The sequence below is a fragment of the Beta vulgaris genome, chromosome 6 (assembly GCF_026745355.1).
Source record: "Beta vulgaris subsp. vulgaris cultivar EL10 chromosome 6, EL10.2, whole genome shotgun sequence".
In the NCBI taxonomy this organism is placed as follows: Eukaryota; Viridiplantae; Streptophyta; class Magnoliopsida; order Caryophyllales; family Amaranthaceae; genus Beta; species Beta vulgaris.
This window is the reverse complement of record NC_079207.1, coordinates 69073307-69144991: the sequence shown is the minus strand read 5'-3', so window position 1 is coordinate 69144991 and position 71685 is coordinate 69073307. Positions and strand designations below refer to the sequence as shown.

Genomic DNA, 71685 nt, shown 5'->3' with positions numbered 1-71685 from the left:
AAGTTGACAAAAAAGATTTGGGTTAGAAAATCTGTTATATCATATAGTAGAGAACTTTTGTACATAGTACTTTAGACATTAATTATTTTGTTAATTTATCATATCAATGATGGTTCTTTTATTTTTCTTGAGAGAATATCAATGATACTTCGTATAATTCTATGAGAATCTGTATTCTGTGGGTGATTGTTGCATAATTATTCATGTAGTAGTAGACTAGTAGTAGTATGTTGTTTGTTACCTGGTGACAAAATCTGATTCTCTGAAAGCTAAAGTCTGCATGCGCCACGTTTCAATACTAGTTATATATTCTGTGTGTTGTTAGTTACTTGTCCCCGAATCGAATCATAAGTTGATACACACTTGCAAATTTTTTAGATATGTAGATCTTAATTACTTTATTAACAAAAAAACTATGGATGGAATTGTACTTTCTTTTGGATTTGGAGATATGGAAATTATAATCATGAGATTGTACTGTTCAATTATGACAATTATATTGCTGTAAAATTGTAATTCAGAAGAGGGTGAAATTGAAGGTTTTTCAGTTGAGGTCTTATGGATTACCTAATATGTGGAAGGGAAGAAGGGAAAGTGAGAGCTACATGTATTAGAAAATAGATGATTGTATAAAGTATAAACCAATAATGTTGTTTAATTTGTGAAATAGGGGTGTAGTTGCGATAATATAGTCGAGTAATTTGAGATCGACTCAGTTAAAACTCCACTCAAATAAGCTCCAATCGAATTAGAACTCGATTAGATATGGACAATGAGAGTGCAGCAGTTTGAAACTCTACTAGAGAATTCATGAGAAACTTGAATTCACAATTATCAAATACTCCATATCAAAAGCAAAATGTTGAATCCAACATATATCGTCTACCCTGTATGTGCTAATAATGAGACGAGATATTTGCGAGCTAATCAAAATCGACTTGATCGATCAAAAACTTCACTCGATCGAGTTTAATTAGCTCGAGTTGTTAGTGAGTCGGAAATTGCACTTACACCCATGTGATATGTGATAGATGGGAAGCCTTTAATCATTCTTCTTCCTTAAAGAATAATGCTTCTTATTCATGATTGTGGAAATTATTGTCCACTATTATTCTAACACTCTTAAGAGACTCAAATCCTACATATTCTTTAATTTCTAGATATTCCTACATTCTTTTTAACTATTAAAGTATTATTATTGGTAAATAGTTAGCTACAATATAAGATGTAGATATTTATGCAATAAGTCAATAATTAGGGAGTTAAGGAATTTTTGTAGTTACATTCATACATGGGTAAGGCATCTCAAAAGTAGTTGGAGCTACGTGATGACGTGATGTGATCATGTGACGCTTATCTTTAAATCCTTGAATTGTTGGCATAACTTCCTACTATAAAAATTAGGGTTGGTAATGTGTCAAATATGAGTCCGGTGGACTTCAACACGTCCATCACCCACGAACCAAATCTCCATCTACCTATCCATTATCACCCACCAATAGTTTCATCCATATCCGTCCTATCCATCAACCGCATACATTAATACTAGAAAAGTTGTTTAAATATCGATTGTCTATTCTTAATATATGGCAAAATTCAATACTAATGATGATAAATTATTATATATATTTATATATATATTAGTATTTATTAGTATGTTATATATATATATATATATATATAATAATATTATATATATATATATAATATATATATATAATATATATAATATCCATCTACCTATCCATTATCACCCACCAATATGTTCATCCATATCCGTCCTATCCATCAACCGCATACACTAATACTAGAAAAGTTGTTTAAATATCGATTGTCTATTCCTAATATATGGCAAAATTCAATACTAATGATGATATATTAGTATATATAAATTATTATATATATTTATATATATTAGTATTTATTAGTATGTTATATATGATTGGATGAATTAAGCGAATATGGATAAAACATCTCACCCATCTCCGACCTGACCCGCCATCCGTCCGTCACCCGTCCCGCCTCATTGCGTATTTTTACCCATTTATCTGAGACAGTTGGGTGGATAATCCTCTCATCCATAAATAATTGCCAAGTCTAGTAGAAAACAATGTCAAACAGTACATCATGGAATTACCTCCTACATTCAAATTCAGAAACATGGGCTAATTCATTTTTGAAAAACTACCCTAGATAGAAGTCCAAAAACAATTTCTCAATTCCATAAGCTCGTGATCTCCTCCACCCCTCATCTTTCTTATCACAATTATTTTCCATACAAAAGTGTGAGATTGAGACAAACAAATATAACAACTCCAAAATCGTATTGTGCAAGTATTGAGATGAATGCAACTTAACCCTATATGAGAGCTCTATATACCTTCCTCTAATACGTATGTTACGTGTGTTTTAATAGATAAGAAGAAATTCTTCGGACTGCCCTTACTCAGAGGCCCATATCAACTATACATCCTCAGTCTCCTTTATATCCTACGCAAATGCTTGAAGTAGGAATTGAACCCTAGACTTTGCTAAAAAAGATGGAAAAGTTCAACACTTAAACCAACCCCACTTTCTTAGATTTGAAAGTGCTTATTATAATACAAAGTCCTAATACAAGGAAAGTTCTTTCCATCCTTATACTCTAATACACACGTTGGGCTTGTAAGTGCTTATTATGAGTAGTTCTATATTCATCTAATTGTTGGTAAATTCTTTGATGAAAAACTCTTTTTAGTTTGTACCAATTTGCTGAGTGCAGACTGAACTAACAAGCACCATAAAAGAAAAAGGACAGAAGTTAATCCCGTGCATAAAGAAAACTTAATCTTACTCATAGAAAAATAATCTATTTGAATTGAAGTTCATTATAGTTTCACAATAATATACTACTATTAATGAGAACTCTTGCACCACCTAGGCCTTTTGCAAATACATAATAATCATTGTTTCCTTAATTCCCGTATTCAAAATGAGAAGAGAACTATAAAATGAAACAGATCGAGTAGAAGAATTGAAGGGGGTAACTAATCTACATACTTTCTATAAAAAAAATTGGTATGATGGAAGGGATACTATTTCACCTACTCTATATACTCGATGTAACAATTTTCTTGCTTGTTGGTTTTCATACTTTGTGTGAATTGCATAAAAGTGATGATTAAGTTTCTCTAGATGGCCTCCTACTTTAAGGAACAAGCTTACTTTGATATATTTGGCTCGTTCTAATCATGGCCCGATAATCACTAATAGTTCTCATTCTTACACATTGTAAGCCTAGTGGATTCCAAATGAAGCATGAAAGGGACTGAAGCCATTTAAATTCACAATTAATTGACTCCATAAAATGATACTATGTCTTTTATTGATGGTCTCAGAACAGTATGATAACTTTTGGATCGAAATTTAAAATATAATTAATCCTCTATTTTCTGTATGCTCAAAGAGAATATACATAAACTAAATTTTTTATACAAAGCTAACTAGGTCTGAAACATCAAACTTAACATAAATAATCTATCCTAAAAGATATTAACTATAGCAGCCTAAAATACAACCAATATCGTATAATACAACATGTTGCTTCTGCTACTTTTTTTTTTTAAAAAAAGTGACATTTCTTTAAAAATAAAATAACTAATCAAGGACCCATTAGCCATGGTAATCAATGTAACACGCGACCTATTCGGAATCAAGTCCTGTACTATTCTCACCTAAGTAAGCTTAACTGTGGAATAACTAAGGAAATGAACTCCTAAAAGAAATATGCATCTTGTTGGATGAAGTAGCCTGCTAAATCCGTTTAAAGCAATCATGAGTGGTATCATATACACCCCCACTTGAGGACAGCAACGCCCTCGATGCGCTTGAGTACTCCACATATTCGGTCACACTCACAACGACTTGTGGGTCACCCCATCCTGGAAACTTATCACAAATTCGACATGCAACCGGTGATATAGCCCCAGAATTTTCCCTCGCTAGGCAACTAACCTTGGATTAATTATCCACATGATCAACACACGGCCGCAAGATTGCTCTGATACCATTTGTAATACACGTCCCATCCGGGGTCGAGTCCATTGTCACCAATGTGCATCCGGGACCAACAATTATTCTCAATAACCAACATACACAAGTTCTTTCGGTGCATCTTGTCCTCACTCATGCGCACCCTGAAAAACTTCCCATGAGGTCACCCATCCCTGGACTACTCTCAGCCAAGCACGCTTAACTATAGAGTAACTAAGGAAATAAGCTTCGTAAAGCAATCATGAGGTACTACAATTAATTTTATTTGACCAATATCAGAATGAATGTACCATTACACATCAATTATCATTATCTCATCTTAAAAAATATATGTTTTGGACCTCCCTAAAAAGATAAGTTGCACAAAAGAAATTGACTCTAAAAAAATCTAACCTCACTCTCAAGTTCTAGGTATTATTCACAAAAACTATCAAGTAATTAGATGACTTTCACAAACAAATGATTAGTAAAATCTATTTTAACAAAGTGGTGCAAGGTAAAAGATTGTTTACTTACCAAAGTCCTATCATACCTGATATTTTTTTCAAGAATGGGCAACAATATGGTATGATGTCAAGCATAAGAAATTCTAAAGTGAACATAATTTGCACGTACATGTCATCTTCCACCAATCCTTAGCTTTTCCTGGTTTCCACCCAACAATCAAAATCATGTCCTAACTTCACTGTTACTTTGCAAATTGCTTTAATTATTACATTGCTCATCACTTTCTGTACTCCTTGCTTGTACTCCTTCCGTGAAGCTGTTCTTTTTCCAGTACATTTTTTTCACTTTCATCATTGGTCTATTGAAATCCTTTTGGATTTGGGGCCGTATTTGTTGAGAAAGGCTTGGTAACCAACGGTTTGAGTCCAAAAAAGACTCAAACACCCAAAATAAAACACAATGGTACCATTATAACCTGACATTGGTATCAAATTGTTATCAGGATTAGTACCAAGATATCAATATTTTCGGAGAATGGTACCATTATAACCTAGCATTGGTACCAAGCAAATGTCATCCACACGCGCGTGAAATCTTCCAACGCATAAAATGACCAAATTACCCCCGTTTGAGTCCCCTAAGAGACTCAAACGGTTGGTTGCCAAGACAAGCTCGTATTTGTTGAATACACACTCATTATGTATAGACTCGGATGTCCCAGAAAAAAGAAATGTATAGACTCGGATTACAATTTTTTAGTGACTTTTTATCATAATATGGTTAATCATGTCCAAATATAGCAAAATCTTAATCACAAAAAGACTTGTGTGAAAATAGTTTACCACTTTTAACCTACACATATATAATTTCATTTAGGTAAAATTTCATTTCTTTTTGTTTATTTTGGTTTTTTGTGTTTAGGTAAACCTAGATCAGATCACATTAAAAGTATCAAACAATATATTGATGTTCGGGGGTAGAAGGGGTTGGGTGGATCGGATTCACCATATATTATTGTAAAGTCGAACTTACTATATCACATAAAAAATTTGGCTATATTAGGAAAAAAAATCGACTATATCAAATAAAAACTGATTACATTATGAAACTAATTATATTATAAAAAAACTGATTATACAAAAACTAATTATATTAGATAGAAACTTACTATATATCAAATAAAAACTAACTATACAAAGTGTGATTATATCATACAAAAACTAATTATATTAGATAGAAACTTACTATATATCAAATAAAAACTAACTATATCATAAGATATGCGGTGCAAAATAAGTTATTATCAACCGGGTCCATTCAAATTTTATTTTTCTGAGGGGAGGGGGAGTCACTTTAGTAAAATCTTATAACAATAAATAAAAATGGTTTACATCCATCGACATCATTATTGTAGGAAAAAGAGTCATATTAACAACTTTAAATTTACATATAAATTACTTGGCTTAGTTGGTAAATTAACAATATATATATATATATATATATATATATATATATATATTATAGGCTACAAGGCTACAACGATATTTTAGGTACAAAGATGATGAGTGATATTTGTATCACTCAAATACCTAATTTCCTCATGTTTAGAGTCATTTTTACTCTTCATTTATTATTTTCTAGCTTATTTTGCATAATTTATAATAACAGAGTTATTTGTACCTTATTTGTAAATATTAGTTATTTTGGCTATTTACATAGGGTTTGGTAATGGTTATTGTTTGATGTTGTAGGATGAACCTAATAGGTCTCCATACCACACACCGAACATAGAGTGGAGCAATTTCGCAAAAATAAGAGCTTTTGGAAGAATTTGTGCACAAGGGTCATTTTACAACGGTCATAACTTTCATCACAAACTATATTTGTCAGTGATTCAAGTTGGATATAAAAGTTTAGCTCGATAGATTTCCAACAAGTAGTCCCAGTCTCGATTCCGATGAAAAATGAAAGAGATATTACTTTTTGAAGTCAGGCGCGTCTGTTGGCCCGCCCGATCTGCTCCCTGCCCGCTCGAGCAACTACTCATTCCGCCCGGCCTATTTGACGCTGGAAGTTCTTGCCACTTTAGTTCAAATATGGCCCACACCCGGTACTCACACCCGAACACATACACCCAGCACCCTGCCCCCGCCCGAGCCTTAGGCCAGCTCGTCTGGGCTCCCCTCAGTCAACCCGCTTGGGCCATTCGCTTTGCAGCTTGCCTGGGCTACTGTCATGCGTGGGTTTTGTCGGTCCATTTTTTATTTAAAACGTTGTAATTGGGGGAGTTTAAATACCCCCTTAGCCCATTTTAAGAGAACAAAGTTCTTTTTTATTCACTATTATTAGGTTTAGAATATTTTTAGGGCTTTCGTGAGGATTATTAGCCTCCATAGATTAGTGTAGGGGAAAAGTGAGAAAACTCAAAGAGAGATTGAAGACTTGGAGATTTAAGGGTGACAAGTTGACAACATGTATTTAAAGATTCAACAATTTATCTATGAACATTTCTTACTCCCTCTCTTTTCTTTCATTGATCTATTTTAATTGTTTTCATTGTTTAATCTTCATGTGTAATAGTTAATCTAGATTAATTAAAGTTTTCATTTTTTCCTAGTTTCTTCTTGTTTGTTCACTAGATTTTGTTTTATTTTTGCTTAGCTTGAAAGTCTTGAATTTTGGTTTTTTCTATTTTTGGGTTGGTAATTTAGTGCTAGTTTTTCCATGTTTAGGATGTTTGGTAGTATAATGGGTAGTGAGAAGTTCATTAACTAGGATTGAGAGTAGCCCAATCTTTGTTTTCATCCTATTTTCATGAGTAGAGTTTATTAGGTTGGTTATGTTTGGGATTTGTGCAGTTTCAATCATTGATGTTGATTGGTAACTTGGTTGATGTGAGCTTTGTCACCTTTTGATCCTTTTGTTGTCCATTTAATGGTTTGCTTTTATGTGGTTGACGTTCATGATTGATTGATTAGTTGATATACATCACTTGTTGATTGTTGTTAACTCGAGTTTGATTTCAATTCCTGAATTGGCCTAGTTAGATGATAACACCTCGAAATACAGGTTTAATTGTCATAATTAGGACTCTAAACTCCTTAACAACGATCTTAGAGGTGTTTAGGTTTGTTTGTTCCCTTTGCATGTCCCCAATACATGTCAATCTCTATATCTCTACTCGGTTGTTGGATGTGAACTATGATAGTGGTGTTTTCTAATTCCTATTGCTTTTCCCCATTTGATTTCAATAGTTTATACCCTTAGTTTAACCAAAACTTGACGATTTCTTCGGCCTGGCGTATTGTTGAATTAATTGTGAGTGTTAATATTTAATTTCTTAATCCTGAAGAATGACCCTTACTTATCACTTTACTTAGTTTAATGGTATATTGAGGTTTTGTTTGACTTTAGTAAATTAATAACGACCTATTTTTCCCTATGTCAAAAGAAAAACTAAAAACCCTACTTTACCTTCATAAATTTAGTAGATTCCCAACATAGTAAAAAGGGTAAAGGATAGAAGATTAAATCTGCGAGGAATCAAACAAAGTCGATGAAGATCCTAATGTCGAGGCTAGTGCATAAAAATTCGATGCCACCCGAAAATTGGTGTTGTTGGTTATATCATAAAATGATAATTGCTTGAGGGGATTCTTGGCATAAACTACAAGCTTTTGGTCTAGTAGAGCAGGTTCATGCATGGTTAATGTAATCAAATTCGGCAGATTAAATTCATGATGTTATTGAGTATGATCGCGCCAAGTGATTTTGTAATAAGGAGTTCATATAGTCGTGATATAGCCCCATCTACGAGAAAACACCACTTAAGCTTCAAAGCAAGCTTCTGAATGTAGTCAACGTTGCTCCATTCCAACTCAGATGTCTAATAGAAACTAATTAGGCTTCGGGTTATATGGCTACACAAATAGATGGTTCCTTACTTCCTTGTATGCTAATGGGACCAAAGAATATAAATCTTCTTCGAAATTTCTTCCATTTTGAATCATTAGCACAATTATCCCATACATGCATGTTTCAAGAGAAGGATACTCTTTAAGGCTTAATTATTATAAGAAGATAAAATTGACATCAACATCATGAATTACATATTTATATGGCACGTGGTGCATCCAATACCAACAACTTTGATTAGTAGTCAAAACACCACGAGCTATTGGTCTGGGTACAACGAGCTAGTGTCATAAATGACGACAGAGCTACCTTTTCTCGTTTGCAGCGGAGAATCTATAATATTTTTTTCGATTTTTTCACCATATACCCTTGACACAATTTTTTTGCACCATATAACCTTGCGAATGTCCAAATTCACCATATACTCCCGACCTTTTAAAAAATACATCAAAATACATATATGACTAACGGTGTTAGACTTTCGTTAGTCATTAACCCCTAATCTAATTAAATCATCTAAATTAAACCTAACCCCTTTAACCCTAACCTCTAATCTAATACCCTTACCCTAATCACCCCTCCCTCCCCCACCCTCCCCCACCCTTCCCCTTCCCCCACCACCCTGCAGCCCCCCCGGTTGCATCCCCGAAGCCTCGCAACCCCCTCCCTCGCATCCCTGCATCCCCCTCTCCACATCCTTTGGGTTCGAAAAATAGAGGACACATATGGGTTCAAAATCTGGGAGAGGGAAGGGGGATGTGGGGATGCGGGGAAGGGGGTGGTGGGGGAAGGGGGCATGGGTGGAAGGGTGGTGGTTGGGTGGTTGGGGTATTAGGTTAGGAGTTAGGATTAGGGTTAGATAATAAGAGTTAGAGGGGGATTAGGGATTAATGACTAACAGAGTCAGCGGCCGCTAGTCTTTAAGGTAAGTGGATGGATATTTTGAAAGTGGGGGGGGGGGGTATATAGTAAATTTCATAATTTGAAAGGGTATATGGTGCTAAAAAAATCGTTAGGGGTATATAGTGAGAAAATCGATTTTTTTTGCCATTTCCCCCCCTTTTTTTAACCATAATTAATAAAGACAATTAATATTGTTATAAGGTGTGTATCCTTACTCTTCTACTGTTATTTCTCAACTTCTAATCTCCAACATATTCTCAATTTTATTGTACTTCCATGGAGGGAGGAAAAGATCAACGCCCCAGAAGAAATTTATTAATTCTATAAATTTTATCTTGTAAATTGTATGAGTTTAAGTGGTTGTTCGGTATACAATAAATTATGTAAGCAATAGAAATTCTCATGATTTTCTAAATTAGATATTTATTTGATTGTCATAAAGTGGAGAAAATGAAGAAATAAAATAACATCCATTGAACCGGGATATAAATTAGTTGAAAGTAAACAAATTGAATTAGTTTTAGAATGGGTGGACTACTAATAAGTGAATATAATTCCAATCAAATTAAAGTAAATCTTTGATTATACTCTTTTCCTTGTAAAACACTTATCTTTACTTTTTATGGGATCCAATTTTCGACCATTTATCTTTATCAGCAGCCAGCACTTAGGTGGAAACTTTTGACCCTTTAGCCACCAGTTTCAATCAAAAGTTAGGTCACGATTATTTTCTATTATCTGAACCCTGAGTTGACTGTTGGTTAGAATAGATGGTAAACTCTCATAACCATGGAGAGATCTATAACCATATATAGACACTTGTTACCTATCTTTTCATAAAAACGAAACTACTACTTTTTACTTTTTAAGCACCATGTAATACTTCAAGAATACCCATTTGTCATGCTACAATACAATCTCCTAAAAGAAATATATCCTGAGTTGAGCATTCTTGATTCTAAAATAAAATTGTAGGAGTGAGCAAAAATATCAGGCATTTTGGTTTCAAACTCGGAATAATTGGTATTACTGTGCTCGGTTTCGAGTCCGGAAAATTGGAGCTAGTTGTAAGTGTAACTAGTTCATGTTCGATTCTCAGGTTTTCGAAACCGATTCTATAACTAGATATATGGTAGATTTGATTTCTAATACTAGATACGTGTCCCCGAATATAGCTAAAGTATTAATTTTTATATTCGAGAAATTTTGAGGTTTATTAAAAAAAAAAATTTGAGATTAAGGTGGTGGAGTAGTGGCATCGCTTTTCACCTCATATCCCTGAAAATTTCAAGTATGCATTTGGATCAGCTCTGCATGCATGCATGAATCGTCATGCCAAACTAATACACCTTTTTCTTTTACCTCCAATTAAGCACGACCACTTATTTATTGCCCAATCCTAATATATGATCTTTTCTGTTAATCTACATAAGGAATTTGGGGTTAGTGGAAATCCTACTTAGTTAGGTATTAGGTAATAAAACCCACATGAATATTTATATTTTTTCACTTTAAATTTTATATAGAAAACCACAAAGAAGGATAATATAAACATATTTGGTTATTAATGATCCATTTGATGCTTGCAATGAAAAATGACAATAGTGATAAATTTATACTATATGTTTCCGAATGATTTACACTGTTTATTTCGGGGGAGAATTAAGGAAATTATTTGTCAAAAATATGAGAGAGTTGTTAGGTTAGGTGGAGATGGTGATCGAAGCAATACGAGGGAAGAAGATGAGCAAAGAAGACGAGTCAAGGAAGGTGCCTCGAACAGGCTGCAGCATAGATGTTTCGACGGGAAGATTTCAAACCTGGGCGGGCTTTATTCGATCAAGCTCGCGGCAGAATGCTAGCGGTGTCTTTACCCCGGGTGGGTGGGCTTCATCAGCTCGGGCAGGCACTAGGGACAGATAGGGAAGAAACTTTGGGTGTTCTCATCCCTGAGCGGGCAGTACTTTCACCTGGACATGTGGGCAGGGCCCGAGCGGGTAAACCCGGATATGCGTGTGTTTTTTGTGATTTAAGTTCTAATTGTGGCCGTTGGATTGCCTGTATGCCTTGTAGTATAAATACCCCATTTTCTGGTTTTAGAAGAGTGTAGCACACATTCTTATTGTTCAAACTTAATATCTCATCTTTCCAGTGTTTTAGAAGAGAGGGAGTTTGTAGAAAATTTGTATGTTCAGCATTGTTATTCATTGATTCCATAGTGCAATAAGTTTGTGGGGGTTTTTCCCTCGGAGCTCGGGTTTTTCACGTAAATCAGAGTTTTCTTTCTCTTTGCTTTACTTGGTTGTTATTTCAAATTCATTCTTATTCTTGATTATTTATAATTGCACAACTAGTTAGCACTTGGTTCTAAATCACAACAAATGTATCAAAGTTGACGGTTCGACTGGGAAAACGAGAATACAACGGTGGAGCCATGGTTGTCGTGCTGGATTACGCTAGGTGTAGAGCGATGTAGCTCTAAAGTGTTGGTACAAATCTTTGGTGGTATTCTGTATGGCTCTCAAGGATGGATGGCTTCGTTAATGCATGGACATGCGGTTGTACAGTAGGAATATGTCAGGGGTGCAACCTGGAAGCATGGAGTAGAAACATATCGTATATTGTTGTTTACAGACATATGTTAGAGGCATGGTGCATCTAAGGAGATGTGGAAGTCTCTCAGTGTGACCTCGCGATGAGAAATTTGTGCTTCATGCCTTGTGTCGAAAGTTACGCTGATATTATGGTGGTCAGGCGACGTGTTCCGCGGGTTGGTGGCTATACAAGATTATTAAACAGATTATCACTAGAGCAGAGGCTTGTAGTCCTTGGTCTGAGGGGAGGACTGTTGGGTAATGCATCCTAGGTCCCACATCGGAGAGATAAGAAGGTTCACCTAGTTTATAAAAGTTCACCATTTACGTTAGTAGGAGTCCTTTTGGGAATGAGCATAAAACACATCAGTGCGGGCTAGGCCCAAAGTGGACAATATCAAACAAATTATAGAGTTGTAGGTGGACTCGTGGGTCCTACAAGAGAGTCCAGAATTATGAGAGATAGTATCTAAAAGTTGGGAAAAGTAAAAAAAAAAATAACAATAAAACATTAGAGAAGAAAGAGTAATGAGTCTACAGATAGTTGAAAAGGTGGGGAAAGATGATGTGAAAGTTACTTTTTAGATAAATTAAAACTATTTATAGATTTGTATATATATATATATAATATATATATATTATATATATATATATATATATTATACATATATATATAATATATATATATATATACATATATATATATTATATCATATATATATTATATATATATATATATATATTACATATATATATATACACACATATATATATATATACAACATATATATACATATATATATATATATACATATATATATATATATATACATATATATATATATATATATATATGTATACTTTTGTAAGGAAACTAAGGCTGAAGGAGGTATATTGATGACCTGAATCCGGCAATCCCCATCTCCCTAGGAAGTTTTTAAGTTGAGGTTAAAGACATAAAAACTTAGAGATTATTGTTAACATAAGATAATACGTAAACGTTAATAAAGTTAAAAAAAATTGACATAAATAATCTCAACATTCACCTGTCTTCTCAAATAATCTCAATTTTGGATTATTTTATAATAATCCCAACTTTAGGGGTACCTCATCAAAATATATAATCCGAACTATTAATTTCTATATGTTATAGAACTTAGACGGATTAGTGTAGGGAGAAAAGTTATAATTTGGTTTATTTTGAGAACACCCCGTCAATAGCTAGGATTCCTCTAGGATAATTTGAAATTAGAATTATTTTGAGAAGACATCAGGTGAAAGTTGGGATTATTTATTTCAATTTTTCCTAAACCTAATTAAAGTAGGAATAGGAGATAAGGAAACACCTTAACTTAATATTATCGTAAACTATATATAATTCTAACACCCATCCCCCATCCCCCATCCGCTCAAGTTGGAGCATGTTGATCAAAGATGCTCAACTTGGAAAATAATGTATTAAACCTTGTCTCATAACAAGGAGAACCAATAAACCTTATTTCACGACACGGGTTGAACCAAATAATAAACTTTGTTTTAAGGTACAAGGAGAATCAAGAAGCCCTATCTCATGATATAGAGGGAGCCTAAAGAAATGACCAATTAGCCAAGGCACTACTACGTCGTTCTCGTACCAAATATCAATTCATCTAGAACACGATTTTTTTATAACCCTTCTTTTTTATGAGAATATCATTTTTTTCGAACTTAACAAATATTTTATAAAATAGGAAACACCATTCTTTTCGAACCCTTTTTCGTGATGAGAACGTTATTATTTCGAACTCACCAAAAAAAATTATGAAACCGGGAATATCATTATGCTCGAACTTTAGTTTTTCTTGATGGGAACGCCATTATGTTTTCGAACTCACCAAACATTTTAACAAAATAGGAATGCCATTCTTTTCGAACCCCGTAATGTTTATGTTTTTCTTGAGAAAAATCGCTCTAATCGATACTCGAGGTTTACAAGATCTCCTGTATATTTCTTTTGTTTCTTTAAAGGTGAAGAAGTGATCTACTTAGAATCCAAGCTGTATTTTTTTTTTTAATATACAAAAGGTAGTACTGTAGTGGTTGACACTAGCAACATTAACAAACTATGATTAAGTAATCTTTAAACTCTCTTCGATATTGTTTTCTCCTTTTTTGTTCCCCTTTTCTCTTATTATCCATAGAAATCTAGTACGCCTCCTGATTATATCTAGTTCTAGTTTTTTTTCCTTATTAAAAAAAGAGTGAGAATTCTTCCCTCTTTTATATTTCATCAAGACGCATCAATTATTGTTCCACCTCAAATCCTCAATGGCTCCATGTATGTAATTGTCAGCTAGACGCCGATATGTATTTTTTGAATAATTAGAGTTAAAATAAAAATAAAAAAGCACTAATTGAGTAAGAAAAGAGTTAATTGAAGGCCTAAATTATGAAAAATGAACTATGAAGAAAAAAATAAGATATATTGGAAGGACCCGCATCACATATTCACAGAGGTTGAGTGTATAAAAGTATTGGGTATAGTCAAGTATCTATTCAAGTTAACAAAATAATTACTAAAAAATCGAAAGTTTATTAATGTCCAATAACATTTTTGAAGGTGATACTTTATTGGTAATGAAAATTTATATAAACAAATGCATATCTAAAAATGGAGTTTCATCACTCTAAATACAAGATAGTAAGCTACAAATTTATTAGGTACAATTACCACATATATTACTATATGGGTCACATGTTTTAGGGAAGAAAAAGAAAGGAAACATTGAACGAACTTTTTATTTGTCTTGTTGCTAACTACATCATCTTTTTTGGTTTCTACTGTTAATGAAAATTTAAGCAAGTAGGACAAGCTGGGACCTTTAATGAGTTGATGGAGTAAATCATTATTTAACATCTTTGAGACTTTGAGGTCGCAAAAGCTAATACTTCATGATATTGTGATAAGTTAATCAAGTAGCAAACAACATGGGGACAGTGGGGGCAGTGATGTGACGTGGAGCCGATGGAGATGGCACTGACCTCACTCACTCACTCACTTACTTTGAGGTTGGATTGATAAGACCATTTTATAGTTTACTAGGATAATTAACGAGCACTCATCATAGTACTAAAGATAGAGTATTTTACTTCTTAAAACTTTTATTATTATTAGTGTATTAGTTTAATTACTCCTCAAATTTTGTTTGATTCATACTTGTAGTATCATATTAAAGAGCAATTTTAGACCAATTAATCATGGTAATTGATCTTATTATGGAATTGTAGTTACTTCAGTAGTTGATTAATGATTAATTTAGCTATCTATGTTTCGAGTTGATCACACATTCTCTCATGAGTCTTCTTACTTTAACATGAGAATAATGAGTGAACTAAAAGAGTCTCTCCGCTTCCTTCACTGAATCAAGTCAATCAATGACTACTCTCCGGCAAGGTATAGCTATCGTTGGTTCAACGTCCGGCTTTTCTAAATGCTACTTTGCTTGCTTTTCCATATTGGAAGCAACGTACAAAGGACTTCCATACTCGTTTCACTGAAACCCGGTCTTCCTTGTTGTTTAGAGTATTCGTCCTAAGAAGCGTAAGAATCATATTTTTATGTTGCGTGATTGCGAGGGAACATGGGTGGATAATCCCCAAGAGATAGAACGAATGATCATCAACCAATTCAAACAAATCTATCGAGCGTCGGCTTTGGACGAGGATGATAATATCCAGCTACGGAAAAAATATCGGCCTTGTTCTTCGACAGCTTCACCTTCCATTCATTTCTGAGAGTGACTCAACCTCGCTCCGGGGCTCCGTTCTCTGATAACAAAATTCAAGAAGCCATGTTCGATATTCATAATGATGAATCGTCGGGCTTAGATGGGTTTCCTGCGAAATTTTTCAAGTTATATTGGCCTTCTATAGACATTCATGTTATTCAAGCTGTGACTAAATTCTTTTCTACATGTCATCTTCTTAAGGAATGGAATCCGTCTCTATTAGTGCTTATTCCTAAATGTGACCCTCCATAAGAGGTTAATAATCTTCGTCCCATCAGTCTCTGCAAGGTTTTATATAAATGTATTTTGAGCTGTATGGTCAAGAGAATGCAACCTCTTCTTCCTAAACTTATTGATAATTTCCAAATACGTTTGTGTCGGGTCGTCAAATGGACGACAGTATCCTTATTTCACATGAACTTATGCGTGTTAGTAATAAGTAGAGGTTGGGTACTCGTCAGTTCGATGTCCTGAAATTGGACATGAATAAAGCATATGATCATGTCAGTTGGCTCTTCATTCTTAAGATTCTCACTGCTTATGGTTTTTTGACGCAAAAAGTAAGACTCGTTCATCAATGTATGTCTACAGTTTCATATTGTCTTCTCGCATCAACGGATCTGCTTCGAGGCCTTTTGTTCCAAATTGTGGTCTAAGATAAGCGGACCATCTGTCCCCATATTTGTTCATCTTCTGTATGGATATCCTTTCCCGTATCACTTCTCTAGCTGTGGATATTCGGAGTTTTCAAGGAATCGAGGTGCAGAAGCAGGGTCCTACTATCTCAAATTTATTTTTTGCAGATGATTCTCTCTTTTACTTCAGAGTCTCGGAAGACGTGTGTATTGCCCTCAAAGATTTCATTGAAAGGGTCTGCTCCATTTTGGACAAATATTAAATCTTCATAAGTCTTTCATTAAATTTAGTCCCAATATTCCCAGAGAGCTTCAAAATAAGTATAAAGATCTCCTAAAGATGGATTCCAAAGATTCTCTGGGTACGTATCTCAGAGCTTCAGTGGACATCCAAAGTTCTAAAGTTCAACACTTTACGCCTCTTCTTGATATGATCTATGCAAAGATTTCCCAATGGAAGAATAATGCTCTTAGTCAACCAACAAAGCTTATTATTATTAATTCTATTTTCATTGCATCGATTATGCATCACTTAGCGATTTTTCGTATACCATTAACTATTGCCAACAAAATTGATTGTATGCTGGCTCGCTTTTTCTGGTCAAATCAGCAGCAAAAGGTTATCCATTGGAGAAATAAAGATATAATCCAACGCCCAAAAGGACTAGGTCGGCTAGGGATCCAAAGCATCTATGCTCTGAATGAGGCCTTATTGATGAAAAAGGCTTGGCGTATTACGTATCATCCTCAATTACTCACTTCGAAGGTATACAAGAAAGTCACCTTATGTGTTCAGGGGAGAAGATCTACAATGAAAAACTTCTCTTGTGGAGCTCGAGGTTTGTTCCAGGCTACTAAATCTCTCTATAGGAATTGTGTGTGGAAAGTTGGAGATGGGGAAAGCATCATGGATGCTAAAGATCCTGGGTGCATGGGAAAACTCCTGTTATGAGGGACAATATTGTGTTAATTGAGGCAAACAATCTCAAAGTTGCTGACCTCATCAGCCATCCAGGGCATGCATGGGACATGAGAAAAGTTATTTGGCTTTTTATTCCATGGAGTGCGAGACTGATTTAGGGGCCAGAGCTTCCGAACTAGCCAGGTTCCGCTGACACCCGCTATTGACCGTTCAAGAAAATAGGTGTAGATTATACCAAACCAGGTTATTCTATTACCTTAGAAAATCAGCAACAAGAAATTTATAGCATGACAAGTCCAGAGGCGTCTCGTTCCTTTCGAACTTTTAGGAGCTTGAACATCATGCCAAAATGGAAACTCTTCCTATGGAAATTGTGGCATAATAGTATGGCCACTACCGCAGATTTTTTCAAGCGAGAAATAGGTTTGTCAGACAATTTCCCTATTTGTCTAGAAGAGAAATGAAGATTGTCAGCATATGTTTAGACAATATCCCCTTTGCTCCCTAAACCAGCCGCTTCAGTTCAAGGATTGGTTAGTGCATCACATCATGTCTTTTCAAGAATCATGAAGGGCTGAATGGTACTCTCGTGCCATTTTTGTTGGAAGTTTGTAGGCTATTTGGCAAACTAGGAATAACCAAAATTTCTGTAATTGCCGGGCAACTTTGGAGGCTCTCACACAAAACTTTGACAAAGGTTAGCAGCAGCATGCTACTTTCTCTAAGGACCCCCAAAGTAATCCTTCTCATCCCTTATGTAATAGGTCTCCTCCAAGATTTATTATGGCCTAATTTGGTAACTTGGTTCAAGCCTTGCCAGAGGTCATTCTGAGAATTGATGGTGTTTGGAGCAAACGATCGAAATTAGTTATAGCCGCTTAGGTTGTGACGCGCAATCCTTCGCCACTACGACGAGTCAGAGCCAAGTGTTCAAAGTGTCTTCGTCCGCTTCAAGTGGAAGCTAGGTCTTGCCTTCTTTCCCTTAAGTAGGATCGAACGGGCCATTGCGCTCTATGTGTTGGTTTACACTCATTCTACAGTGCTTGTTCAACTTATGGGATCGAAAAAGCCAGGTGATATTTCCATTCAACACATTATTAGGGACACCAAGCATATTGCTTCCTCTTTCCACTGGTGTAAGTTTCTAAAGGTAAGTCGTCGCCAGGAGGTTCACGATCTTGCAAAATCTTGTCGAGACACTACTTTTCCCTTTGTGTACCATTAATTGTTTGTGTTTTTCGTTGCTTTGCTTTATGTACGTTTCCACATTGTAAAAAAAAAAGAGAATAGTAGGCATAAACGACCTTGACACAAGTATTGATAATAGGAAGCAATGTTAGTCAAAATAAAGTAGGATTTTCACAAAACTATAGATAATAGAATTGTACAACAACAACGCTTTGCCCAATTTGTAGTATGTGTTCCGATGCTTTAATTTTGTCTTGTCTATTGAAATTCGTTTGCTAGAAGCTTGCACTCCTCGGCATATATGGAGTAGGCCCGCCACACCAAATGCTCGAATTTTCCTCGTAATAATGCATGCTTTTATTTATCCACCATGTATACCTAACATTGATAAGGTACAATAAGGGAAGACATGTGTGATGGTTGAGGTGAAAAGAAGAGAGAATATAGAGGAATTAGGCAAAAGAATAGTTTGAATGCGGGAGTTTGAGCTATGAAGAAAAGTTGAGCTGCCAGGAAAGGGGAGAGAATGAGAATCCAAGTAGGGATAGCAAGAAAGGAAAGAGCGTGAAAATCACATAAGTTCTGCCAAAAAAGTGTATATCCTCTCTTGAAAGTTGGCTTTAGCCTTTATGGTCGGAAAAAGATAACTAATAGAGTATTTTTTTTTATGTTTTTTCAATGATAAACTTTTGAAAAAATTCACAAGAATAATCCAAACTATTGGAGGTATTCTCAAATTAATCCCAATTATGATTTATTCAGTTATAATCTCAACTTAATGGTAACAATCCCAAAATGGTCCCATAAGACCAACTACTTGTAAAATAGATTCAAAAACATTTTTTTTTAAAAAAAAAGATTATTTCACCCTTTTTCTCTCTTCCTGTCTTACCCACCACCACATGACCACTCCCTTGATCCAACCACACATGCACAACCTATTCTAAGACCATCTAAATCGACGACTCCCCCTCCCGAAACCACCTTATTAAACACCACCAGAATCACCTCAACCTCCGTCTGAAACCCACCCCTTATAAACCACCTTTACCAAAATCGATCCATTAAACACCACCTCCGCACACCACCACACCTATCATTAAATTTTGTGTCACGTGAGGTAATTAATTGTTGAACCCTCCCTCTCCTCTTCATTTTATGCGATTGAAGAATTTTCAAGGTTTATTCTTTCTTTTGCCATGGTAGAGCAACACTCAACATTATTTTCTCTCTCCCCTGATGTGAGATAAGCTCATGTTCCTCCCTCCTCTGTTATGTCCTCTGCTTAATTGCCATTACTGGGTATATGGTCTGTTGGTGTCGCCTCCATGGATGTTGTTGGTCTGCCAAAGCTCCAACACGAGCGCATGAACCCCCATTCTCATTGCTGCTATAATTTGCTTTGCTTATGATTTTTTGAAGCCCAAATCAGTTTTGTGTATTTCTATTAAAGGTATAATCAATTTCAGAAACTCGAATCCTATTATGTACAGTAATTCATTTGCTTTTCAAACAAAATGTATTTAAATTGTTGGCCTAAGGATCCTTGATATGGGAACACTGTGAAGATTTCTGATTTGATTGATTGATTCGATTAGAACGACACCACCTGCGAAAAAAACAACGACCACCACCAAAGAGGAGAGTGAAAGAAAGTAACGTCGGGTTTTCCCGCAGCTTTCGACGATGAGGCAATCAAATATAGGCTTTTGGTGGTTGCTGGATAGGGGTTTGGCCATCGAGTTTTCGATCAGGGTTTCAGGTTGGCTGTTTGATTTTTGGCCGTTGGATTTTGTGTGGTTGGCCGGTTAGCTTGGTGGGTGGTTGGGTTTTTTGGTCGTTGTGGAGGTAGTTGGAGGTTTTTTTTTTCTTTTCTTTTGCTTAAAAGTGAATTCAATAAAGATTTGGACCAATTAGTGAAGAACACTTGGGGTAAACGACCTTCCCAACAGGTTAAATTAGGTTAAGGAACCTTTTGAGAATATATCCCTTATAGTTGGGATTATACTAAATAATATTTTGGATTAATTTAAGAGAAGACCTTCAATAATTTGGTGTTGTGAATTTTTCCTAAACCTTTTGGTTAGTAAAATTAAAATTAGAAGGTCTCATGAAATGATTTTCATGAAAGGTGTATTACAATAAAATTAATTTGATCCACTCGAACTTGAGTTTATGCATAATTTTGGTCACCAATTCAACTTGTATGGGTTTCTCTATCCAAGACAATTCTTGAAATCTTCTGTAATTGACGTAGGATACCATCCTAAGATTTATCAAGGTAACTTTCGTTTTCCGTAAGGATATATACCTAGAGGTGGGCATGGCCCGACACGATTTGGGTCTGGCCTGTTGTCCGCTACGTCGGCCGCATGCCTGTCACGGTTAAGAAATTTTATTTTCGGCCCGCACCGGCACGAGCCCGCGTGGGCCGGCCCGCATGCCGAACGCTTATTTCCTTTGTTTTTTATTTTAAAACTGTCAAAAATACATACAACATAAAACATGGGCCGACTCGCGGGAAGCACGAGCCCACCTCGCGGGCCCGTGGACAAATTTTTAGAATTTCAAGCCCGGCCCGGCCCGCCATTTACTCAAGCCCACGGGGCGAGCCCGTGAACAAGTCCGGCCCGGACCATGCCCACCTCTATATATACCATTGACATATTCATTATTCAACCCCCAATCATGGGAGGAACTCGGCTAACCAGCCTACATATTCATACTAACAGAGGCTGGCATAGCTGAGTATTCATCGTTTAACATGTTCTAATGCCCTACCTTAAGCAACATCTAATAAAAGATAAAATTAGAATACATAACGAGACTTTTATAGCTGTAGAAAGTAGCCACTTTATGATCTCATAAAATGACCTTCTTTCTCTAAAGGGTACGGAATGGTTATATTGACTTTGCCGCCTTTATTCGCTTGCCTCCAGAACTATTATTACCGTACGGCTACCTTGTTCCTCCTTAACTCAGCCTTCTTCTTCGGTGCGGTCTTAAGCTCACGACACCATATGAAATTTTCACTTGCTTCTAAGCCCGACTAATCCCATTTGAGCTATTGGAATTCGAGTCAACATAGCCAATAACGTAGCTAGAAGCACGAGTGACATTATTAGAAGATAGAGTTATTGATCCATGGCTTGTAGCAACCCACCCTAATACCTTGATCCAAATTCCACAACATGTTAATTTATCGGGAAAACTCCCGACATGGGACATTATAATCCCTATTAACAATTTATTGTTTATGACAAAACGATGACAATGTTATATGGTGTCCAAAGATGATAATAGTAATGAGCTTTTTTTAATCAAATCATATGTTGGATTTTATGAACTATTTTTTTTAATAAATATATTACCTTTTATAATAAATATATACATTTTTTTTATTGAATATATCACCAAAAATTGTTCAAGACAAAGGATATGCGTGACAAAAATTATGTAGAACAATTTTTCTTCTGTATAAAACAGTTGAACAGACCTGAACTAAGTTGAATAGAACTGAACTAACTTAACTGAAATGAATAATGATATGTGAGTGTAAAAGTATTATTTAAAGCTGAACTTAACTAAATTGAATTGAACTGAAAATAAGATTGGAAGAACAGACCCATAAGCCCCATTCTTTTAGATTGAGAGAAACTAAACTGAACTGAACTAAATGAAAATTGTAAAAGAAAATTAACTAAAATGAAATGAACTGAACAAAACAAAACTAAAAATAAGTCCAAAGACCAAAAGAACAGGACCTTGGAGCATCAGCAACCAATCAACCCAACGACCAACAGCAAAACTAAAAACAAGTGCACGTCGTCAAGACTCAAGGGCTCAAGGCCTTGGTTTTCAAATCTCTGCTATCCCTTCTTTTTCCCTCTGAAACTCGAAGCTACTGATATCAGATTATAGAATCAAGCAAACAACAACACACACCAGGTGTTCGACAAAATGCCCCAAAGAAGCTTAACCCTGAAACCAGACAAACTCAAACCCACCTCTCTCAGAAGATCCCCACGACTTCTTCACTTGAAAGACTTTCCAACAACCCCAAAACCCAGATGCAGCAAGACCACTGTTTCTCTCTCTTCTCTCAACTCTCCCAGAAAACCTAAAAATGGGTCATCAAATTGTGGCAAATCTTCCAAAGATAAGAAGAAATCTGATAAAGGGTACATGAATCTTGAGAAATCAGCAAATAGGTCGAGGAGAACAACGAGATTGAGCGAAATGGTTGAGCAGATTGAAGCTCCCCGACGATCTCCGAGGTTTCGTAATGAGGTAAATTCTTCAGTCAATTTTTTCAATGAAAAATTTAATGGGTCTATTAGTTGTAATGCTAAGAGTAACATAGGGTCAAAAAATAAGAATATAAACTCGGTAGATATTGTGGATTATCCTGCAACTCCAATTGGAGTTGGGGAGAAGAAATTTACGGGTGTTGTAGGGAAGGATGATGGTTTTGTGACAAGTGATTTGGGTGAAGATATTTCTTTGAATTCGGGGAGGAGGATTACTCGTAGTTGTTCTAGATTAATGCAAAGAAAATTAGAGGCTGGAAAGTTGGCAGAGGATGAATTGAAAGGCAGAAATTTGTTCAAAAGTCCTACTCGTGTGTCGAAAACGGGGACAAATCGTAGTATGGTGGAATCTTCTGCTGTTACACTAGATGGTGAAGTGAGAGGGAAAAAGTGCAATAAGGGGAAGGAAAACAGAAGTGATGATTGCAAAGATATTACCAAGGGTTCAAGGAGAGTTACATCTGGTTCGTTTTCGCGTTGTGTTGCAACTACTAGAGGAGGTCGACAGGGGAGGCAAAACAATCTTACAGATTATCATGTAAAGGTTGGTAAAAGAGATGATTCATGCAAAGAAACAGTTGGAAATTTGGATAGGAGGATCACACGTAGTGCTTCTAAACAAATGGGAGCAGGACATGATTTTCAATGTCAAACAATAGAGAGGCGGAGCACCCGTATATCTTCTAAACATGATGCAGGAAAGGCAAAATCCATAAAGGCAAAAAGAGAGAAACAAGAAGGCACTGATCTGAAGGGAAAGGAAATTCGTGGTCTCAAATTAGATATGGATATGTTGGATAAAGAAAGCGGTGATGCTACACCTCTGCGCCATATATCAGGAAGAGGAGAGAGGACAAAACAGGATGCCGCCACCAGAGACACTAAACTGGCAGGAGTTAAGAGGAAAAGAAAGCAAGTGGGGCTTCACGGGACGGAAAAGGGTTGGACGAAGGAGCAGGAAGTGGCATTGAATAAGGCTTATTTTACTGCAAAACCAAGTCCGCATTTTTGGAAGAATGTTGCTAAACTGGTAAATCCTCTGATTTCACTGATGTTGAAGTTTCTGCATCCTTGCTATCTGTTTTTATCTTGTATACCACTCTGATTTATGCTATATAATGATTTGACTGAGGTAACAAATAGCAAATTAGATCTGCTGTGTATGGAGTAATTGTAGATTCTATATGGGCATGTAGGAGTATTTCCTTATATTTGCTGTGACGATGTATAGAATTCTTGATTCTGATTGTCAAGTTGTTATTGCAAAACCCAATTGCTTGCAGCTTCTAAACCTCAGAGTCCTGGAGCAGAACAATCGAAAAGAATATAATATGATGAGGGAATAAAGCAAATCAATAGATTTTGTTGATCCTTATTTCTCGCCTAAAGCTTTAGGGTTTCTGTTTTTTCTTTTTGGTGAGTAAGAGTATATTTCATTGCTTTATCAACATCATTTACAACCTAAATCCATTAACCAAGGAAAAACCTTCTAGGAAGGACCCTCCATTAGTTGATGGATTAAAACGATAGCTGGCCTAGCAAGGCCTAAAGGTACTATAGGTCAAACTAATATCCTAAATGCTATAATTGGCATTGCTCTAATTTTTACAGAGTGTATGATATCTTTTATGACTGTAGCTACAACCAAAATTTTGCTGGCTACTCCTAGCTTTCCAGATATTATAAACCACCGCTGCAAGTATGGCTATGTACATTTTCCTGCGAGCTCTAGACCTTTTTTTTTCTTTTTCTGTGGGTCCAATCCAAGTACTAATTGAGATTCTTATTACAGCAAGAAAACCTAAATTACTCCAGGCTTCCTTTGAGTATTTTCTTAATGTAGCTGCACTCAAAAAATAGGTGGCATGAGTCTCTATATGATAATCACAGATTAAGCATCTATTGATTCTGCTGATGCTAATTGTAGCAAGTTTCTCTGTAATTCTAAGCTTTCCTTGTACACAAGCCACAGGACAAATCTTTGCTTCAGAGTAGTAAGTCTGTTCCAGACCTCTTTTTCGCAGCTCTTGTTAAAGAACTAAAGGCATGTGTCTTATGAGATTTTGCATCTTGAACTTTGCATGAAACTTGTTTCGCGGTCTTTGTTAGTCCAGGTAATCATTAATGACTAAGCACACAGTTTCAGACTTTAAGTACAAGACGACAAGCTCTGGGCAATAATAGTGGAGTTAAACAGCAGCAGTTTGCCATCTTCAAGGATACTCATTGAGAGGAATTCTGTATTTATAGGCCTACAAGAACTTCTCTTGAAAAGTACATCAGACTCGATGCATTTCTCTGATCTTTTGATTGGCTGTCAACAAAGTTTATCCTTTTAATGAGATAGTAAGTAAAATTCAATGATTCAACCTTTTGTGGGGTTTTCTCTTCTCTGTTTCAGGTAGCTTTTTATCTTAGCAAGGTTAGTTGGTGAGAAACCTTTGTTATCTTTATGTTCTAAGAAGCATATTGCTAGAATCATTCTGTGCTTGTTGACAAGGGATAATCCAAGATAGTGATGAGATTTGGGGAAATATTGGCATCAGACCTGTGTTGTAAAACTTATGAACACCTCAAGGGAGGGGGGCCTTGGGGGGGGGGGAATCTGCAATAAGAAAAGACCACTTAAACTCAAGGAAAGTTTTATGGAGTAGCTATTGTGTCAGCAAATTTTTTTTTATGCTTAGCTAGTTACGTACCGGGTATAGAAAGGTAATGGTGCCGGCGTGGTGCGTAATGAGAACGTTTTGTGGGAAGGGAGACAATACTATGAAGATAAAAGCAATACAAATTGATGAGAGATTAGTTAGGGTTAACCTATGTTGGCATTTAATTTTGTTGAATAAGACTTGGATGTTTAAGTATTTCAGAAGGAGAAATCCAAAATCTCTCGTGAGAAGATTTGAGAAGATTATCTTAACAGAGGCAATAAAACAAGATTTAGACCTAAGATGAACTTGGTTGGGGTTGTATGTTGAGCCTGAGTTGCCTGACCCACTTTGAAGTTTGAGTTTACGGTGATTAAAAAATGAGGCATGCTAGGATTTGATCGGTGATCATAAGTTCCTTTGACACCATGTAAAGATTGCGACAATGCTCATGTTGCTTTTGCTATTGCATCTCAAATCTTGAATGTGTCGCTTGGTTAAGCTAGACAACCCCCTTCCCTCCACCCCCGAGTCTCAGATTTTTATAATAGGAAGTAGATGGAAAAATTATGTGCAAAACTTGAAAGGCTTAGGTTCCAAAGTTTATAAATGGTGTGGATTTTTTAGAAAGTCTGTTTCCTAGGAGGATCAAGTTGTCCTAGGAGTGGATCGCCTTTCTTTGGTTACTTTAATCCTGTATGAGCCTAAAGGGTTTTAATCCTGTTTGAGGAGCCTAAAGGGGTTCAAACTCAAGGTACATGTTTCTCTGTTAATTTCAAGTGAGAGAGCATAGAGCCCCTCAGATATATTTCCACGTACCTGCTCGTGCAGTGGCACATGGTACTGTGTTGAAAGAGCATAAGCAACATTTCGTCAACCTTGCACATCCTAGGTTTGCTTCAGATTTCGGGAAGAAATGTTTTGATTACTATCGAATTTCACCCTTGTTTAGCAGGTTGCAATTATTATTACTCTGCATTTATCCCTTAAGATCTTCTTAGTTTAGATCTGTCCGTGCTTTGGGCTCATTGGCCTTTCTCCTTTGATTAGGTAATCATATAAATTTATAGGGAACCTGTGGCTGAATTTTGTGAGAGAAATATTTTGAAGCTTGAGGGGTCTTTTCACTTTTAAGGGAGTTGGAAGATTTTAGGCGAACCCATTATCACTTGTTATATTCTCTTGGAACATCATTTTGGTCTCTTAATTACATTATTGAGTTTCATTTATATAGTTTGAGGTTCATCCTTTTATATATGCATTTCCTGTAAATAATCCTAAAAGTAGTTAGCTCTCAGATTTTTGTGTCTTCTGCCAAGTGCCAGCTTGGATTGAGCTATGACCTTGCTGAAATTTTTAGATTATTTATGATGTGATCATTGTAATTTGTTGGTTGTTGGATTAATTGAAGCCATCATATTTTGTGAAAGTTTGTTTGATGAAATTTGGACTTGTTAAGCCCTGTAATTGGCGCTTTGGACCTCAGCGTCCAGGTTGTGATCCTTTGTAAATGCTATATATTAGAGAGAGCTCACTGAACAGAACTCCAGCATACGCTGTGAAGAGGAAAGCAATCTGTAGTTTGTTGGATTTTCTATAAGATGAATGTTCTGATCCTGTAGGGATAATTCAGTGGTTCAGTAAGATGATAATGGAAGTACTTTTTCTGCCTTGAAGTTGGCAACTTGCTTGAAGGGGTTGATTATTCTACTTTTCCCCTCAAGTCATTGGAGATCTGAGACTCCTCCTGAACGCTTAAAGATCTTTTTAGCTCTTTTGCCTTGACGATAATTTAGATAATATCCTACTTTTCTCTGAGGCACATCATTGCGGCATATGAGTTTGTATTTGTTGGTTTCAGTCTGGTGAAGTCAAGATAAACTGGTAGTTGCAGAGGAGAAAACTGAAACGATGAGTGCATTATCAAAATGGAAACCTATCCCTTTTGCAATTTGGTGATGTACATCAAGGTTTCCTTTCAAGCATCATTCACTTTTATTTTGTATGACTTTGTAGTTCAAACGCATGACTGACTTTGTCCCATGTGCTCCTTTTGGTTTTGTAATCCGTGTTTGAGGGCAGAATATCTCCTTTGGCGTTGTTACAATTTCTTTATTGCTTGAACCAGAAAAAGGTGAGGAAATAGTTGAAGCAATATGCTCATAGCTAAGTGCTGTGTTTATATATATTGTTTCAGGTTCCTGGAAAATCTTCTCAAGAATGTTTTGATAAAGTGCATTCAGACAATCAGACTCCAGTTTGTACTAAGCTTTCTGTAAGGGCTAAAAAACAGAACTCACCATCTGATCTCCTAGTTTCTGGCAATGAGTTGTTTAGAGTAGCCGAAAAAAAAAGCAAAAGAACTTGCAAGAAGTTCAAGAGTCAAGTGGCACGTAAAACTGTGAGACATTTATTGCAGAAGTACTCTCATGTGAATCAAGATAATGAAGCAGATTTGTTCTCTGTTCTTGAGCCTGCAGTAAATCTTTCATCTGAAGCCTTTCAGCTGAATGCTTCACAATTGACTCCGCAACACCTAATGAAGAGCCCAGAATCGTCCTCAAAGTCTCGTGGCAGATCTTCTTCAGGCAAGAAGTGTCTTTCTAGGTTCAGCTATAGAAGTCAAAGCCCCCTTACAAGTCCTCCCGTACTGAAGAAGGTGAAGAATATGGTTTTGCATGAGAAGTATATTGATCAGCTACATATAAGGGAGCATAAGAGAAAGTTGGCTTTCTCACGCTATATGAAGTCAGCTCAGAACCAAAAGGCTGGAAAAGAAAACTCTGTTTACATGAAGGATATCATTGGAGCTGCAAAAGATGCCCTAGTTTCTGATGCAAAAGATGCCATCGATAACTTCCGGCAATCACAGGCCAATATTATGGAGGCATTTTCTGACTCTGAGGAATTCTTCAACAATCATGATGATGAAGATGAAGTAGAGCTGTAAGATACTTTATCGAACATGCAAACCTTAGCAATGGAGATTGACTTGTTCTTGTACTGCTGTAACATCCAGAACTGCTGAAGCTTTGTACAGATAAAGGATATCATCAGATCTGCAAAAGATGCCCTAGATTCTCATGCAAAAGACATCTATAGGCCAGTATTACGAGGCATTTTCTGACTCCGAGGAACTTTCCAATAATCTGACTTTGTACTGCTGTAATTCTTGAGCTCGCTAACATTAGATCATAGAACTAGATCATCTGACTTTGTACTGCTGTAAAACATCATTCTGTAAAGGCGAAGTTGATCAGTACGCCATTACCCTGCCTCAGGATGATCCCTAGGTTAACCAAGCATTTTCGTAGCTTCATTCTCTGTACATAAGAGCCATTTATTCTGGCTACAGGCGTACAATCTGACAATCAAGATGATGTTTGTACACCTTTCTAGTCTCTTGATCAATACGAGTTTCTAAATTTGCATCGTCTCAATCTTCATCAATTCCACTTCGATAATTTTTGATTGCACACTTGCACCTTAAACCACTACATGAAGTGCGACTGACTTCAATGTTTGTTATGTCATGTATCACTGCTTTAGTTGCTAGAAGTACACATAGTTTCTGGTGACATATTGAAGAGTGCTTCTGAATCAAATCTTTAAGTCTAAGTGCCTAATGTTCGACATTAAGAAGATAATGAAGTTATGCTACTTTTCATTGAGAGTAACTGGCTGCAGTTAGGGGCTCGGTCTTAACTGCGCTGGCCACCGGGTATTCAGTATGCAGCAAAGTATAACCTTGAACAAAGAACCAAGTTTGTTTTAATGGTAGGTTGATATGTTTATGCTAAAAGAGGGTATCCTCTCAGTTTCTTCTAGAATATTGGCTGTATTTTTGAAGAGTCCCACTACATGTAGCTATTAGATGGCTAACAAAATATAACAAGTCTTTATTGTCATTATAGATCATTTCCCTAACTATCTATTATAAGATAGTAAGGGTTAAAATGATATTCTAATAGTATATTAGTAATGTCAAATAGCATTTCGCCCACCTGTTGATATTTAACTGTTTTGGTCATTTAACAATATGGATATGACCCAGCAATACATTACACAAGCTACACAATGATGAATCTTGCTAAAATTCATTTTTCACTCCTTTTATCCTTTGCTTTTGGTGAAACTATCGTTATTCCTTCCATTTTACTTCAATTATCCTTCTTAATATATTAGACTAAAATTCAATATTCTAATAGTAGTAACGTACTAACGTATGTAGTGCATTTCAAAGTATGATAATCACACTAGAAATAGAAAAGTATAGGCTTTCTTTTTACAAAAGGATGTATATTGTATAGTATCGAACATTGGAATTTTCTTGTAATGAAAGGTTTCAAATTTCAATCTTACAATCACTAAAAAAACATTTTTAAGGAAGTACGTTGATCCTTATAACAAAAGGAAAATTGACCAATATTGATTATATAACACCAATTATACTTTTACTACAGTCATACAGATAGACCATTAACGAAAGCGAATAGACTCCACAACACCAACTATAATAATACGCGCGTGCAATAAACTGCGTTATAATTTTGATAGGTATGTATGCTCTTATAATTTCCTTTAGAAGTCAGAACGTTGATCCCCCATAGGCCATAACATAATCAGTAATCAGGATGAGAAGATACAACACACAATCTTCCCTCCTCACTCTCATACTCCTTTGCTCTCTACTCCAACAACAACTCACAGTAAAAGCATCAAAAACTACTCCATTACCAAACCTTAAACTCAAATTCTCATGTAACCCACCTCAAAATTCCTACCCTTTTTGCAACACATCTCTTCCACACTCAACCAGATCACAAAACCTACTCTCTCTCCTCACACTCCCTGAGAAAATCAGTTTTCTGTGCAACAATTTCTCAGGAATACCCAGATTAGGAATCCCACCATATCAATGGTGGTCTGAATCACTCCATGGAATTGCAACAAATGGTCCTGGAATCAACTTCAATGGACTCATCAAATCAGCCACTATGTTCCCACAGGTGCTTAATTCAGCTGCTTCTTTTAACAAAAGTTTGTGGTTTGAAATTTCTTCTGCAATTAGTGTTGAAGGAAGGTCAATGTACAATTCTGGGCAAGCTGGGTTGACTTTTTGGGCACCCAATATTAATATTTTTAGGGACCCAAGATGGGGGAGAGGCCAAGAGACTCCTGGGGAGGACCCACTTGTTGTTTCATCTTTTGGGGTTGAATTTGTCAAGGGTTTTCAAGGTCAGTTTTTTGGAAATGGAGATGGGTATAATTATAATTATGGAAAGAAGAAAGTTTTGGAAGAAGATGAAGACGATGATGGGTTGTTGATGCTTTCTGCTTGTTGTAAGCATTTTACTGCATATGATTTGGAGAAGTGGGGGAATTTCAGCAGATATTCCTTTGATGCTGTGGTAAATTAAATATGTTGTGTTTTCTTTTTACCAGTTTCAGTTGCTTGATTGGTTTGATATATGCAACATGCTTATTTTCATACAAACTAGCTTATATGCACGCTTTACATGCGGTGACATTTTTGACTTAGTGTTGTTATTCAGTCATAAAATGACATAAAATACGCCTGAATTGTGCTTGAACTTTAAATTTGTTGATATGCATTGATTGAGGAAGGTTATAAGTTTATTGAGAATTTGTTTTGGAATGTTTTGTATATGATTGTTATGTATGGTGTTATTATCTATTATTATTCGGGGTACAGTTGTGATTTAGTAGGAGGGACACCATTGCGCCCCTTCAATTATTATAGAGATACAAGTTATTTTGGATGCTCAAATTAGAAGAAAAAAAGCCAGTATGAAAGAAGGGTAATGCCTAAAATAGAACCGTTAAAAAAAGTTCATTATGGTAATAAAACATGAATGTGCAATGAAAAGAACATACAAGTACATTGATCAAATGAATACATTGACAAAAAGAGTATGGAAATATTATTAAAGGAAAATGCAGAGGCAGTGGTAAAAACATGCAAGGATGCGCGTCATGCTCCTTTGTCTCCCGTGTGTAGGATCTAAATTGCACTTTCAGTGCATTTATATTGTATCTGTTTCAGTCCTGCTTGATATGGAAAAGTGTGTAGGTAGTAATTTTTGGATTTGAGCTGAAATTGTTTTTGGTTATCAGGGTAAATTGCAACTAGTGGTGTCATGCCCCATGAAACTTTTATTAGTCAATAAAATCTCGGAGAGCTTTATGCATAAGAAATGCTTGTGGAGTTGTGGTCATGTAGCAATGTTAATGAATTACTAGTATGCGTATTTTAGTTGTTTATCACCTCAAGCTTAAGTTTTTTTTGCTCATGCTTTGAGTTAGTTTCTGAACTTGACAGGAAGTTTGAGCTTGATTAACTCAAATGAGTATTTATATGGAAGCTAGGATAGTCATATTTACTCATTTACAGCCCTTCTGCCAAGTACATCCTCATGATAATAAATGCTTAATTAATGTATAAGGTTCTTAATTCGAGGATCATTTGGCGCCATCGTTGATGTGCCTGAAATTTCTTCTTAGTTTGAAGAAATAGGGGGGTGGCGGAGAGGAGTTGTTTGGATAAACACTTAGTAGCCTTATTGTATTGCAGGGGACGGGGGGAATGAACTGGAAATTTGGGCAGTAAAATAGAAGAAGATGATATTGATTGCTATAAATGGAAATTACAAAAGATAAAGATAGATTATCAAGTTTTCGAGTGGCCTAACACACTCCCAAGTTAACCAATAAAATAAACTCTCAAATGTTTTCTTCATACTCTTCATCTCACTAATCCCCTATATTTATAGAACTAAGTCATTTACTTTTTCTCCAAGCTAGACTAATTATTTGTATTTACAATATTACCCTCCCCTACCCAGTGCATAACAGGGGGTTCATTAGTTTTGGAAGAAATGTAAAATATACTTACTGAGTGAAGTTTTATAAGGTTCTTCATCTGAAGATTCAGTTCTGAGATTGAATGTAGTCTAACAACATAAATTTTTGCTGCAAATGGCGCCAGATAATGATTTATCAATTTACTTTGAGAATCAGGGGTTAGCACGTCCTTGGGAATCTCTAAATCAAGATCATAGCCAAAATGCAATTCTGAGTTTGCGGGATGATGCCTATATTTACAGTAGACGTGTAGTTGGTGTTGCGATTATTACAAAGGCTGGAAGACATCCTAAAATGTGACTGATAAGGAGTGCGCATAAGCATTTGTAGTGAATTGATGTTTAAAGGGTTATAATGATCTGTTTTAAGTTGGTGTTTTTTCCTCTTAATTGTCATTTATGTAAAATTTTCTTTCTTATCTTGCCTCTTTGTTTTACTTTTACAAAATAATTATAAGCTGGTTTGGTTTGCGACTAATTTTTAAGATGTGACAGGTTACTGAACAAGACATGGAGGACACCTACCAACCCCCATTTAAGAGTTGTATCCAACAAGGTAAAGCAAGCTGCTTGATGTGTTCTTACAATAGTGTCAATGGGATACCTGCATGTGCAAGAGGAGATCTTTTGGAGAAAGTACGAAGTGATTGGGGATTTAGGGGGTAAGACTCCATTAAGCTTATATTTTGACTATTCGAGGATAGTCTACCCTTGCCAAATGCTAAGAGGGTGTTTGGTTGGGAGAAAAACATTTTCCTGGAAAAGTGGTTTCCTATGCTCCTTTGTTTGTTTTGTATGTAGTATGAAATAGATTTAAGGAAGCCGAAGGACTGCCACTTTTTCCCCTTAATCTCTAATTTCTCACGTGAGCAACCAATCAAAGGAAAATTAAAATTGTGTTTTCCCTTGATTGAAAATATTATTTGTCAAACCAAACAGGGCCTAAATACAGTTCTTATGTGGCTTCTATATGGCGTGACTGTAGATATATCACCTCTGACTGTGATGCAGTGGCAACAATCTATGAATATCATTCATATGTTACAACCGCAGAGGATGCAATTGCTGACGCTCTTAAAGCAGGTATCTGCCTTACTCCCTTCTAGAACAAGTGTTCTGTTGCACTTACATGGTGTCTTTTGCAAGTTCAGCTGTTAGAGTTGATAACACTTTAGACCATCATCTGCAGGAGTTGATATAAACTGTGGAACTTACATGCTTTACTATGCCGAATCTGCTATTGGAAAAGGAAAGCTCAAGCAAGAAGATATTGACCGAGCTCTTAAAAACCTGCTCTCTGTTCTGCTCCGATTGGGTCTTTTCAATGGAGATCCTTTGAATGGTATGTTTGGAAGACTGGGAAGTCAAGATGTTTGTACTCAAAAGCACCAGAGACTAGCACTTGAAGCAGCAAGGGAGGGCATAGTGCTTCTTAAGAATTATGACAACTTCTTACCTTTAAACAAGCATCACATATCTTCATTAGCCATCATTGGTCCTGGTGCCAATTCTACAAGTCAGCTATGGGGTGGATATTCAGGTCTAATCTTTCTCATCATACAGTTATACATAGAATTTTTCATGTTTGGAACACTGCAAAGCATTCTTTAATCAATTGTTATTGTCAATCAATGGAAAATCAATGATATTGTTAAATTTTGTTTTGTTCATCACCAACTTGTATAACTGCAAAATCCGTTGTTGATTGCTAACTCAGAATTGCATGTTTCTGCCCACAGAAAAAAAAGGAAATCAATGTTTTTGTCACATTTCATTTTGCTCTCAGCAACTTATATATCTTATATTATTATTACATTCATAGAATAATCAGAAAATTCTGTGGATGCAATTTCAAATGTAAGTCCACTTGTATATGCTATCAAAATTACAATCTTTCTAGGTTGTTTTGTTCTTCATGAATCCTGTTCATTAAATGGCATTAAGCTATTAATTTGCTTCTTCATGATTTTATCATTTGAATGATGCTGCCCATTGGCCATGGCTCCCTATACTTGATATTCCTTTGACATGGTTCTTTTACATGATTCAGGAGTTCCATGCAATGCGAAAACCTATGCTGAGGGCCTGCAAACATACATCAAGGAGACATCTTATGTTGGTGGATGCCTGAATGTGGCTTGTGAATCCAACTCAATGTTTGATGAAGCCCTCCTTGTTGCTGAAGTATCTGATTATGTTATCTTAGTTGTTGGACTGGACTTGACCCAAGAAACTGAAGATAAAGACCGTGTTACTCTTCTTCTTCCTGGAAAACAGATGGAACTTGTATCTTTGGTTGCTTCTGTTAGCAGAAGACCAGTTATATTAGTCCTCACTGGTGGTGGACCCTTAGATGTCTCTTTTGCTGAAGAAAATTCACGAATTGCTAGCATTCTTTGGCTTGGGTATCCTGGTGAAGCTGGTGGCAAAGCACTCGCCGAAGTCATCTTTGGAGATCATAATCCAGGTTAGATGTGAAACATAGTGTTTTCACTTTTCCTCGAGTATGTGAGTATATGTATGTATATCAGAAGTGTTTCCTGTTTCCTGATTCTTTTCTTGTTCACCTATTCTCTAGCTTTCTTCCCCCTATTTTTCTTTTCCTCAAAGAGTGTTAGAAGATATGGTGCTGAATAGCCGATATCTTAGCAGATCCAATTGCTAGGTAACCCTTGTTATGCATTTACATAGCTTTCTATGACAATGGTGGTAACTGGTAAGCTATTGGGAATAAGGTAGAGGGACCACTGGGTGGGCTGGGTCGGGAAAACTGACACAGGACTGTCCATAAACTTTGAAGATGGGTTTGGCTTTAGGTTCACCGTGCTGGATCAGGGGGCCACTGGATGGGCTGGGTTGGGAAAACTGACACAGGACTGTCCCTAAGCTCTGAAGATGGATTTGGCTTGAAAGTTAAAGGTTAACCATGTTGGGTCAGGGTGGACTGGATTGGTAGTTTGAGAGCTCGATCCACAAGCCATCCCTTGGTGGATCGGTCCAGGCATGGGTCTGGACTCCAGGTGGCTCCGAGCCTCCGATCAACCCAGCATCATAGTTGCCACCTCTTAAATCAGGGGGAGCGTTCCAACTTCCAATACTGATTCTGAGCTTTTGATGTTGTCTGAAAGTTATGACTTGAGATAAAATGTATATAATTTTCTTGCCTAGTGTGGTTTCTTTGGATCATCATATCTTGTTTAATCAGTTACCCTTTGACTCTAATACATGCATGGAATGACAATAGGTGGGAGATTGCCTATGACTTGGTATCCAGAATCATTCACCAAGATACCTATGAACAACATGAATATGCGGGCTGATCCTTCTCATCTATATCCCGGAAGGACCCATCGGTTTTATACTGGAAAGGTTGTTTATAAATTTGGACATGGTTTAAGCTATACGAATTACACGTACAAGTTTTTATCAGCACCAATTATGCTTAATGTGTTCACGGAGAACAAATCTAACTCAAGAATACTATATCAAAGGATTGGTTATGTTTCAACAGATGAGCTGTTTTCTTGTGATTCTTTGAGGTTCAATGTCGAAATCTCAGTAATGAACGGCGGGTTTATGGATGGAAGCCATGTTGTAATGCTTTACTCAAAAACGTCTAGAAATGTAGATGGTGCTCCAAGAAAACAGCTTATTGGATTTAGCCGCGTCCATACTACTGCTCATGGATCGACAGAAACGAGCATCGTAGTTGATCCTTGTGAACATCTTAGCTTTGCAAATGAGCATGGAAAGAGGGTATTGCATTTGGGAGAGCATATATTGATGTTAGGAGATCTGGAGCACTCATTGCTGATTGATTTATGATCTGTTTAGTTAGTTAAAATACTTGCAAAAGCCACGTATTCTTGTGCTCCTTGCCGTTGCAAGGGACCAAATTTGAAGTTTTATCGGTTGATGTTGAGTGGGAGTTTGAGGGTGGATTATGATCTTTGTTTTCGTTATGAAAAATTTCGATATAGTTATATTTACAATGTTCTAGGAATAACTTTAACTATTATATTTTGAATCATGATTAATATGAAATATAATTAGTTGATATTTAATAATACTAACTAAGGTCCATCTCAAACATATTAGAGGAAGTATAAAATTAAGACCCTAAAAAGAAATATAAAAAAACAAAATTATCTTCTCAAAATTAATCCACTTTAAGATGATTATCTTACAAAACAATCAAATGTTATACTTAAAGGCAACATAGGGCGTGATCGGCACAAGCTTTTTAAGTAGTTTTTAGTGTCTTGACTAGGTCAAAACGCTAATTACAAAAAATAGTAGTGTTTGGTAGGTTAGTGGTGTAAGTAGCGTTTAAGTAGTGTTTGTGAAAAACTACAATTAGTAGTTTTTGGGGTAGCGTTTAGTGGTACATAAATTATCTATTAAAGTTTTGTTTGAGTTTTAATTAATTATTTGTAGACAACTACTTTAACAACTTATTTTACCGAACATCAATATCTTATACCGCTACTTGGACAACTAACAGCTATACATACACCAACCACTAATAGCTATCAACACAGCTAACAACTATCAGCACAACTAACCGCCATGGGCGGATCTACTAAGTAACAAGGGGTAGCACATGCTACCCCTAAAAAAATTTGAAAAAAAAAAAAAAACTGGCAGAAGAAAAATTAATAAGAAACTAATATATACAAAATCTAGCAATATGTGACTGAAGAATTCTACTAGCCGCAGTGGTGGGCTCGTTTTGTTAGAGTCCAAAGTCAATGAGGTCTTTGGTTCGACTACCCACATAACATTTTTTTGGTTTACTTTTTGTTCATTCTGTTTTGTTTTGTTTTTTCCTTTTTCTTTGTTTTGTTTTTTTCCTTTTCTTCCTTTTTCTTTAACTTCCCCTATGCAGTATAAGAGAATCTTTTTGGATTTTTTAAATAAAATATCCATATATTTTCTCATTTTCTACATTATATTCTGAATACTTTTTTTTTTCAAAATGTAGCTTTTTGATTTTTTTTAGTTATTTTATATTGTATTCCTCTATCAAATTAACGTCAAGTTTTTAGTTTCTTATTTTTAGTTCTTCAGACTTACATTATAAGGGAGAAAAAATTCTTCGGGTTTAAAACGGTCGGATACGATAGTAGTAGGGTAAGTAGAGTTTTTATAGGAAGAACTATCTCATAATGTAAGTATAAAGAATATAGTATTATGAACCATCTAATGATAATATAGTGTCGTGTTTTTAGAAGGGTTATAAGTGTAGTTTAACGTGAATTATATTCTAGTATTATGAACGGTTATTTGGTTATTTATCTTATGTTACCCCTGACTGAAAATCCTGGCTCCGCCACTGCTAACCGCTACTCTAACCATTATACATAGATAACAATCATCTTGACATCAAAGCGATGGTGCAAGAAGAAAGCTGAAAAACTAAATAGTTTCAGTTGGAATAAATTTGACCATACTCGAGATTAGATTCAGCTTGGGATTGATTCGAGTTTATTAAAGTTACTTTATATCAATATCATGATTATTCTGATTCAAAATTTCAAAAATCACATCATGAAATTCGGATACAATATGAATTGAAACGAAATTTCAATGACATCATAAAATTCGGATAAATATGAATTCAAAACGGATTATAATACTAGTATGTACGTGGATATGTTCTGTTTTACCTACTCTTATTCAATAAGCATCAAAATTGACAGCAGAATGAGTTATAAAGAAGAAAGCCAAAAGATGATTCCATACCCACAAATAAAAACATATCGCGTTTGCTTTTTCTTGAAATTCAGTGACGGCAACATTGATAGAGTATAAATCTATTCTTGGGGTCTCAACCATCACCTTAAGCTTTTGGTTGAGTTGGTCCTTTGACAAACATAGTAGTAATATATATAACAAAAATATAAGTGTTTTTTTACATTATACTTTGTGTTTTTTCAATTGATACCTTGTATCTCAAGCTTTTAAATTTTTTTATACAGTACTCTTAAATTTACCTTTTTTAATGCAAAATACTCTTACCGTTGATATACGTCATTATTTTCGTCTACTTTTTATAATCCGGTGGAACGAATCTAATTAGTGAATAGTCGTTTTAAGGGTTATACTATTTATAAGTCAAATTAATTCCGATAAATTTTAAAAATAAATGAAATTAATGACATATAATTAGTAATTTGGACATCATGCATTAAAAAAAGGTAAATTTGAGGGTACTATGTGGAATTTTTAAAAAGTTAAGTTACAACATAGAAACTGGAAAAAACACAAGAGTATAACGTAAAAAAAAACCAAAAATATAAAGATATACTACTATAGAGTACTCCTTTAGTAGAATCAAGCATCATCTAAAGGAGTTAGTGTAAAAGGAATATAATCCACCGTCATGAGTCTCCTTTTATTAGTGAATTTTCCATAGATGTATATGTTCTTTTGTTGATCCACTTTGATGAGAAAGTATCATACATGTTACGTGTTATCATATAAGTTATTGTTCTTTTTATCAAATTATCACATGACGTGTAATATCGTTTGTTGTTTTTGTTGGAAACATAATGACACTATATTCTCCTAATATATAAACTAAACTGTTAGTTTGATAGAGATTAAAATCCCGATAAATAGTGTGATTGATTATATTTAAGTTATGACAATTAAACATGGAATTTGAATTCCAATATGGCAAAAGCTAATGGACGCCCTGGGGGTGCTAGATAAGAAATATATTGTTCTATTTAATTACTCATATTTATATAAAATAATATAATAATGTATAATTCCAATGCAATTATTTAAATGCATTGCATTTAAATTAAATGTTTTCCCCTTTCCTTTTAAAAAACATTAAATGCTTTGCATTGGAATTATACGTTATTTTATTATTTTGTATAAATATGAATAATTAAGTACAACAATATATTTCTTATCTAGCGCTCCGGAGCGTCTGTTAGCAAGATTTTTTTTCCAAAAAGCAAAGATGGTGGCAGGAAGATATAAGAAAAAGAGGGAGCATATATAGATATACAAGTAGTTGTACAATTTGAGATGGAGTAAAACCTAGAAACATTGATGCTATTTAATCAAGAATAATTTATTTTCCAATTAAGAAACACCAAAGAGTATAAAAGAATACCACATGTACATAGAGTTAATTGTTTCTAAATTTTAGCTACAAATACCTAATATACATAATATCCAGTATCTTCTGGACTTGATCGAGTATTACTTTGTTTAGTGGTTTGGTTTGTATCTCACAAATTTGAGGTTGTGGGATCAAACTCTACTAGAGGCATTTTGAGAGTGGAGATTTTCCCTTTATCCTTCTCCCCTACTCCTAAGAAGCCTTGCCTGCAAACAAGGATCGAGTTGACTTGTACGAAATTTCGATCCGATTAGGGACCTTCTCCTTACCCAGAAAAAAGTATCTTCTAGACTTCGTGGACTTGTAGCCTTATAGGCAGCATAATAGGTTTTTGAAGAGCTAATGAGGAATTGTATAAGGATTATTTGGGGTTGTGATATATTTCATGTATTTCTTATATCCATCATATTAACTTGACACACTAGTTGATGTATAACTTAAACTATCAATATCTTTAATTTATATTGATATTATTAAAAGTTAATAAAAAATTATATAATGAAAATATATTAAGATTAACTCAACAACAATTTAAACAATTATATTTATTTTTATAAATTAGTTTTTAAATATAGTCAAAGTTGATATTCAAATAAGGTAAAAAGACAATGTAATGCATTTATTAAGGGCGTGTTCTCTTTGGCATAAAACAGCCGAGCTGAACTGATTGGAGCTGACCGAACCGAACCGAACCGAACCGAACCGAATTGAATTGAATTGAATTGAATTGAATGTAATAAATATATAAATAATATTTAAACAATAATAATATGTATATTAAATACTAATATTAATAATCATAAATTAATAATAATAATTAATGATAATAATGATAATTAATAATAATTATTTTATATTATTTGTATTAATATAATAATACTTGATGATATATAATAACGATAATATCTAAGAAGTAAATTAATATTACTATTTTAATAATTAGATTTAATAATATAATAATATTTAGTAATAAAAATAATGATTGGGTTGGACCGCGAAAATTACATCATAAACCGTCTTGACGCGATTTGATTGGTTTATGGGCTAAAAAACGTGGGTTTATTTGTGCTTTGACCTAAACCATGTTCCTCCTAATAATAATAGTAGTAATAATGAGTAAAGTTATAATAAACAAAATAATATATAAAAACAACAACAACAACAATAATAATAATAAAGTTTCTTGACAACCCTAGCCCTCTCTCTTTTTTCTCTCTAAAACCCTAGCCTCCTCTACCCTTTCTTCATCAGTTAGGGGCGGCCATGGATGATTTCATCCATGGTAAGCCCCTTTTCCGCTTTTATTTTCAGTTTTTATTTCATTTTCTTGTTTTGTTGAATAAATTAGTATCTCTTTATGAGATTTCTTCAAACCCTGTTACGGGGTTTTTAGTCTCTGTTGTGGAGATCTCCTTCTCCCCTATGGAAGTTGTGAGTGTAGTTTTTTTGTTTTTAGGTATGAAAAATTGTTCTTATTGGTTGAAGTTCGAGATTCAACAGGAAGGTATTGGAATCTCAGATGCGATTAACATGGTTCGATCAAGAATGCTCTTCCCAAACTATGTCAGAATGATGGACTTCCTCATCAATAGCTGTTTGATTCAGCAAATACAAGGGGGCTGCGCTGTATTGCTCGATTTGGTTCATTATAGTTTCTTCGAAAACGAATTTGATTTAATCTTGTTTAATTGTATCTTGTTTTTCTTTAATATCTATTGTAGATGCCGTTTGTCCTTCAATTAATGAAATTTCTCTTTCAAAAAAAATAATAATAATACTTAATAGTAATGATATAATAATAATAATAATAATAATAATAATAATAATAATAATAATAATAATAATAATAATAATAATAATAATATAATAATAATAATAATAAAATAATAATAATAATAATAATAATAATAATAATAATAATAATAATAATAAGAGTAATTAGTAAAATAAATTATACCAACATAATAATAATATTTAACAAAATGGTTATAAAAGAATGGAGCTGAACTGAACTGAACTGAGCTGAACTGAACTGAACTGATTGGAGCTGAACTGAACTGATTAGAGCTGAACTGAAAATATGCTGGGGAGGACAGGTCCTAAGAAACGCTTATTCAAGAAGTCGACTTTTGTATAATTAAGTCAATACGATTTAGAATATGAAATTCTTGGCAAAAAGCCAAAAATTAAACTATCACACTCAATTTTGTTTATTGTAACTCCAATCCTTTTCCTTGCTCTTAATTTTCCAACTGTTTTCGTGGAAATTGTACACTTGAGATTTTTCAATCGACAACATAGATGTCATTGTAATAAATATGAGCGGATATAATTTAATGAAATATTTACTCTCTTCATTTCAATAGATAAGACACGCCGATGTTTGAGGTCGAATTTTGACCGTTAATTGCTATCAATATATGTTGATATAGAATTTAAAAAAACAACGTTATTATAATATTTTCAAAACGAATTCAATGGTATAATTTTTATTTATCATATATTATGAGAGATATTTGTGATCAAAATAAATTTTCGTAAAATGCGAATGTATTATATTATGAAATGAAGGGAGTAAAAAGTTAGGAGTTGTTTTTTTTTACAAGTTGAACTTGTAGTGCGTCTCTAGAATTCTGCAAAATCAAAGATGAGCGACCCAAAGGATGCTTACCCCTACCCTGCTCAAGGTTAGTGCCCATTTTTCTTAATCTCTTTTTTACAATCAATTAATTCATGCATAATAGTTTCTCTTTAATGATTAAGAATATACTACTATTTGATAAACTCTGTTCCTCCTAATTTATGTTCTTACTTCTTAGGTTATATAATTAGCTACAATATAATCATTCACACATAATTTTTGTATTTCCCTGATGAATATGTTCTTTCAAGAAATTAAATTTGACAGTAAGTTATTTTTGGATTTTGATCATCATTAATCATTGAATTATTTATACTGTCACTGAAATATGAAAAAAATAAAGGATATTATCAAGGTCCTCCAGTGATGGCACCTCCACAATATCAATATGCTGCTCCACCTCCACCCAAGAATGTCAATCAATCTGGTTTCATTGAGGGCTGGTAACTATTTCATACCCTTTTTCTCTCAAATTTTTATCTTTATTTTTAGTGTTATAATAAAATTATGGAGTGAAAATAAGTTATGATTTTTTTTCTAATCTTTTGTTTGCTAATAATATGATCATAATTTTTTATTTTGTTTTGATGTAAATTAGCTTTTGAAAATTTTTAGTTGTAAATTTGTAATTCATGGTGGAATTTTGTAAAGGAACTGTCTTTTAGACTGTAAATGATCAGTTAAACAATTCTTTTAATATTGTAGTATTTGTAAAGGAAAACAAATATAGGTATAGGTTTTTTTTTTTTGGGTGAAAATATAGGTATAGGTTGTAAATAAACTACTTTATTTCGAAACTAGTATATGCAGAAATATTGATTACTTGAAATCATATATTGTGACAAATTCGAGTGAGAGGTGGTAGTTCAGTGGAGTATCGTTTCGAATTTTAGGATTCGAATCTTTATCCTAATAATATATTGAGCATTTACTTCTGGGTTGTTTAGCTTTGTATCCAACCTCTGAGCTGGTGTGCTTCGCAGGCTAGTAACTTAGTAAGAGTTGATCTTTGAACCAATTATCTTTCCTAATCAATATATGTTCATATTCGATTGGACCTAATTAGCTCTAATCGGACATGTTCAATCTTGAAAGTTGGAACCTGTTTTAATTAAGGTGAAGAGAACACACTCTCAATTAGATCCTGCCTGATAGTATTATTCTTTAGAAAAATGCACATAATGAAGTTGGGTTTTGGTGGCTGGTAAAACTAATTTATGCAATATATTGTGTTTGCAGTTTGGCTGTTCTGTGTTGCTGCTGCTTAATTGATGGGTGTTGTTGCGATCCATCTATCCTCTGTCTCTGTTGTTGATTTCTTTTTTTGGAGTAAATGAATGTGTATTCCTTTTTTTTTTCTTCTTTTACTTGTACTTCAAGTGTAAGCATCGTTTGGTGCTGAGGACTTCAGTTTTTCTTCATGATACAATATTTATTCACTAGGGGAAAAAACATAAAGGGCTGCGCAGGAAGGGCTGCGCTTTTTTAAAAAGCGCAGCCCTTCCTGAAAAAATTTGAAATTTCGGAATCGCGGGCTTTGAAATATTGAGCGGGGATTTGTCAAATATATTATCCCTCATTCTTTCTCCTCTCTCACGTCCCTCATTATTCCTTTCCTCCTTCTCTCTCATCCTCTCTCTCTTCAAAAACTCCCATAAACATTTGCGACAAAAACCTTGAAATGATTTGCACTAAACATGGCGACGGAGTCCGATTGCCTATTGTGATACCTTTTCGGAAGCGGAACGAGCCAACGAGTCAAACTCATCGCTATGCCGTGATGTTTACGCTTTTTAAGCCATCCGAGTTCGTTTAAGCCTCCAAATAGCCATTTTCAGTTTTTCCGAATTTTTTTTCCCTTAAATTATGTATTTGGGTTTTGTTTTATGTATTTAAACATTATTAGGTTGTAGTTCTTGTATTTTCAGATCTATAATGTTCTTGTATACTTCTTTTTGTTTATATATTTTGATTAATGTTCTTGTATACTTCTCTTTGTTTTGATTAATGTTCTTGTATACTTCTCTTTGTTTTGATTAATGTTCTTGTATACTTCTCTTTGTTTTGATTAATGTTTTTGTATACTTCTCTTTGTTTATTTTGATTAATGTTATTCTTGTATACTTCTCTTTGTTTATTTTGATTAATGTTCTTGTATACTTCTCTTTGTATATAATTTCTTGTATTTTATCTTTGTTTTGATTAATGTTCTTGTATACTTCTTGTATACTTCTCTTTGTATATTAGTTTTTGTTCCTTTTTTTCATCTTCGTTTCATTCTTTTTATTGTTTTGGGTTTAGTATTTTCATTTCGTTTCTCTTCTCTTCTGTTTAATTTCAGAAAATGTGAGATTATGAGTAAAAAAATGACAAAAAAATTTTTTTATTTTTTTATTTTTTTTTTGGTAGGAAGGGCTGCGCTAGAAGGGCTGCGCTTTTTCCTAACTAGCGCAGCCCTTCTAGCTTAAGGGCTGCGCTTTTCTAACGCAGCCCTACTTAAAAAGTGAAGGGCTGCTGTCAAAAAGCGCAGCCCTACATGCCTTTTTTAGCGCAGCCCTTCTTCATTTTTCCACTAGTGATTCCTAATATATATTCTGAAAGTTATTGGAGAGTTATTTTTTTTCTTTTTACATTTCTGAATTAACCTATATTATTGTGTCTTACTTGCAAATTATGCTGTTAACATTTGCATATAAATGTGTCTTATATTAATTCATATCCAAGGACCCTTGGGTCCAATAGGTATCGCTTCCTATCTCCCTCGTGGGAGGCCAAGGTTCGAATCTTAGTGGAAGCAAATTTCAATATTGTTGGGGAGGGGGGTTGGAGCTTGTTGGGCCTCTGGGTAAGTGGCCCTGTGCAAGGGCCACCTAGAGGTGTTCATCTTACCACGGGTCCTCATTTGGGGGCCCAAAAAAAAAATTCAAATCATAAGTTATTGTAACTTTGTAAGGGGTGTTTTTGTTTTTTAATGTTATAAAAGTTAGAGGATAACTTTTGACACATTTTAATATGTTGAAATCCTCTAGAATTTCGAAAGAACTTTACATGGTGAAGTTCGTTAAATATCAGTCGTTGATTAAGAAATCAAAGGCTTGTATTTTCTCTTTCAAAGATCCTCCTATTTTCCCCTTGAATATCCTGCCCAATGTGAGTGAGAGCATCTCATGTAATACTAGCTCAATTTCTCGTAGTTAATTAGAAAATTTTCTTGATTCAAAATATGGAACAATATTATGCACGAACAGATTTTCTTTTTGTTGATGGTTATTCCAATACACTATTTTGTTAAATATAACATTACAAATGCCAAGAGATGATAAACCATCAGCAGCTACAACCACCTGATGGTTTTGTAAAAGTTTTAGGCTTGTATTAACAATTATCTATCTACGGGTTCCCTCTAGGGTTTCTCCTTGGGAGGTTTTTTCCTAGCCTCCGTCGCTAGGTTTTTCTTCTTTTTTGAAGGTTTTTCCTTCATTCTTTCTTCTTTCTCTTTGTTTTTTCATCACTTTTCTTCTTGGTCTCAATTGTGAATCTTTGTAGGGGTGTTAAGAGTATTGGGCCATAGCCCATTAGGTTAAGTTGTGTTAGGTTAAATTTATGTTATGTTTCTCTATATAGTTTTCCTCACGAAACCGATATCTTCTCTCATTCTTTCGTTCTGATATCTTTTCTCTTTCTTGAATATTATTCTTATAAATCTAGAAAACGATAACGAAAATCATTTCTTTTCAATTTCAAAAACTTCTCGATCTCTATCCAAAAATCGGTTGTTCAAACCCAAAATTCTCGGTTGAAGGTTTCGAAATTCGCAAAAGAGGTGATATCATGAAACATAACAGGATGTCGATGTTGGGGTCCGGGACAGGAAGTGAAAGTTCCGACGATGAACCTTTGCCAAAGAAGCTCAAATTTCTGGACTCCATTAATGATGAACAATCTCGTCTGGATGCAACAGAGGAAGCTGCATTAAAAGCATTGATCTTGGATAAGTGTTCATTTATCCTGGAATTGTGCAAGGAAGTTTCGGATGAACTTTACCATAGTTTGGTTGATGGAGTTGCCATGTTCTTGTACTTGCTCTATGATAAGGACGATCTGTATCGGGTGCATCATGTGAAGCGTTTGTAAAGATGAGGAAACAAGTTTATGAGGCTTGCAAGTGGATTGTTCGTAAAAAATCTGATCTGGATATATACTCTCTTTTGAACGAATATGATCTTGCTACTCTATTGACGAGATATGAGACTCATCCGGAGTGGAAGCCTTATTCGGTTCTGGATTACGATGAGTATGACGAGGAATGTGGGAAGAGTGCTATTGATGATGACATTCAGCACGCAATCAGAAAGGCGCAGAGTTGTTTTGGTTATTCGGTTGATCGATATACGTCTCTACTGTTAGAGATGCTTACGGGGGAAAGTACTGAATTCCAAGATCTTCTGTTTGAAATTGCTGTGGAGAAAATCAATGTTGAATCCTTTTATGGCTTAGATGTTAGTTCAAACAGGAATTTATTTGTGCGAGGCATAGAGTCATTTAAAGATTTTTATGAGCGTATAAGATTGCACTTCGTGATAATTTTTTCGGGTAAAAAACTTGGGGTTCAGAGAGAGGCTCTTTCTTCAGTAATGCCATATATTCACTTGTTTGATATTGAGTTTTGTGATGGTCCTCCGGGTGAATCGTACATGAGTAAAGTTGAGGAATATCGTCGTAGGGTAGGAGTAGGACAGTGTCCATCTGTGGATTTATTGGGCTTGATTAAAGTTGCTGAACTTCGACGTAGGGCTGAAGGGAGTCGTTTTATCAATAGGAATCATTTCTTATGGGCTTTTGAAAAGAGCGGATGGGGGCTACGTACTGTGTTTGGGGATGAGTTAACCTCAAGAATTGCTGCTGAAGCTCATGGTCATCCCCCTTATCATATATATATGACTGCGTTTATGTTGGCCCAGGCTGAGAAAGAGCCCGTTGAAGCAGAACATCTTGCCTTTGCAATCTTTTTCGCCAAAGATTTTATCATTTATGAGGAGGAGGTGAAACAAATGCAGGAGGACTTCAAAGATTTCAGGACTGCCTTGCGTACGAGCTGTTTGAGCCCCCTGAAGGATTGGCCCGATGTAACGGACGATTGGTAATTTGGCGTTGCTACATTAAGGTTATTATGAAAAGGCTGATCGTCTTTTGAGAATTTTTTGTGATCGTCTTCACTTTGTACTTAAAATTCACCTTTACTTCTGGATCTTCCTAACAAGGGGCTTCCACTGGTGTTCATACCGGTGGTAAGCCCCAAAAACCTTTTTAATTGCTTCCAATAAGTATATCCCATCATTAAGATGGTATTTATTTTAGGATGTTCCATTTCTTTTTTTGTTCGTCTAATGAAGAAGGAAGATCTAACAATCACTATTCTCTGTAAGAATCTAGAAGACAACGGAAGTATTTTCACCCAAACAACTATGCATCAGCGGAAGTTAAGCCGAATCAGGGCGAACTCACAGATTGTATAGCTTCAGATGAAGTTTTTTATTAAGGCTATTTTTTATCAAATCTGCGATGTATCTAGTTCTGAGGTGTTATATACCTATGTTGGAATTTTCGATTTTTCATCAATTGATTGTAAGTGCCGTTTGACTATCCCTTATCAATGAAACTATTTTTCTTCCTGTCAAAAAAAGCTACAGCCACCTGATGGAAACTTTGCCAGCTCAGCATAATCAGTTACAAAGTTTGTTACAAGTTTGTTAGTGATATTTTTAGTTAGTTAGTTTCTTTCTTTCTGTTATTGTATAAATAGAACTTCTTATGTAATAGTTTCATTCATTCAGAAATTTAGAGCATCCAACATTTGTAAGAATTCTCTCAAGTAATAAGAATTAGTTCTAAGCTTGAGCTCCCAATGTAGAGCAGTGATGGAGAAAATTTTGCTGTGTCCTCCATTGATTTCCTTTCTGTGTTTTCTCACTAAAACAATTCTATGAATTGTAACATATTTACTACTCTAATATCACTTTAATGGACACAACAACATTCTTGTCCACTAAATATTGCCTAGGAAAGTTAGGAGTAATCAGTGTGATGATGAAAGTAATTGGCTATGTAGAACATTAGAAAGAACTAAAATAACCCATTTTTGTAAAATCCAGCAATAAAAATTTTGAAGTCAAGAAAGTGATTGAAGAGAATTGCCAGCTAAAAAGAAATGAAACAAGTAGTAATTTTCAAACTTCATCAGAGGGTGCATATCCCAGCTAGCTTGAACTGTATGAAACAGTATTCTGCAACTATTTTTAATTGAGTTTCGAATTTCGCAGAATAATTTTAATCACGATACATAAAAGATCATACAATTTATTATTTCTCCATGCAAACACAACAAAGAAAAAGTAATCATTTTGAGAATAAGAAACAATCTCCTCAAAAAAATAAATGAAAGTAGACATATTATATTTTGGACAGCAATACAGTAAGCAAGGAGTTCTTCATTACATACATGAGCCCAGAAGCTGAATATATTTACACAGTGACAAGCATTGTTTTGTGAATTGTGAGATGAGAATTTGAAGCATGTTATTTTTAGTACAAGGGATATTTATTTATCAATCCACACTGCAAATACCACAAGACACCAGACTTATTTAGATACACATTATCAGAACATCAGATATTAACAGCATAAAGAGATACAAACTAACTTGAACTCCAAGCTCCGCGCACACAAATTTAAAGATATTATTGATTGACTAGGCTGCAACAGGCTCATTCGCTATGGCAGACTCCATCATTGGCAAGTCGCCACTTTCGCCCTTTGCCATGTTTCCACATCCACCACTACCACCACAACCGCCGCCACATCCACCACATTTTGCCATGCTCCCACATCCACCACATTTTGCCATGCTCCCACATCCACCACTACCACCACAACCACCTCCACATCCACCGCATTTTTCCATGCTTCCACATCCACCACTACCACCACAACCGCCTCCACATCCACCGCATTTTGCCATGCTTCCACATCCACCAGCACCACATCCACCGCCGCATGCACCACACTTTGCCATGCTTCCACACCCACCGCCTCCACATCCACCACATTTTGCCATGCTTCCACAACCACTGCCACATCCGCCAGCACCACATCCGCCATATCCACCGCTGTTTACCGCATTCCCACATCCACTGCCACAGCCACTCCCACAACCTCCACTTTGAGAGATACCTTGTTTTGCATTCTCCGTATCGCCATCAGCAGCCACGACTTTGGCCTCCGTTAAATTTTCCAGGATACCAGGAGAACCTACTATTTTGGCTGCGAAACCACCCTCTCTTCTCAGAATGTCAGATAAAATAAAGGCTAGAGTAATGCCAGTTAGCATCATCCATTCATCCTCAACCTGCTCACAATAGGAATCGAAGTGAGCCAAAAGAAATTAGAATAGGGGAACAGAATTACAGAATATAGTCCTTAATGATGGAAAGATACCTTGAAAATTCCATGCTTGAAATCTATTAATCCCACAGCCCTTCCATAAGGAAAATCTCCAGAGAATTCAACAGCAGTCATAAAATCTTGCTCACTTCTTTGCTTTTCACAGTGTGTGGGCTCATAGTCCAGTCTCCTTCCAGCAAAGAGTTTCACCTATGCAATGATTTTTTGCTCTTAGCTATGAAGTATTATACAAACAAATATCCAATTTACTAAACATTTTTGACCAACATAGGCTTGTAATTTCCCCATTCTTTAAAAATTGCAACATGTATATAATATCAAAATATCAATATTTTCATTGTGTTTACTAAAAACTGATTAACAATATTGATGGTCAAAGTCGTATGTTGACAAGTGTGAAAGTCAAAGTGTTGCAATTTTTAAGAAACGGGAGGAAGTATGACTTTAGTCGTAAATGAATCAGGTTCTCTTTAGCTACTTGAGGTATTTCAGGAAAAGCTCCATTGATAACAGGAATTTACAAAAAAGATTTGCCAGCCGTTTTATGGGGTTCTTGGAAGGGGCTAAGGAAAGCTTATAGGTTCAGAAAACAGTTATTGCTCAAGGTACTAATTAAAGATAAGCAAACAGCACTATTTACCATCCTATGACCAACAAGATCAAAGAGATGACCATCAGTTCCAGAAGTGTTGTGAAGCTCGAAAGAGCCGTGGATCCCCTTTATAAACCATTTATTTCCTTGAAATTGAGCCATGGTACGTGTTTCACCAGAGTCTGTGACATAGTGTACCTCCTTCAACAAATCAGGAGTGCTTCTTGTCATGTCCTTGCTCAAGTCCCTGGGAAAGGAGAATGGTTTCGTGACCTTAAAAGCAAAATTTTAATAGGCTTCCATCACATGTAATAATATGAAGTGTTTAGATGCTACAGCAAGAAATTCAGCCTAGTGCTAGTAAGCTAGTTTAAACATCAATTTAACTAATTATGGCAACAAACTGAGGTTCAGGTTTCTATCCTAAGGAGAGAGATATTTATGAGAAGCAATCTCCTTTATAATAAATATGCAAGGAAAAGAAGACAGACTACAAAAGGAGACACTTCACAAATTATTCAGGCCATGCTGACACAGCCACAGACCATCATTTTCTTTCGATAGTAACTGAGTTCAATGTTTGAACATACACACCAGGAAATACTCATGAAAGGAAGTATAAACATGCATCAATCTTAGTTCCTCAATTCATGTCTTTCAGGCTTCCTGTGCCTCTTCCCCTTTATAAATACTACTCAAAAGCTTTCAAATATTCTCCTTTTTTCTTGGGGGGAGTGAGGGTGGGTGGGTGGGAGAGGCAAGGGATGGTCCCCTACTAGGCTTGACTAACCAAAGGCTGCCATTAATGTTGAGCCCAGGTATACGAGGAGACAGGGGAAAGTAGCTTGGGGGAACCTCCACGGATGAGTTGAGGACTTGACCTCGGTAACTTTAAGGTCATCAAGTGACACAAGCAAACCACCAAACTGAGTGAAGTTTGGTTTTCATGTGCTTTATTCAATACATATATGATTTTTTCATAAGCAGGTAAGCATAGAAAGGTTTGAAGGTCAGACTTTATATGTACAGAATTTTATGCGTACCTCATTTGAAGGCTGAGGATATCATTTCCGTCATCATCAACGACACTGGTGCAGCTCTTAGCATGTTTAACCATCCCTATCTTGGGAAGTGGGAATAAACAAGAACCTTTACAAAAAGGCTGAGATTGCACCAGATGAAAAGCTTGGATTGCTGGTGTTGGAAGGGTAAATGAAAGAGAAACATGCAGAAGGATTGGCTTAGAAGCTTCAATGCCAGGTGCAGGAACTATTGGGAGCCATTTATCTACTGAAAGTTGAGAACCAGAAGCCAAGAGTTCTTCCAACAATAGGGAGCAAGAACCAAATGGCTTGAAGGATTTAGGTAATGGTATGTTCGAAGGCAAATGATATACAAGTTCAAAGAGAAACTCTCCAGTAGGCTCACACTGGAAATAAGCAACCTGTTTTGTTTCTGACTCAGATAATATACTCAGTGTCCTCTTTGCATATAAAAGCCTATCAGGTTGTTTCTTACTGAATGAGGCACGGAGGTTTCCTTTGTAAGCCTCTGGTAAATTCTTTATTTCTACAAACTCCAAAAGAGCCTGAAAAACAGAGGTAGAAGAACATGTTAATGGTGTATATGATAGTAAAAGACATCAAATTGTCAGATCAAAGAAGATTGCAGGCTACACTTGATCTTCACCGCGAATTAACTAACTACAGCTAAAAATACTCACCGAAATCATGAAGCATTTGACATGTTTATATCGCATTAGGAGAACTTCAATGAAAGGAAATAGCATCCAATCTACATGGTAGGGCCATGCCAATCATTATACAAAAGCTTCAATGGCAAGCATACCATTAAAGTTTAAGCAATAGAATCTTAAGAATCCATCTGATCATAAACTACTTGTACAGATGACTCAGTTCCCATTCAAATTGAAGTTACAAAACAAGCAACCTGGCAGCACGTAAGAGTCATATTTTGAGGGATTATCGGTTCTTTTCACATTATTTGGCCTTGGACCCCATACTACGTAGCTTGTACAGAAGTATGGTTACTTAGCAGATTAATTTGTTTATCCAACATATTCCACATGTATTAAACCAATTAGAATTATATAAAGTAGATACAGAAAAGGAAGGAAACAAGAAAATCATTTAGTCATAATGTCATAACTACCTCGACAGATTTCATCTCTGGAAATTGAATTTCATCACAGTTGTATGGTGCAAGTAACTTCTTTCCCTTATACGTGAATGGGAATGGAATTTGGGTAACTGGGGTTGGGGTAATCCCTCTATACATTGACCCCGCCTTCCAATACCTTAAGCCGAAGGTCTCCTCCCACTGCTTGGTAGTTTCAGAATATCCAGTGTCTAGTTTCTTCCCTTTTGTTCTGTCAGAGTCAGTGTCATCATGCTCCAACACCTTACCCAATAATTTACAAAGGTCCTTACAGTAATAAACTGGATGTAATTGGTGTGAGTGCCACATAAGGTCAACATCATACGTAGGAACACAAAACCGATTTACGCCTTTCTTCCTGTTTGTCCTGATAAGATGCAAAAACCCTTTATATCTAGCTAGTGCTTCCTGAAGAAATAGATCATCAGACATATGTGGCCTCGAAACCTGCCCAGAAGCAATAATTTGGCAAGATTAGTATATAAATGACACAACTAATACATATAATTTCAGAAGCAAGACTAACACAAGCTTTAGACAACATGCTTAAATTATGAGCTCACAAGTCACAGAAGAAGGAAACCAGAAATACTACATTGCTACAAGGACTTAAAGCAATGTCTTTGAAGTTTAGACAATTTCATGTAACACGAAGAGGAAACCCTCACAAGGTTCTATGTAATGTCAAACCTAAATGGAAACATTTACAATTCTAACTTAATCAAGATAATTTGGTGACTCCTCGTCTTTTTATATTCTCTTTGTTTCCTCTTCTATTGACTCTTTTAACTTTTACCTTCCATAGTAGATAGAAGTATTATTAACAAGGTGTACAAAAAGAGGGAAGTATAGGGAAGGAAGAGAACAGGAGTCAGGATCCGAGAAAGGCATGAGAAGATACAGATTTAGTATCCCTTGCTTACCCTCCAAAGAAAGATATCCAAGACAGAGAGACAAGAATATAAAATTTGGTTGAGCAATACTGCTCTGACATTTTGAGCAGGAATGGTACCACCTACCCAACTCAAACAAGGCCTCAATTATCATTCAGAATCAATGCAACGATATCCCAAAAAACTACTTCAGTCTGGTCGAGTGGTCATTAAAAATGAGGCATATCTGATAATATAAAATAGAAAGAACCAGAAAGGGAACCAAATTTGGACCTCCTATTAAGTTTCTGTTCTTTACAGGAGCGGGATTACTATAAATTTTCACAGGTAGGTGCATCGACTACCTGATAACAGAAGGGGACCTGTCTTCTTGCAGCAGCAACCAGATCATAACTGGTAAATTTATCACCTCTAGAATTCTGTTGCAAGACATCTCCTGGGAAAGGTCGATTATAGTCAAGCTCATAAGGTTCTTCAGGATACATTTTATTCCATATCTCCTCAGTATTAGTCTTCGAAGTTCCTTGAACAGATGAGATGATCTTACGGGTGCCAAGAATTCTTCCAAACAGCTCCATGCAATCTGATTCATATCTAACCTGTTTCATGGAGACACAATACATATTTCACCAACATTTTAGAAAAGTAAAGGAAATAGGAAAACATTAATCTCCAAAAGCCTTACTGGATTGAGCCTATGGCAATGCCAAATCCATTCACAATCAAGAGGAACCACTATCGGGTCTTCCGAGACAGGATTTTCCGAATGTTTTGCGAGCAAGGGAAGCCAAAAGGCGTTGTACCTGCGAGAGGCATAATAAATTAAGTACAACCAAGAAACTATGAGAGAGTACAGCCTTAATACCATTAACACGAATCGAAAAAAGAAGAAGTCACAAAACATCAACATCATAATATATTTTTTTACCGATCAACATCAACTTCATCTTCACATCAAAGATTTTCTCAATCAAAAAAGCTCATCTGGTAGTTGGTCATAAATAGTGGTAACAGAATGACTTTTAGTGCAAAAATCTCAAATCAATGTCCATGGTAATGCTTGTCCAACCCAAAACATCTCTTTTCTTCATAAAATTTCGTTATTATCTATTACTACTTGAGATTAACTTAAATGTGGTGCATTAAATACATCATTTTTTTAATGATATGGCATGAAGCAATTATCATGATAAACTGGCACTTTGGTATGGGAATGAAGCAACGCCATGCTTCATTTTATATTGTTCCACGTGTTTTAAAGTTTGGAAACTATAAAGTAGACTAATACTTAGTTATTTGTTACAAGACAACTAGCTATTGAAATTTGAAAGTACATAAATTAACATTTAACCATACCTCTCTGTGAGCTTGTGTATAAGTTCCGGAGAAGAAAATTTTGAACTTTTTACATCTGTTGCTTTCTCTCCTTAGTAAACTTATAAAATATTTAATATAATAAAACATACCTCGTTGTGAATGTTAAGGTGTCTAACTTGTATTTTTACATCGCTTATTCTCTTTATTAGACTTATAAATTAATAACCAATACATAATACAAGTATTATATAATCTAAACAAGTAACTTGGATTATATGTAATCTCATTGTATCTCTATCTCAATAGTGATATCGTGTAACACTGTAACCTCGTTACTTCTTTGTAGAGGATCAATAATATTACACTATTAGGAAAGTGTATTGCTACATGCCTAAGCTAAGAGAAGTGATTCAGCTTTATGTCGTTAGCATTTTGCCATTGTTGTAACACAAGTGTCCAAACACATTGACATGGAGTTTTTCTCAAGAAATGTACCGAAATTCATTAATATTACCACCATTTATTGCCACTTGCAAAATGGGCCGTAAGTTCATCTTTATCAAGCCTTTGTAACTTCAATATTTTGATCAATGAGCATACACAGAAAGGAATATAGAAGATATCGGAATTTTTGTAATAAGGTACATTGCGTCCTCATGCTTCTCTATGGATCGGATAAGGTGCAAAAGTACCAATATCTTGTCCTTCTAAGTAAGATTGAACTACCAAGATATATCTACACATAAACCAAACAAATGACAACATAGGAAGTACATATATACTCGGTTTCATAGTTTACTAACTTGCAAACTTCTCACTAAGCAGTAGCGATGATAACTCAATGAATAAGAGACCGTAAAAGGGAAAAGAGAAGAAAGCCCCAACTATAACTACTTCATCCGTTTCATAATACTCGCTACACTTTCCATTGTGGGAAGTTTCGAATTACTTGCTACTCTTCCTATTTGAGCAATAAACTCTCTCTATCTCTCTCCTCTCACATGGGTCCCTTTTCTTTTTACTCTCTAGTCTATACCTCTCTCTTCTCCAAAAATTGCCTATGAGTCCGTGAATTGAAAAATATAGCGAGTAATATGAAACAGAGAAAGTACATATGATTAGATATCAGAGATCAAAATTAGGCACCAAAATTATACCTATAGATAGCCCATTCTAAAGCAGGGCTTTCATACAGGTGGCGATTCCGATCAACAGCAGCAAGAAATTTCAGCTGTTTTTTCGCCGTCTCAACAAGATCTATGCTCACTGCTATATTCTGGGCTTCTGCCCACTCTCTCTCTTGCTCCTTTTCCATGTTTTAACCTATGAAGAGTTCCATATCACACATCATTAGAAAACCTTGAATGAAAAACTGCATTAAATGCTACTACTAAATAAAACAAATGAAACAGAAAAAATACAGTTCAATTTCTGAATTTTGCAAGAAATAATCAAAGTTATTACAATGCATTTCAACAAATTATCATCAATTCATATTTAAAAGTAGGAAAAAAATATCAAAAATTTAAAATTAAAGTCACTTGTTATTCATTAATCCAGCCACAATAATAACTAGCTTAACAATATCATTATAACAAATTTCACTAATCTTACTCCAGTAATATCACCAACATCTTTGATTCTTCTTCATCAAAATCATTCAAAACGTCAACGCACATCAAATAAAATCTAGATTTAACTTTAAATTCAACATTATGTCTTCCAATTAAATAATAATACTCAAATTCACAACATAAAAAAGTCAAATTTGCTACGAATTTCATCGATGAATAGTTAAAAGAAGAAGAGATTCTTACAAAATCTCTTCGATGATTTCTGAACTTGTTTTTCTAAATATTTGCTTCTAATTTTAGTAGAAAAGTTGATAATTTGTAGGTGAAAATGATAGTGATTTTCTTGGGGGTTTTTATAGTAGAAGAATTGGAGAAGACTAGTAATACTAACGTACAGAATTTGAGCAAGAACACGAGTACAATGCGAGTTCTGGTAGTACAACTTTTTCTTCTGTGACGGATATACCCTTGTAACAGAAAGTTGTTTTCGGTTTTTTATTTTTACCCTGAAATGTACAAAAATAAAAAGCGCGGGTTTTTTCAACGATAAATCCTCTTTCTGTTTCTACTTTTTGCTTGTCTTTTTTCATTTTCTGGGGAAGATATTTGTTTTTAGTCGGATTGAGTCGTAAACAACAACATATTACATATGTACTTGTGGCCATGGAAGAAGTGGTGGCTTGCATTTTTTTCCTGTCTATTTTGTTTAGGAATATCGACTTGTTTAGTTGATAAAGTCATAAGAAATGATCAAATTATTAGAATAGACGGTCTATTCTTTCTAAATGTGTTCCAACAAGGAGATGTTTTCGACCTATAGCTTATGCAAGAGTAGTGTTACTTTGGGTGACAATACAGTGTGTGAGGTGGTTGGAGTAGGCTCCATGAGGTTTAAAATGCACGATGGGAGAGTTAGGGACCTTGGAGACGTGATGCATGTTCCACGGCTTAAGGAAAATCTTATATCTCTTGGGATGTTAGACAATAAGGGTTTTCGATTCCAAGGAGGGGTGGAGTTTTGCGTGTGGTGAAGGGTTCTTGTGAGTTACTTCGTGGCGTGAAGTCGGGTTTGGGTAACTTGTATTATTTGCAAGGTACAACACTGGCTAGAGATGATTCTGACTTGAAGCTGCATTCCGAGTTGAAAAGTGATGGTCTTGATTAAGGTGGAGCTAGTGTGTTTGCGGTTCAGTGAAGGCGATTTGATTTTCGACGGGTAATAAATTGGGATTTGGGTGAATGCGCAACTCGGGTCTCATAGGCTGTGAGACCCGGTCGTTCATGATGAGTGGTCAACGATCTTGGCGAGATACAAGTGCAGGAGGGGAAAGAGTATCTCGTATCCTGTTGAACAGGTATGTGTTTTTTTGTTCGAAGTGGAGTTGTATGGTAGATGCAAGTCAAGGTGGAGATTTGTGAGTTTGTGACTTGCGGCAGATTGTCTGTCGCGAGTCCCGACCACGGTCGCGGGGGGAGACGAGCTGGTTTCTACACGAGTTGAGACAGGACGTAGGTCGCGAGCTTGTCGCGGGTCGTGATGCTACTCGCGAGTCGCGAGCTTCGATTTGCGGAAGGCGAAGCGCGAAGGCGATTTCCTCGTTCGATTTTCTCGACAACTTAGGGTTTTAGTCTTTAGAGTTCATATAAATATGTTAACTCATATTTGAGATCTGATTACCACAAAATACTAGAGAGAGATTAGCTTAAACACAATAGAGAAGATTAGAGAGAGTCTTTGAGATTCAACTGGAAATCCATTCAATTGAATCTTGCATATTGTAATTTGTAATCATCTCGTTCATAGTGAAAGAATCGTTTTCCCCTGCCTTGAGGACGTAGCTATCGCGTTGATAATGAACCTAGTAAAATCTTGTATGTTCTTTATTCGCTTTCTTGTGTTCTTGTGTGTGAGCTTAGTTGATGTGCGTTCTTGTTTTGGTTAATTAAACGCTTCCGCCATAACATCTACAAATATGTTTTATGGATTCTAATATGGATTCTTAGACTAACCATATCGTAAATATTTGTCATAAACTAGTTAATGCAAAAATTTTGACAGATCATCTTAATATGCTTCTTTCTATGATTCTCTCTATGGTGGATATGTATCTATTTTATTAAGGTATGAGTTAAAATACCTAACAGAATTTTATGCATATTGTAGTGGTATCTCGGGTTGCAAGATATTTGGATTATACTTATAACTTATAAGCTTAGGTTGTCCTGCACTAATGGGAAAAAGAACAACTGCGAACTTGATGTGAACCATTACTTGACCCGAACCTGAAATTACATGAACTGGTTTATTTTTAGCACTAGAATCTATGAGAGATTGCTTCGCAAATCTTGTTTCCAGAGTTCCTATTAAAATTCTACTCAAAATAATAATTACAGAGGATCTAGGAACCAAAATCACAGAACTGAGGTGTGAAGTGTGAACAAGGATTCAAGTCTCCTACCAGAACGACCGAAAGTTCACTTCTTTACCTCCTCATATTCGGCTTCAGGTGTTTGATCGCCACCGCCTGGAGACCCGCCAGAAGAACTACCCCCAGCACCACCATCACCACCACTGCCACCAGCCATATGTTGTCCAATCTTTGAAACTGCTGCATTGGCCGTGTCAAGCTTGGTTTTAATTATATCGGCATCATCCTTCTGCACAGCTTCCCTAAGATCAGCTACAGCAGTTTCTATCTCCTTCACTACATCAGCGGGGACCTTATCCTTGTATTCTGACAAACTCTTCTCAATACTGTAAATTGTAGAATCTGCGTTATTTCTGACCTCAATCAGAGCTTTCCTCTGCTGATCCTTCTGAGAGTGCAACTCTGCTTCGTGAACCATTTTCTGAATCTCAGCCTCTGACAATCCTCCAGATGATCGGATGGTGATTTGCTGTTCTTTGCCTGTTGTCTTGTCTTTAGCAGAGACAGTGACGATGCCATTCGCATCAATATCAAATGTCACTTCAATTTGAGGGACCCCCCTAGGTGCGGGAGGAATTCCCTGAAGTTCAAACTCGCCTAAGAGCTTGTTGTCCGTTGCCATTTCACGCTCACCCTGGAAAACTTTGACTCCTACCTGAGTTTGATTATCTGATGCTGTTGAGAATATCTGTCAGCAAGACACACATTTAGAACTTTCTATCCGGAAAACAGGCCCTTAACCACTCAATCTTTTAATACAAATTGCAAAGGATGGCGACAAGTAAACAAATAAGATTACACTTAACCCACATCAATTACTAGTGTTGTTTTTACTTTTTCTTTCCTCCCAGCAAACCATACTTAACATTAATAATCGACCATTGAGAGAAGAATAATTGCTAATCTTCAAAGTGCACGCACATCCAAGATTTAGAAACTTGAAAGTTGTTTCAATGGACTAGCCCCTTTTCTATCAGAAAATCAGACTGTGCTGAGAAAGAAAAAAGAGCAAGTATTGGAAAGGAAAGATAAAACGCATATTTATATTCCTTAGATTTTTCAATTCCATATGATCAAAAATGAAGGTTTTTCCTGTCATACTTTAGAATCAGATTAACTTCCTCAAATTCCAGTGAACCAATTTCATATGGAAGTCTTCTTCACAAGGCCAAAGCTTTCAATGTGAAGATAGTGCAGCTATCACCTATAAGATGTTTTCGGCACAGGAGCAGGCGTGTAGCAATGGAGGTGTGCCTTTGGGAGGCTTTAAATCAAAATATTTTCTCAAGGCTTTCCCAAGAACAAAGGCCATAAGTCGTCGTGTTCTCTTTGTAAATGATTATGTTATTCTGATGTAATGCTTAACGACTACTTTAGGATAGGCATTAGCTTGGATTTTATTATTACCTATTTAGGGAAACAACAGTAGCTAGACGTACCTGAGACTTCTTTGTTGGGACGGTAGTGTTTCTGTTGATCAACCTTGTGAAAACACCACCAAGGGTTTCAATACCGAGTGAAAGTGGAGTTACATCCAGAAGGAGTAACTCTTTGACATCCCCACGAAGGATACCACCTTGAATAGCTGCACCCATTGCTACCGCTTCATCAGGATTGACACCCTTACTCGGGGTCTTTCCAAAAATTTCACTAACAAGTTCTTGCACCTTAGGTACACGAGTCATTCCTCCAACTAAAAGGACTTCATCCACATCTTTGGTGGATATTCCAGCATCCTTTAAACAACTCTTGCATGGGTCTCTGGTCCTAACTATTAAATGTTCCACTAAACTCTCAAACCTTGATCTTGTTAATGTCATATTAAAATGCTTGGCACCAGACGCATCAGCACTAACAAAAGGCAAGCTTATCTCTGTTTGGGTGGTAGATGATAATTCTATTTTCGCCTTCTCAGCAGCTTCCCGAAGCCTTTGTAAAGCTAACTTGTCTTGTGATAGATCAATGCCATCAGTTTTCTTGAACTCACTCACCAAGAATTCAACTAAAGCATTATCAAAGTCTTCACCTCCCAGAAAAGTATCACCATTGGTTGCTTTTACCTGACAAGAGCAAACACAACACAATCAGCCAACTAGCCCAAGCGTAGAGAGGGAAATGAAAACTAAGTGGAATGCAAACTGTCAAGGAAATTACGAAAAACAAGGGTCGCAAGATGAACAATCTTTTAGGCGTGATTCACTTTCCCAAAAGTAATATTCCAACCCTATTCGTATAGCACGGGTTCACGGAATTCACCTTCAAGATACAAAGAAGAAAACAATAGTGGTCAACTATGAACACTATCAATTGAAAATGAGTTTGTGAGATTTTAGTGATGAATAATTTCTGATTTTGATCTTTCAAGTTTGTGTGCAAATGAGAGAAGTAGTTTTCTCAACATCAGACAACAAAACGAAACTTTGAATAACAGTCAGAAAATCGCGAATCAGCACGGGCAAAACACGCCCAGTCAAGCATGTCGCGAGGTGCGACATCCTTTGCGAGTCGCGAGATGCGACACTGATTGCACCGTGCGATCAATTTCAGCGCAGGCCCAAGGCTCGCAAGGTGCAAGCTGTGCAACCCCTTGGTGCCTCTTGGTGCGAATGCATTGAGCGAGTGTTCATTGTTCATCAAACTTCGATGAAACTAAACACGAATCAGACGTAGCATAGTAGTACATATATTGTTTGAATTACGACAACATAACCAAGCGATTCAAACAATATAATATGAATTAAACTTTATACTCTAAATCTCCAACACAACCTCACCTCAAACACACCATTTGATATCTCTAGAATAGAAATATCAAAAGTTCCACCTCCAAGATCGAAAACCGCTATAACACCTTCCTTGTTATTCAACCCATATGCAAGTGCGGCAGCTGTTGGTTCATTTATGATTCGTTGCACATCTAGACCTGCAATCTTTCCAGCATCTTTTGTTGCTTGTCTCTGAGCATCATTAAAATAGGCAGGAACTGTAATTACAGCTTTGGAGATGCTCTTCCCTATATAAGCCTCTGCAGTTTCCTTCATCTTAGTCAGAACAAATGCTCCAATCTGGCTAGGAGAATACTGCTGTCCACTAGTAGTTTCAATCCAGGCATCTCCATTTGGAGCTCTAACTATCTTAAAAGGAACCATTTTACTCTCTTTCTGTGTTTGAGGGTCATCAAAACGCCTTCCTATTAAACGTTTAGTTCCGAAAAAGGTATTCTGTGGATTTGTAACAGCTTGTCTTTTTGCAGGTGTTCCCACCAGTAAATCCCCCTTAGGATTGAAGGAAACAACTGAAGGTGTTGTCCGACCTCCTTCGGCATTCTCTATCACTTTTGCACTCTGCAGAATCAGTCAACTTCAAGTCAGACATAAGTGAGGCATGAGCCTATTTAACTAAAAGCTTTAGGAGAGAGGGATACAGAAGACCAACCTTTCCCTCCATGACTGCCACACATGAGTTAGTAGTACCCAGATCAATGCCTATAATTTCATTACCCGTGGGTTTTGAGCTGCAAGATAGGATGATAATTTTAGAAGTGTACAATAAAGGCGAAACACAAATTTCAAGGCATATTGAACATATACCTGAATTGCCTCGTCAAACTCATCCATCTACCAACCAAAGCTGGGGGAAGCCATGACGAGTTCAGATTGCCAGCCAACTGCAAAGAGAAATTGGGGTAACAGTAAGTTGCAATAGTCAACCTCATCATCCTCACACAACAACAAAGAAGCTGCACAAAAATCCTACTGATATATTTTAGCTACTAACAAGACTTGACTTCTCTTCAGAAAGAATCAGGTACATGGAAAGATCAGAAGTCAGAACGGCAGCTGCAGTTTAGTTTCAAGCAGCATCCCAAAGAGTAAAAGATATTTTCTAGCCAAAAGATTGAACCAGAAGTTAAAGCAAATTAATCCAATGCAATTGGCATCAGCTGTCGGAAACTTTTGTGGGCGGGTAGCCAAATAAACTTAGTTGTAGGGTCAAATTACAGACTATACACCGATAAATTACAAAAAAGAAAGATAGGTGGAAAATGTACATATGGTTTAGTTTCATGTATGTATCAAATTGTCCTACCTATCTTCACTCCTGTCTCCTAAATGGCTTAATCCATTGTATGCCCGCCTCTGATCAAATCGCATGGCGCGGACTGTTTTGATCTAATAATAAGGTGGACCCACTATTAACCCGCACCAGTAAAGCCCAATCCGCCCAATAAACAGGTCTATACCATTACACCACCTTTGTACCCAGTTTCGTACATGCAGCATACACATATACATGCTCGGGGTACAAAACCAAAAGAAAAGCTCTATAACATTTTCTTCGGAAAACAAAACAGCAATAAAGAATCTTAGATGCACAAAGATCAGTCTGTCGGAGAAAAGTTATTAGAAGTTTCGAACTTAGAGGTCCACTTAATAGACTTGGGCCCCTGTTTAGTAAAGAGAGGTCTGGACTCATATTAGAGGATTCAATCCTCTAATTTGAGTGTTTGGTAAAGAGAGGTTTGAACAAGCTGATTGTGTCCAAAAAGCTCTTTTTGAAAAAGCTTACACATTGATAAACAAAAAGTACAATAATGAATTATGTACTTTATTGATCATTTTACCCAATTAGCTATCAACTACTTACCAAACATATTTATACAAACAGCTAATACAATCAACTACAGTTAACACAATCAACTAGTCAAAACAACTAATACAATCAACTATCCACTTATTAGCTCTAAGGAAATTGTAAGTATTCATCATCTAGTACAATAATGACACAACAAAGATAAGTTCCTAAGTTATCATCTATATTCTACGGAGATTGAGCTGCCAAATGCCCACAGCCCTGATTTCATTTATTCCAAACAAACTATAGTCCGTTCCCAAGCAATTCTAATAGTCCGTTCCCAACCAACATTCTTTTAACTGTCTCCCACTCTCAGCCATCCTATCTACATAGTGAAATGTCAATATAACAAACTGTACTATCATATAATAGATAATGCAATCAATTCCCACAAAGTGATTTTACACTAATCTTGTAACAAATTGTCACTCCAGTTAATGCAACAATTCTGATGCACAAAAAAAAAACGCCATGGACACACAACATCTGGCTTTCGAAACGTTTTCCTTAGCGTTTTCTACGCCATTAACCTCGGCAACCAATAGTTTCTCTAAGCTTGTTTCAACTTAGTACTTGGCTCATCACTCACGCTAAAGGTACTTTAAGGTCCCAAGTTCAAACCCCGACTCACAGCACGATTACGAGGCGATTTTGTCAAACCTCTTATTGCACTGGCTGAGCTAAGCTTAGCCCCATGTAGAATTCACCACCTCAACTAAACAACTACCAACAAATTTGCTACTCCCTCCGTTTCACAATATAAGGCACGCACGATGTTCGAGATCGAACTTTGACTGTTAATTACTCTCAATTTATGTTGATATAAAATTTTAAAAAATAATATTATTATAGTATTTTTCAAGACGAATCCAACGGTATAATTTTTATAATTTTTACTTATCGTATTTGAGAGATATTTGTGGTCAAAACAAATTTTCGTAAAGCGTAAATAACTTATATTTTGAAACAGAGGGAGTATCAAATTAAAACCCACAAAATCATATTCCCACATAAATTTCCAATTATAGTCATAACACACACAAACACAAAAAATCTCCTACACAAAATGCAGAGAACATCAATTAAAAAAAAAACATAACCAAATATTACATTCAACAATAAAACCCCAACTAAACTAACCCAGAAATTAAGCAAATTTAGTCCAACCCATTTGCATAATTCTCCTTCCAACTCCAACAACATCAACAAAAAACCAAACAAAAATTTTTAAAAAAAAAGCAGAAATAGAAAATTGACAAAAGAAGAAAGGTACCATTCGTCTATTGAGAGATGATCGTAGAAACACAGAGGTCGCCATAGCTCAGAGATTTTACAGAGCAGAAATGAATTCAAAGTGACAAACAATTTTTATGTTTAGAGAAAATATTTGTTCAAAGTTTAGTTTTTTTTTTTGGTGCTGGTATAATTATAAGTATTTTTCGGTTGATTAGGATGTTCTAGAGAAATTCTGCAAGAGAGAGAGAGAGAAAAAAAGTGTGTTGTTTTTCCAGAGAAGGCCACATCAACCAGTTTCTTCTACTGGGATGGTAAATTACTAAACTGCCCCTGTTTTTGAAAGATGCTGACATGCTGTAGATGCTGGGAAGAATGGAGTGAGGGTAAAGATGTAAAATTGGTGGGTTTCGTTGAGGTGCTTTGGGTGAAGAATTAAGCGGGAATGCAAAACTGCTTCCACGTGTCAACTGTTTTTTTTTATTATTTTTTTATATTTTCTTTGGACAGAAAGTTGAAGAACAGATAGCCCATTTCTATTTTACTTGGATAAGTTGGATGATTAAATTCTTTAGGAAAAATTGATTTTATCAGTCCCAACTATGGGCGCCCTGATAAAAACAGTCCCAACTTCAATTTATTATTGTTCAGTCCCAACTTTTGGAGGTATTTTATAATAACGGTCCAGGTTCACCAGTAACCTGTTTAAGAGGTCACCTCCCCTCCCATGCTCTAACCCCACCCTTGCCACCTCCCCTTCCCCATCCCTTGCCACCTCCCCTCCCCTGCTCCAACCCCCCTCTCTCCCCTAACCCACCACCCCCAACAACCCCAGCCCCCTCCCCCTCCCCGCCAGTCGCACCGCCCCCTGCCCTTCCCCGCCAGTCACGCCGCCCCCCTCCCCTTCCTCGCCAGTCGCGCAACCCCCCTCCCCTCCCTGTCCCTTCGCGCACCCAGCCTCCGTCGAGTCGTCGGTCTTCATCTCTTCTCACTCAGCCCCGTCGAGTCGTCACCTCCTCTCAATGTTTGCCTCGTCGCCGTTGCAGCGGCATTTGCGGGGGAAGGGGAGGGGAGGGGGGGTTGTGCGACGGTTGCCGAGGAAGGGGAGGGGAGGGGATGCTGCGGCAGTTGCTGGGGAAGGGGAGGGGGATGCGAGCGGTGGGTGCGGTAGTTGCAGGGAGGGGACTGCGGGGGGGGGGGGGTGGGGGCTGCGGGGAGGGAGCTGGTGGCTGGTGTGGTGGTTTCGGGAGGGGCTGGTGGGCCTGCTGGGGCTGGTAGGGTCAGGTTGGTGGTGGGTGGTGAGCTGGGTGGGTGGTGGGCTGGGGTTGTTAGGGGTGGGGTTTTTTTTGGCAAGTTTACCTGTACAGCAGGTTAGAAACCTGCTGGACCGTTATTGTAAAATACCCCCAAAAGTTGGGACTGAACAATAATAAATTGAAGTTGGGACTGTTTTTATCAGGGCACCCATAATTGGGACTTATAAAATCAATTTTTCCAATTCTTTAATTGCTGATACAGGTTTAGACTTCAAGGAATTTCATAATAAAAGTACTTGATTTTCTCGCTACTTATAGGAAGCAAATCAAACGACGAATGGCGCATAAGAGTCACGACTCCTTCAATTTATAATTTTATAGTTCTCCAGTTTTCATTGGAGTTTTCTCTCATCATCCTAAAGGATGTTTTAGTACGTCCTCCAAATTAGATCAGACGCTGTTTTTCTTTTCTTATCAAAATAAAAAAAAGTAAAGAATAAATTGTTTTAAGGTGTAACCCATAAAATAAAATGTCATGATACGAATTAGGTTAGTGGGTTATATTTATATTGCTACTTTAAGTTAGAGATGTTAGACTTTAATAAGTGAGGGCCTGCAAATTGATTATTCCGAACTTTAATCACCCGAAATTTTATGATCTGGCGTATTTTTACCCTTTTTGACCTTTTGACCCTAAAATCGATAATATAAAATACACATATGCAGTAGGTTTTGGTAGTACATACAATTGTATATATCACGTGAAAATGAAAAAATAAGGCCTTGTTTGGTTGTGTATGGGAAGTCATACTTTCTAGGAAGTTATTTTTTCCATGTATTTGAAATTCCTAGGAAGTGTAAAATTGTGTTTGGTTGATAATGGGAAGTAGAACTTCCTATGGGAAGCTCTACTTAGGGGGACCTAGGTAAGTAACTTACTCCAATTTGGAGGAAGTAGAACTTCCTAGGAAGTGCAAATTCCCATGATTTTGCTAACCAAACAACTTCATATACTTCTACTTCCTAGGAATTTGCACTTCCCATGATTTGTTTTGTCAACCAAATAAGGCCTAAGTCTTAATTGGTTGGGGTAAAAGAAAAACATACAAGTAAATTAAGTCTGATAACTTTGATTCATTTGCCATACAAAAAAAATCAAGTTTATGGCTGTCCTCAAGTTGATGTTCGCCACAGAATTCCTCTGCCATACTAGTGCAGCTCACAACTCAGACATGATACCAACAGCCTAGTAAGTATATGTCATGATAAACAATCTTTATTTTATTTTTACTTTTGTTGAGGTAGTGTCTTGATTACTCTACTAAACATCACAGATCATACTACCATTTGATCAATACTCTATCAACTCTTGTTTAATCAATGAATAGAATTTTGACATCAGCAACATCACATACACAAGGAGAAGGACAACCTTAACAGGTTCACACTATCTGGGATGTTATGTACAAGAAGCTAATTTAGAACCAGCAAAACTACACACTATAGTACAACATATAGCAGCTGGTAATTACTAAATGGTAAGTATATCAGGCCCCTTAGAATATCTCTTCAGACTTATCAGCCTGTGGACCTGTTTTTACTTCGCGCTCCAAGTACTCTTCCTCTATTGTTTTCTTGAGAATGAAGAGCCTTTGGATAACTACAGGTTCATCAATTTGCTTCGCTTCCCTAATCTCTGTCTCTTCTTGACTTAGATGGTATGCGTCAAGCATGATGTTTATCCACTTATGCAGCTCCTTCGGTGTCCTGCTCCATAAAAAGCACAATTAGAGCAGATGTATTACATAAACCAAATTCATGTATGAAAAAGTTTAAAAAACTTATAGTGAAACCAAGATGACCTTCTAGTCTACTACTTTGATGAAAGGTAACTTTTTAACGTCTAGTAATATTTTAGAGTTAAATCAAAGCCCAAATTGTGCCTTACGTATAAAGACCATTAGGATCCTTGGCTTCCTGTTCACCTCCAGGGCAGAAAGCTGTGGCCAACGCAGAGAATCGCTCTTCAGGGTCTGTTATGTTAAGCAAGTGCTTGAGCAGTTTAATTTCTTTTGGTGATATGCTTCTCAGGCTGCTTTTTGTTGTTGTATAAATACGATGCATTATCTCTTTTACCTGCAAATCACATTTAGATAATTACTGTTGCAGAAAGAAAACAACCATTTTATTTGTTGCAAAGGAAAGTGAAGTTCTAAGATTGCACCTCATTCTTCATTGTTGTGGACTCTCTTGCTTTAGCCCATGCACTATTTATCAATAATATCAATGAAGAGTCAAGCTGCTTTCCCTTGGCAAAACTTTTTATCTTCTCACAGGCAATATCAATTGATGGAGAGTTCAAAATGTCATCAAATTTAGCTTGAGCAGTGTCAAATGTTTCCACAATCTCTAACGTGTTGTCATAAGCAGAGACTGCAGACAAGCACCTTGCAGCTAGCCTAGCAACACCTGCTCATTCAATTCTGGAATCTATTACATACATATATGATATCCAACTATAGCTGGTTTAACAAAATTATACCTAACTCAGAAAATATATAGAAGTATGTCATACTCTTTATAAATATATAAACGAAAGTGCACTATATAATCTCAGAGATGAAATCCCCAGCCACAGATTCAGGCAAAACATAGAAGTCTAACAAGAAAAGGGCAAAATATAGAAAATGTACATTCTGCCTTCTAGGAGTAGCATTCTGGCTGTCCACGTTGTTAATAATTAGGTTGTATTTTTGTTAGACCACCCACTGTTCTGGTAGCTCTATATTAGAATTTCTTTAATTTTGCCAAAAGAATGTGTAAGACAGCCAACTCATTTTCATAATAATTGATCCTATCATTAGCTTCTCCATCTTGAAGAAAACTATTGAGCAAGTTATTGATCAAGCCCTGGGGAATTTAGAGACTGCACATTCCAGTTAAAAGATGCAGAGCAAGAGCACAGAACACTGAAAAGTGATGCACGGCTAGATATACACAAAACAATGGAACTACTTTGAAGTTATTGCACATGCGAAATTGTTAAACTGATGCATCCCTAGGAGCCTATATGACTAGACTTAGTAAGGATAAAAAACAACACCATAATAAAAGACCTACATCTGGCAGAAATAAACTTTAGAAGAGAAACAAAAGCACATTTGCAAACACATGGTATCTATTATAACATATGGAGGAAGAAGGAATACATCAAGGAGAATAGATTGACTTTTGCAAGATTCCTTGGAAAAATCTGGTCCTACAGAAGCCAGCTACTCCTAGCGGCTCGTTTGATAGCTGGTTATAAACGGTGGTAATGGGAATGAATTTGTGTGTAAATTTGTGAAGAACATCATTTTCCATTCCCATGGTAATGCTCATTTATCTTAAAGTGTCCACTTTTCTTCTTGAATTTTCATTTCCATCCAATACCACCTTGTAGGTGGTAATGAGTGGTAATGAAAATTGCTTCCCCTTGGAGACAAAAACACAAGTTAAGGGGTGAGATTGCTTGCCCATGGAGAAAAAAAAACCTCCTCATGGAGATTTGAAGGGTACTGACCTAATAAAATTACACTTAAAATTCATTCCCAATACCGCAATTTATTAACGACTACCAAACGGGACGTAGAAGTATTATCGTGCTTTGCATAGCAGGGAGTTGACTAAGGATAGGATATGGGTATGCAGATAGCCAGCACTTGCATCTTGTGTCAACTACCTCCGAAGACCACTAGTCACTTGTTTTCTCAACTAACTTGTAACGAATTGGGATTTTATAATTTTTTAGTGAAGAAATTAAGAAAGCAAAATTGAGAATCAAGAAGAATTACAGAGATCTTTTGATTAATGACGATAAAAGTGCTGCTTAGAAACCTCTAGACTTTCTAGTGGCTTACATCAGTTCCAATAAAAGATGAATACACCCTGCAGATTCCCCTTTTTTACATTTCTTTCTCGCATAGGTAACTTCAAGAGCTCATGGTTCCTCAAACGGAATTTAGAGTGGAATGCCTGAGATATCCTTGATGTTTCTTCTTGCATAATTCACAAAAACTGAAGACTTGAGTGCATCCATCACTAACTACTCAGGAAAGGAGTGTTAAGATGGTTGAGGCATCAAAACTACCTGAGTTATGGCAAGTACAGTCGCAGACAAAATATATCTCAATGCAAAATCAAGCATACAGAACATGGCAATGCCCAAGGTGGCATGCTTGATTTGTCAGAAATGAAACACAAGAAACTTGGACCAATTTTAAGGTTGAACTGACCCCGAAGATAACGCATGTTTATTTCTCAATTCGCTTTGGTGGCTCAAGAAAGAGGAGAGGAGAGCCCGACAATTGATAAGCCCAAGAGAGGTTTTGATTAATCCTCAAACCAGTGGGCATTGAAAGAAGTAACTCCTAAACTTGCAAGATAGTGATTTCTCCATTTCAACAACGTGAGACTAAGTACTCAAACATATATGGGGTTTCATTATCTACACAATCCATAAAAATAGTAGTAACAGTCAACGACATCTTCCATGATATTTATTTGTTTTAGATCATGACATTTACAATAAATGACACGCTCTCGAATCTCTACTGATGGAACTTGGCTCTCTTAACGCCACATTAATGACTCATACACAAGGTTCCAAAGAAGGTCCTCAAAGATATCACATCATTGAAACTTCAAACATCTAAAACAAAACAACATTGACATATTTTAACAATCTCAAGTAAAGGGGATCACTAGCATTCCATTTCTCTTAGCTGGGTCTCGTCATCCTTACTAAAGTCTAACCAGGACCCAAGCATCCACAATGACATTGAAAAAGTAAAAGTCATAACACTTCACACCATGAATATGTTAGGTGATAATTGTCGTTATAAGGAAAGTATAAAATGATTTCTTACCATCACGGTCCTCCAAACTGTCATAATTCTGTTTAAGTAACGTGAGGTGGCGAAAGAACTCCCCATTGAAGTCTCTACGCCGCTTGGCAACAATTGCATTGATGTCAGTAGGATTATCTTCTATCTCCTTCAGAAGCTCACTATGTCTTTCAATTTCATCATCAATCTGCAATACTCATGCTTGATCAAATTAAAATATACACAAGTCTAGAAAAAGTGCAAAGTTAGCTAATATCAACATCAAGTCATGCATACTTCCAACTCCTTTGGTTCACATTCATACATAATGGGGCTTTGTATACTCAAAGTAATGAAGTACAGCATACAACAGCAGCTCAGCTCACTGAACTTACTGATAATGACACATCAGCTAATTAGTCATAACAGAATCTGTTATTCTGTTATTAGTTTGTTATTGTATTAGCTGATCCTATTGGTTGTATAGTTGTAAACTAGTATCCTATGGGTTACAACTTGTCATTGCTTGTACTATATAAAGTACTGCTGCTGTAATAATTGATGCTATCAATAAAATTTCTCTCTCTCTCCTCTTCTTCATTTCTATTCTCTCAATATATGTCAATGGAGTTTGATTGAAGTTTATAAAACTTCTTTACAAAGAAGCTAAACAACTTTTGTACTTATGATCACAACGTCTATAGTACTTTGGACTAACACAAGAACTTGAACTTATTTCCCCTCTTTTCCATACCATGCTAAGTATGCGGGTAATTTTGGAAGAGAAACTCCCAACATTATCATGACTCATCGCGGCATTTCAGTAGTCATGTCGGGTCTAGTTAGATTCGTCTCAATGAGTGCAATCAATATATCATCTTTCTACAACTTCTATAAATACATAATTAACATCAAAAATTAAGTGGGGATAATGAAAAAGCAGATACCTTCTTAACTTTTCTACCCAAAGAATTAAGCTTCTCCACCAAAACAGGATCATTCTCCATATCAGCTCGAATTCGACATCTGTTATAGAATCTATCCCTGTATTTCTTCCACTCATCCCTAAAAAACAGATACTTTCTCCAATCTTTAGGCCTGGGTTTCTCATTCATAAACAAATCAATCATCTTATCACAAAATTGGGTCATTGTAAAACCCTCAGCAATTTCAACCTCTGCTTCATCATCCACAACTTGGGGCCCACCCAATTCAGCAGCATGA

General features: G+C 36.0%; 6 protein-coding genes and 1 long non-coding RNA gene across 8 annotated transcripts in view; 4 read left to right on the top strand and 3 right to left on the bottom strand.

Annotated features, from left to right (window-relative positions):
• The window catches only part of LOC104897811 (hypothetical protein), a 3382-nt gene extending 3261 nt beyond the window's left edge, over positions 1-121 (top strand). Inside the window, exon 2 of the mRNA XM_010684756.4 lies at positions 1-121. This exon is cut by the window's left edge and continues 237 nt beyond it. The gene's annotated coding sequence lies outside the window, so the exon portion shown is untranslated.
• Positions 122-22229: 22108 nt separating this feature from the next.
• Positions 22230-28801, top strand: LOC104897810 (hypothetical protein). Its single transcript, XM_010684755.3, has 2 exons — positions 22230-23743; positions 27559-28801. The coding sequence occupies exons 1-2, from the start codon at positions 22364-22366 to the stop codon at positions 28309-28311; spliced, it is 2133 nt and encodes a 710-aa protein (XP_010683057.2). The 5' UTR covers positions 22230-22363; the 3' UTR covers positions 28312-28801.
• Positions 28802-29945: 1144 nt separating this feature from the next.
• On the top strand, positions 29946-36326 carry LOC104897809 (probable beta-D-xylosidase 6). Its single transcript, XM_010684754.4, has 6 exons — positions 29946-30772; positions 32741-32907; positions 33231-33328; positions 33435-33785; positions 34296-34712; positions 35490-36326. Exons 1-6 carry the CDS (start codon positions 29996-29998, stop codon positions 36068-36070), a joined length of 2391 nt encoding a protein of 796 aa, XP_010683056.2. The 5' UTR covers positions 29946-29995; the 3' UTR covers positions 36071-36326.
• Positions 36327-41915: 5589 nt separating this feature from the next.
• On the top strand, positions 41916-44015 carry LOC104897808 (uncharacterized). Its single transcript, XR_790696.4, has 3 exons — positions 41916-42073; positions 42371-42470; positions 43267-44015. It is a non-coding gene; the product is annotated as an uncharacterized LOC104897808 (long non-coding RNA).
• A 4435-nt stretch (positions 44016-48450) lies between these two features.
• LOC104897807 (hypothetical protein) lies at positions 48451-56432 on the bottom strand. 2 transcript variants are annotated; one of them, XM_010684753.4, is made up of 9 exons: positions 56287-56432; positions 55627-55792; positions 53838-53955; positions 53497-53751; positions 52254-52706; positions 51125-51669; positions 50130-50328; positions 49523-49678; positions 48451-49433 (listed from the first exon to the last, which is right to left on the bottom strand). In XM_010684753.4, exons 2-9 carry the CDS (start codon positions 55782-55784, stop codon positions 48777-48779), a joined length of 2541 nt encoding a protein of 846 aa, XP_010683055.2. In that variant the 5' UTR covers positions 55785-55792; positions 56287-56432; the 3' UTR covers positions 48451-48776. The 2 variants fall into 2 exon arrangements, with proteins under 2 accessions (XP_010683055.2, XP_048502015.1); XM_048646058.2 differs by lacking the exon at positions 56287-56432 and adding an exon at positions 56084-56111.
• Positions 56433-58298: 1866 nt separating this feature from the next.
• LOC104897806 (heat shock 70 kDa protein, mitochondrial) lies at positions 58299-64612 on the bottom strand. Its single transcript, XM_010684752.4, has 6 exons — positions 64381-64612; positions 62063-62139; positions 61908-61986; positions 61247-61816; positions 59912-60532; positions 58299-59160 (listed from the first exon to the last, which is right to left on the bottom strand). Exons 1-6 carry the CDS (start codon positions 64423-64425, stop codon positions 58519-58521), a joined length of 2034 nt encoding a protein of 677 aa, XP_010683054.2. The 5' UTR covers positions 64426-64612; the 3' UTR covers positions 58299-58518.
• Positions 64613-66942: 2330 nt separating this feature from the next.
• Positions 66943-71685, bottom strand: part of LOC104897805 (hypothetical protein) — a 5152-nt gene continuing 409 nt past the window's right edge. Inside the window, exons 2-6 of the mRNA XM_010684750.4 lie at positions 71409-71685; positions 70504-70669; positions 67821-68065; positions 67545-67732; positions 66943-67363 (exon numbers count right to left, since the gene is read on the bottom strand). The exon at positions 71409-71685 is cut by the window's right edge and continues 4 nt beyond it. Coding sequence (XP_010683052.2) covers positions 67153-67363; positions 67545-67732; positions 67821-68065; positions 70504-70669; positions 71409-71685 — 1087 coding nt within the window. The 3' untranslated portion in view covers positions 66943-67152. The remainder of the gene's footprint in view (positions 67364-67544; positions 67733-67820; positions 68066-70503; positions 70670-71408) is intronic.

Excerpts from the sequence above, each read along its gene's own strand:
- LOC104897810 (XM_010684755.3), top strand. The coding sequence starts at position 22,364 with ATGCCCCAAAGAAGCTTAACCCTGAAACCAGACAAACTCAAACCCACC. Across the intron at positions 23,744-27,558 it reads GGAAGAATGTTGCTAAACTG|GTTCCTGGAAAATCTTCTCA; the intron begins GTAAATCCTCTG and ends ATATTGTTTCAG.
- LOC104897809 (XM_010684754.4), top strand. The coding sequence starts at position 29,996 with ATGAGAAGATACAACACACAATCTTCCCTCCTCACTCTCATACTCCTT. Across the intron at positions 30,773-32,740 it reads GATATTCCTTTGATGCTGTG|GTTACTGAACAAGACATGGA; the intron begins GTAAATTAAATA and ends AAGATGTGACAG. Across the intron at positions 33,329-33,434 it reads TGCTGACGCTCTTAAAGCAG|GAGTTGATATAAACTGTGGA; the intron begins GTATCTGCCTTA and ends CATCATCTGCAG.
- LOC104897807 (XM_010684753.4), bottom strand. The coding sequence starts at position 55,784 with ATGGAAAAGGAGCAAGAGAGAGAGTGGGCAGAAGCCCAGAATATAGCA. Across the intron at positions 53,752-53,837 it reads ATTGCCATAGGCTCAATCCA|GTTAGATATGAATCAGATTG; the intron begins GTAAGGCTTTTG and ends TCCATGAAACAG. Across the intron at positions 50,329-51,124 it reads ATCCTCAGCCTTCAAATGAG|GGACTTGAGCAAGGACATGA; the intron begins GTACGCATAAAA and ends CTCCTTTCCCAG.
- LOC104897806 (XM_010684752.4), bottom strand. The coding sequence starts at position 64,425 with ATGGCGACCTCTGTGTTTCTACGATCATCTCTCAATAGACGAATG. Across the intron at positions 61,987-62,062 it reads AGTTTGACGAGGCAATTCAG|CTCAAAACCCACGGGTAATG; the intron begins GTATATGTTCAA and ends CCTATCTTGCAG. Across the intron at positions 61,817-61,907 it reads TGGCAGTCATGGAGGGAAAG|AGTGCAAAAGTGATAGAGAA; the intron begins GTTGGTCTTCTG and ends CTGATTCTGCAG.